Source organism: Rhinoraja longicauda, chromosome 4 (assembly GCF_053455715.1).
Source record: "Rhinoraja longicauda isolate Sanriku21f chromosome 4, sRhiLon1.1, whole genome shotgun sequence".
In the NCBI taxonomy this organism is placed as follows: domain Eukaryota; kingdom Metazoa; phylum Chordata; class Chondrichthyes; order Rajiformes; family Arhynchobatidae; genus Rhinoraja; species Rhinoraja longicauda.
The window spans coordinates 41,539,973-41,612,061 of record NC_135956.1 but is presented as its reverse complement, the minus strand read 5'-3'; positions in this window follow the sequence as shown (position 1 = coordinate 41,612,061).

Here is a 72,089-nt window from a genome sequence, read left to right as displayed (position 1 = left end):
GGCATGAGTGTTTCCCTCATTTGCTCTGGCATGTGCATCTGGCACGGACTACACCTTCGGACAAGGTCATCAATGTGTTGGTTCATGTTGGGCCAATAGACCATTTGTCTCGCTAGAAGTCTCGTCTTCTCAATGCCTTGGTGGCCAACATGAAGTTGCTGCAATACATCCTGTCTCATCGACTCAGGAATGACTACTTGCCGTCCTTTGAAAATGGCCCCATTTGACATGCCCAACTCACCTCGAAAAGACCAGTAGGGCCGCAGGTCGGTAGGTATCTCCTGTAGGGTCGCCGGCCATCCGGAATGGACATACTGCATAACCCTATGCAGTATAGGGTCACGACAAGTTTCTGTCTGCAGCTCCACCCTTTTGAGTTTGCCGAAGTGTATCAAGTCGACACCTAGCGTGTCCTCGATGTTGTCGAAGAAGATGCTCTCTACATGTACATCGAGATCTATGCTCTCTGTCTTCTCCGGATTGGGCAGCCTGCTGAGAGTGTCAGCAATGATCATCTCAGCCCCAGGTCTGTGCTCTATGGTGAAGTTGTATCCTTGCACCTTGATGAGCAACCGCTGCAGTCGGGGTGGGGCACTCGTGAGTGGTTTGCCGCAGATAGTGACAAGAGGCTTGTGATCAGTCAGCACCTTAAAATCCCGCCCAAATAGGTATGTATGAAACCTTGTGATGCCAAAAACCAATGCAAGGGTCTCGCGTTCAATATTGGAGTAGTTGGACTGGCATGAAGACAGTGCCTTCGAAGCGTACGCAACAGGCCGTCCTTCCTGCGAAAGGCATGCTCCCACTCCTTTCATTGACGCATCTACCTCAAGGGTGACAGGAGCATCAGGGCGATAGTACTGGAGGACAGATTCCCCCTGTATGCAGCTCTTCAGGTTACAGAACGCCGTTTGGTGGTCTTCTTGCCACAAGAATGGGACATCTTTCTTCAACAAATCCCTCAAAATGGCGACCAGGTCAGCATACTTTGGGATGTAGGGCGATAAAAAATTCATCATCCCCAGGAACCGTTGTAAATCTTCCTTATCTTGTGGTGTTGGCATCTTATGAATGTCCTGCACCTTACCAAGATCTGGCCGAATGCCTGTGTCTGAATACATTGTCCCGAAGAAGTTGATGGAGTTAGCCTTCACTACGCACTTAGCACTGTTGAAAACTAGCCCTTCCCGGGACGTTGCCTCTAACAGCTTCTGTAGATTATAATCATGTTCTTGCGCTGTGGATCCCACTATGACAATATCATCCGCAATGCAGATGCATCCAGGAACCTGTTCTATGATCGTGTCCATACGCTGCTGGAATATATCCTGACTCACCGACAAACCGAAAGGCAACCTCTTGTAGCAATACCTGCCAAAAGGCGTGCGGAACGTGGTAAGTTCCTGGCTAGCCTCATCAAGTCGGACAGACCAATAACCCGCTTTAGCATCGAGTTTGGAGAACAATTTCCCATTGGCAAAAGCCGGATTGATCTCCTCAAGTGTCTGGATCTTGTGCGGGCAACGTTTGAGACTTGCATTCAAACGCTTCGGGTCTAGGCATACCCTGATTGACCCATCCTTCTTAACGGAGGTGGTTATTGAACTGCACCAGTCCGTATGGTGAGTCACCTTTCGGATGACTCCATCATCTTCCATTTTGTCCAACTCAGCCCGCAACTTGTCTTTGAGATGGATACTACATTTCCTTGGCGCATCAATGTGTGGTGTGGCCTCCTCCTTGAGATGAAGGGTGGCTGGCCCCTTGAAGTTGCCAATCCGATCAAACTGATTAGGCCACCTCTTCATTAGGTCCCCCACCGAGTTGAAACTGTCTTGCTCCTTCCGAGCATCTGATGAGTACTCCTCTGGTCCCATAGCATGTATCGTGACAACCTGAAGTTGCTTAATACCTGGGAGGCCGATGACAGCGGATCCTGCCACGTCTACCACAAAAAAATCCTGAGGACACCACATCGACCCTTGGTATCGGCACGAAACGGATATAGTGCCAACACACATGATTTCCGTCCCATTATATGCTGTCAGACGGACTTTGCATGGTCGTAGGTGCTGCTTGTATTTGTCATTGGGATACATGTCTCGTATGATCCGAAGGGGAAGAGTATTTCCTCCAGCCCCGGTGTCTATCTTCACCTTCAGTCGATGTTGCCCCTTCATTGACGGGCATTTGATGTTCAACACCGCAAATGCCTCATCACCCATTGGAGGCATCCTGTCCATACCTGAAATGGTGATATTATGGACATACATATCCGATCCTTCCTCTTGACTGTCACAGCACGATGCATCACCGTCATGGGACTGCTGCTGCACCTCGTCAACTCGCTTGTATTTGCCCCTGGACCATTTAGATGGGCGCACAGGATCCACTTTATTCCTACAGCATTTTGCCCAATGCCCTTTCTTGCCACACTTCTTGCATGTGTCGCGATACGCCGGGCATTGCCTGGGCTTATGAAACAAATCACAGTAGCCACAAGGGTTTTGTCTCTCATCCTGCGACTTCTGTTTCGTCGACCCTCGTGTCTTGACAGCATCAATATGCACTTTTGTACTTGTGCTGATCTATAGTATGATTTTACCGGATTGTATGCAAAACAAAGAATTTCTCTGTACCTAAGTACACGTGACAATAAAGTATCATCATTTCTACAGCTGCTTGATAGTGCGGCCCTCTCATTCCAGGAAATAACTCGCTGAACCTTTTGCCAGTATCTCCATTGCCATTCCATTTTAAAAAGAATAATGAGACCAAAATTGTGTACTGTAGTCCGCGTGTGACCCCACCAATTTCCTGTAAAATTGTTACAATACTTCCTTATTTCTGAACTCCAACATTTTAATCACTCACTGTACCTGCCTGCTATCATTTTGCAATTCATACACACGGGCATCAGGATCTGTTCACATTTCGTTCACCTGCAATATTTCTCCATTTCGATAACTGTCGGCAAACTAAATACATTCATAGTTTATTGTCACCTGTACTGAGGTACAGTGAAAAGCTTGTGTTACGTGCTAACCAGTCAGCAGAAAGACAATACATGATTACAATCGAACCATTTACAGTGTATAGATACACGATAAGGGAATAACATTTAGTGCAAGGTAAAGCCAGCAAGATCTGAAGATGGGTTTCGATCCGAAACGTCACCCATTCCTACTCTCCAGAGATGCTGCCTGTCCCACTAAGTTACTCCAGCATTTTGTGTCTACCTAAGATCCAATCATGATAGTCCGAGTGTCACCAAAGAGGTGGATAGTAGTTCAGCACTGCTCTCATTTTTATATTAACATCTATCTATTAAATAGACAAAATTGATAAACTTTTTAAATTGCATTTGATTAGAAACACTTTATTTTACCAATTCAATGAGCATCAATTGAACTAGACGCAATACAGAATAAGATCATAATTGAGCATTTTAATTATTGAGTGGCATAGACTTAGTCCAATTGCAACCAAATCCATGAACAGGAAATACATACACCAGTCAACATGCCTTTGCTGCTGATTAACTATACAGTCTCCAGAAAGATAGCTGATTTGGGGATGAAAATGTAACACTTAATGGAGATGTAAATGAGTGGTGGCAATCTGGTGTGAAGGTAATGATGTGCATTCATAAATAACTGAATATTTTCAGGACAAAAAGAACTGATAGGGGAGTGATGCATTGTACCTAAACAAAGGAAACATGTTGGTACAATTTAAATTCAATAGGGAGGATGAAACTAGGTTACAGATGAGACTGAATGAAATTATAAACAGAATATAATAGAACCAATGTTTCATGTCTCAAATATTTTATCAGAATAATTACTATTTTGTGAACATTTTGATTAGGTAAATAAAAGCAATAATGTATAAAAACCTAGATGCTGGGGAAGATTTAAGTCCTAGAATGCAATTTTGAAATGATACACCTACTGAGGTTGTACAGTTCTTTGTCTTTTATGACATAAGAGAGTTAGAAAATTAATTGGGCTACTGTGATGTTGCATGCCTTATCACTGTTCAGCAGGTATAATTGTTTGTACTGTTGTCTCACAGCTCCAGAGTCATAAGATCAATCCTGACCTACTGCTGTCTGAGTGAAGCTTGCACATTCTGTCTGTGACAACATGGGTTTCCTCTGGGTGCTCTAGTGTGCTCCCATATGCTAAACACAAGTGGTTGGCTGTCCCGTTAATTACCACAAATTGCCTCTTTGGAAGTGATAGGAATATGGGAGGAAAATAGGATTAGTACAGATGGGTGCTTGTGGTCATAAATAGAGCAATAGAGAGCTACAAGATGGAAACAGGCCCTTTGGCCTACCAAAAGTACACCAAACATCTGCCACCTATTTACACTAATCTGCCATGAATCCCATTTTCCCATCAACTACTCCAGATTCCAACAGTAACGTACATCCAATGCAGAATATACAATAGCCATTTATTCACAAAATGCTGGAGTAACTCAGCAGGTCAGGCAGCATCTCGGGAGAGAAGGAATGGGTGACGTTTCGGGTCGAGACCCTTCTTCTTATACAATAGCCAGTTGACTTTACAAACCCTCACATCTTTTTTCATGTCGGAGGAAAATGGAGCACCTGGAGGAAAACCACACTGTCATCGGAAAAGTGTGCAAACTCCACCCAAGATCTGGAATGAACTGGTACTGCGAGATGGCTTAGCTCTCCTAGCTTTAGAGTCTTTAGAGAGATACAGGGTGGAAACAGGCCCTTTGGCCCACCGAGTCCACGTCGACCAGCAATCATCCCATACACTAAAACTATCCTACACACCAGGGCCAATTTTACAAATTTTACCAAAGCGAAGTAACCTGCAAACCTGTACCTCTTTGGGATGTGGGAGGAAACTGCATCACACGGAGAAAACCCACGCAGTCACAGGGAGAACATACAAACTCCATACAGTCAAAACCATAGTCAGGACCGAACCTTGGTCTCTGATGCTGTAAGGCAGCAACTCTACTGCTCGCCACTCGATCCTATTACTCATCAGTTTTTTTTCTTTCCTAAAATATATGTGACCCTGGTAGTTTTTATTACTGGTTCTCAAATGTTTTGAATGGTTTATGTGGATTCTTCTAAACCGCAATGGTTTTTATGCATAATGATGCAATTTATAATCATGTTAGATTTGGAATATCCAGAGGTTGGCCCACAGAATATGAAAAAATCATGATATGTGTAAGTCAAGATATGTAACTGGAGGGACACTTGTGGTAAACTGGAGATCAAAATTCTTATCCTTCTCAGGAAAGATTCTAAGGAAAGGCAATTGCATTGATTTTGATGGGCAACAATATCAAACCTCTTAATTTGCCCTGGGAAATATACCATTTCTAGATGGATAGAGTGCAGAAAAGATTTACAAAGAAGTTGCCAGAACTCGGGAATGGGATCTCACACTGACCTTTCTGTCCTGGGCCTCCTGCACTGTCAGAGTGAGGCCCAGTGCAAATTGAAGAAACCACCTAATATTTTGCTTGGGCAGCTTACACCCCAGCGGTGTGAATATTGAACTTCAAGTAACCCTTGCTTTCTCTCTTCCTCCATCCCTCCCCCATCCTAGTTCTCCAACTAGTCTGACTGTCCCCCTGATTAAATTCTATCTGTATGCTTTGTTGTCACCATACCCTGGCTAACAATGATCTATTCTGCATTTTCCTTGAACGTCATCCCATTTGATGTCTCGTTTGCACACCTTACCCTTTCTTTTCTCTGTGTCTCCCTCTCCCCTGACTCTCAGTCTGAGGAAGGGTCTCGACCCGAAACATCACCCATTCCTACTATTCAGAGATGGTGCATGTCCCAATGAATTACTCCAACATTTTATGTCCATCTTTGGTGTAAACCAGCATCTGCAGTTCCCTCCTACACAGCAAATTCCAATGAACTTGTTCTTCCCTCCGTCCTTTCCCCCATCAACATCAAGGGATCTCCTGATCCACTAACAGCACTGTGGTGCAGCGATAGAGACCCGGGTTCAATCCTGACAACGGGTGCTTGTCGGTACGGAATTTGTACATTCTCCCCATGACCTGTGTGGGTTTTCTCTGAGATCTTCGGTTTCCTCCTTTTGACTTATCTCCAGTTAATCTTTTGCTTGTCCCTTTTCTCTGTGTCCATGTTTACTTTGCCAAATGGAGACACGTAAGTGAATAAAATGCCGAATAGTGACAATTTACTGGGTGAGATGAGTGGCACAGAACTATTCACAGAAGCTCCTTCTCTCAGTCAGTACAACTGCTAGATGTGTTATTCAGTCTCTTGGTCTCCACCCTATCACAATAATTTCCTGCATATATCCCTATTCACTTCTCTAATTTTAAACATGCATGATTTCTAATATTTCCTAGATTTTATGTAAGTTCAACACCTGAAGCGCGTCTCTACTTCTCTCTCCACGTATGCTGCCTGGCCAGCTGGGCATTCCCAACATTTTCTGTACGCTTATAAATCCAGCTCAGGCAGGTGGTTGTTTATTGGTCTGCTGCACTGGTCTTGAACAATACATATACATGCTGTTGGAAATTGAACAAGGGATTAAAAGTAACATTAGCAAATTTGCAGATGACACAAAGCTGGGTGGCAGTGTGAACTGTGAAAAAGATGCTATGAGGTTGCAGGGTGACTTGGACAGTCTGTGTGAGTGGGCAGATGCATGGCAGATGCAGTTTAATGTGGATAAGTGTGAGGTTATTCACTTTGGTGGTAAGAATAGGAAGGCAGATTATTATCTGAATGGTGTCAAGTTAGGAAAAGGGGACGTACAACGAGATCTGGGTGTCCTAGTGCATCAGTCACTGAAAGGAAGCATGCAGGTACAGCAGGCAGTGAAGAAAGCCAATGGAATGTTGGCCTTCACAACAAGAGGAGTTGGGTATAGGAGCAAAGAGGTCCTTCTACAGTTATGCAGGGCCCTAGTGAGACCGCACCTGGAGTACTGTGTGCAGTTTTGGTCTCCAAATTTGAGGAAGGATATTCTTGCTATTGAGGGCATGCAGCGTAGGTTTACTAGGTTAATTCCCGGAATGGCGAAACTCGTATGTTGAAAGACTGGAGCGACTAGGCTTGTATACACTGGAATTTAGAAGGATGAGAGGGGATCTTATTGAAACATATAAGGTTATTAAGGTGTTGGACACGTTAGAGGCCGGAAACATGTTCCCAATGTTGGGGGAGTCCAGAACCAGGGGCCACAGTTTAAGAATAAGGGGTAGACCATTTAGAACAGAGATGAGGAAAAACTTTTTGAGTCAGAGAGTTATAAATCTGTGGAATTCTCTGCCTCAGAAGGCAGTGGAGGCCAGTTCTCTGAATGCTTTCAAGAGAGAGCTAGATAGAGCTCTTAAGGATAGCGGAGTCATGGGGTATGGGGAGAAGGCAGGAACGGGGTACTGATTGAGAATGATCAGCCATGATCACATTGAATGGTGGTGCTGGCTCGAAGGGCCGAATGGCCTACTCCTGCACCTATTGTCTATTGTCTAAGGAGCAAGAGGTGGGGAGAAAATATTGCTGGGGACTAAATTAAAAGCAAGGTCAAAAAGGAGGGTTTACAAAGCTTTGCAAAGTCTAGCCACAGACGCTATGAAAGATACGGCAGGAAGTTGTAGAGAGTGAAGTATAGGGGCCATATTACAGCTGCTAGCAGAGTGAAAAATAAATCCCAAAGAGCAAAAGAGATTTTGACTAGATGATACCACAGTGTATATTACTGAAACTACACATTGGTTAAATCAATCAGCATTTATGTGGTCATCTCCCTTGGGAGTTTCAATTATCCTCTAGCAACTACTTTAAAATCATGAAAAAACTAAGAATTATGAATGGCTTATGACCTAGGGCTTCTTTCTCACTGAAAGGGCAGCTCCAGTATTATCCATTTAATGTGATTCCCTTTGCTGCAACTTTTTCATTTACTTTTGCAGCCAATAAGTTTTCATTGCTTCCCTTTCTTCTGCTGAAAGCAACAAAGCACTCCAGCACCATAACCCTGTCGTAATTCTGTACATTTGACAGGTTATTTGATGTCACAAAAGACCACTGCTGAACCTGGTCCTCATTTAATGCGCACACATATGCATGCCAGTAGAAGTTATCAGACAACAATGAAGACTGGCCAGATTGACACGTATTTTATCCTTGTAAAATATTCCCATCTTTTGCAAAGTTGAAAATAGTTATTCCAGTTTGATATGCAATCAGCCAATCCTGCATAAAATGAGGAACAAACTAAAGGCTTTGCTAGCCTTGGTTTAATGCCAGGCTATGCAATTACCAACTGGATCATCATGGGAGCTGTCAGAGTATTTAATGCAGGATAATGTAAACTTTGACACCGCCTCTCATCCAGTATAGAGCTTGCATTTTGTGTTGCTAAATAGAAAAATGATAAATGTAAGTGTGCCCGACTGCCTTAAAACAATGTTATTTGTTTTTGAAAGGTGCTGTGGATGATGATGTATGTGAAGAACAGCAAAATACTAATTCAACACATTCGTTCTGCCACTCGGATTTCAGAGCAGTTGTCATCCAGGTTTTCAGTCTGAAAGCAGGCGCCTGGGATTCATAGCTTATTCAATAGCTGCAAGCTATTACTAGGTCAGATGGTGGAATTGAAAGCCTGTACTGGGGCAGGCTTTGTTTCATGTATGCTCCACGATTAATCATTGCTGGCCAGTTGGCTATGAGGTTGATGTAGCTGCAGTAGTTGGAAAACTGAAAAGTTTGAATGATGATGAAAAATGTGCTTTATGCTGAAAGGACAAAAAAGGATTTGCAGACTTAAGTTGGTTTTAAAGTTGCTTTCTCACTCTGCTATTGAATCATTCTTTAAAGCAGGATTTCAACAGGAAACAATACGAAACATCCATGTGAAAATTAACATTCCATGGAATCCAACTGGAGGATAAGGTTAGGAGTGGATAAATGCTATTTTTATTTTGCTTTATTTTATTTAATCTCTCTGTTTCATTTCACTTCAGATATTGCAATGTTAACAAATTCACATAATTTTTTTAATCCTCAGAGATTGATGAGGATTATCAGAGTCATAGCATCATAGATTCATCCAGTGTGGAAATGAGCCCTTCAGCCCAACTTGACCACTCTGACCAACATACTCAGTCTACAGTAGTCCCACCTGCCTGCATTTGGCCCATATCCAGTCCTATCCCTGTACCTGTCTAAATGTTTCTTTTACGTTGCGCTAGTAACTGCAAAATTGTAATCAAACAAAAACTGATGACGATTCACAGAAAGATTGCAGCAATGGAAGAAATTTGTTTTGAGAATGTATTAGGAAGGATATTCTTGCTATTGAGGGCGTGCAGCGTAGGTTTACTAGGTTAATTCTCGGAATGGCGGGACTGTCATATGTTGAAAGACTGGAGTGACGAGGCTTGTATACACTGGAATTTAGAAGGATGAGAGGAGATCTTATTGAAACATATAAGATTATTAAGGGGTTGGACACGTTAGAGGCAGGAAACATGTTCCCAATGTTGGGGGAGTCCAGAACAAGGGGCCACAGTTTAAGAATAAGGGGTAGGCCATTTGGAACTGAGATGAGGAAAAACTTTTTCAGTCAGAGAGTTGTGAATCTGTGGAATTCTCTGCCTCAGAAGGCAGTGGAGGCCAATTCTCTGAATGCATTCAAGAGAGAGCTGGATAGAGCTCTTAAAGATAGCAGAGTCAGGGGGTATGGGGAGAAGGCAGGAACGGGGTACTGATTGAGAATGATCAGCCATGATCACATTGAATGGCGGTGCTGGCTCGAAGGGCCGAATGGCCTCCTCCTGCACCTAATGTCTATTGTCTATTACGGGGGGAAACTGCCCAGGAGACTTTGGGAGTGATGCTAGATCAGAGACTGCTTAAGATGCAAGCATGACTTGACAAGCTATGTAATAGTACAGATAAAGCTGGGATTTGGCCATGTAATGATTGAAAGGCAGGATGAGAATTTTTAATTTTGTAAAGGTCAGCGTAGATCAGTAGGCACAGATTTATTGGTGACTGGGGCAGTGTAGGTTAGGACATAGAGAGTGATGTTTAGACAAAGAAATCAATATGACAGCTAAAGTTTCTCCAATATGAATTGCTATCTTTAATACATACAATCTTACTGTGAATGGCAATATTGAACAAATCTTTGTAAATAGCTTACTTAACAAAGATGGTCACTCTTTTGGTAGTTACATTATTGATTGAATTTTCCACCATTCAAAAATCTTCAATGAAAGTTTTTGACTTTTGATAATACTTGGTTTTCAATATAATGTAAAGTAATTGGTCATAAAACTTGTGGAATGTGGATTCATATATGATCCACACTTAGAAATGAAAGTCTGTTTTTTTTTGTGGCTGATTTAAACAGTCTCATAGTCTAACATTGTTGAACAATTTTCTCTGCTGGGTTGTGTATTTGCAGGAAGACCAGCTGAGGACAAGACTGGATATGTTAGTGAATTCATCTGTTATCATTGGCTGTCTTACCTAATACGTTAACGCTCAGCAAAAATGTTAAATGACAGTGAGGGCAGGCACCAGCAAAATCACAAACCTAGAAAATGGTTTTCAGCCAGCAACTGTGTTTTTTTTAGTGCAAATCACACATAAAAGTGACCTGGATTACTTCAGGCTGCTAATTATTTCTGCTTCAGAAAAATGGACCAGGCTTTTCTACTCTATACAGTTGGCAGAACTGACATTTTTAGACATATGCTGATAAGACACATGTAACATTTGCACCATAAAAGTATCAGGCAATCCCCATTTCCAATAGGAAGGTGTCTAACCCTTACAACTGTGATGAGTCCCCCACTATTAACATCCTGTGATTTCCATAAACAAGAAACCAGCCACACAAATACTGCAGCTATGGCAGCTGCTCAGCAGTTGGCATCCTGTGTTGAGTGACTCAGCTCCTGACAATGTTGATGAGTTGACAAAATGGACAAAACTATAACAAGTGAAGTCCATCCTGATAAGTGTGAGGTGAAGACAAAGGAGACTGCTGAAGTCTTGGGGAACTCAGGAAGTTAGGCAACATCTGTGAAAGGAAATGGACAGACAACATTTAGAGTTGGGATCCTTCTTCAGACAGAGGACAAAAACGTAGGACAAATGCTATGAAGGTAAAGCCCTAGGGATTATTCAGGAACAGAGGGACCTTGGTGTACAAATCCAAGAATCCATTAAGTTGGCTGCACAGGTAGATAAGGTGGTGAAGATCAAGTACATGATACTTGTCCTTCGTTAGCTGGGGCATAAACCATAAGAGCTGGCAGATTATGCTACAACTACATAAAGTATTAGTTTGGCAACCACAGTTGGTATTCAGTGGGCATTTCTGACCACCACATGATAGGAAATACTAGATTGCGCTGTAGAGAATGCATACAGATTCACCAGCATATTGTTTAGTATAGACCTTAGGAGAGACTAAATGTTTGTTCTCTTTGGAACAGAGAAAGCTGACGGGGGAATCGGTTGGGGTGTATAAATTAATAATGGCATAGATAAGGTAGGTGTTTAGAAACCTTCCCCCGTAGCAAAGACGTCTAACAGCAGAGGGCATAGAATTAAGGTAAAAGGTTGGAATGAATCTGAAATGGGAGATTGTAATCTGGGAGGCAATGCCAGAGTGGGAGATGGAGGCAGAAATACTTAGAACATATAACATATAACATAGAACATATAACAAGAATCTCAACCATTTTATAAATCGACAAGGCATAGAGGTATTCAGGACCCGTACTGAACAATGGGATTACATAGATGGTCAGCATGGACATGGTGGGCCAGCAGCTGTTTGTGTGCCGCAGGAGACGATGATTCCATGAGTTCAAGGCCTTTACATCATTTACAAAGCACAGGCCTGGAGCCTGATGGAATTGTGCCCACTTGCCTGGATGAATACAAGAAAGAACGGTTAAGAAGCTTGACTCTATTCAGGCAGAGAGTCCTCTTGACTGGTGCTCCTTCCACCAGCCAAAACACGCATTCCTGATACACAGTGGCTGCAGTGTCTACTATTTACAAAATGTGCCACAGTACTCAGCGAGGTTACTCTAAAAGCCCAAAGCTGAGACCTATCACCAAGAAGAACGTGGGAAGAAAGTACAGGTTCCCCTCCAAATTGCAAATTGCATACCAACTAGACTTGAAAATATAATATCACCATTCATTGTCACCTGGTCCAAATCTTAGAATGCCTCTTCTCCATGTCATCTTTATCTTAATTATTGCAGCAGTTCAAGAAAATGGCTCACTATTATCTTCTCGTGAAATTAGAGTAATAAATACTGCTCTTCCAGATCTCGAAAAAGAATAAATACAGTAAAGAGATGTCAGTTCCCCTAATATTTCAATTTTTTTTCCTTCAATTTGTTATCCTGCTTTGCACTGGAATATGCCCTCCAAGCAACTGTGCAGGCATCAGCCCTGCAGATATAACCAAGTCAACTCAAGCTCCCTCAGTCAGACTGCAGATGGCTCTGAAAATGACTAGCTGTCACAGCCTGTTATTGATCACTTCCCTGTCTCTATTGGATAACCTTGGATTCAATAGTAGTAAAAACCGCATTGTCTTCCCTGCCATTGACACTTTCATGGCCCTAGCAGTTTACCTTTCATACAAAATATATTTGCCTCCTCTATTTGTGCTCCTTTTATTAAATAGATTCTCACCATCATGTTTTTAGGTGTGATTGTTCATGTCTACTAAAGCAACTAAGAAGATGGAGGGCACTAGAAACTGCAGATGCAGATTCTTCAATCTCAAATTATAATCCCCCTACTTCCCCTTTCTTTTCCCTACCTCCCCTCCCCAATGCACACCTATTTCTCCCATCAGTGCCCAGCATCCCAGTTACTGTGCTCCTTTCATTCTACCCCCCTGCTAGGTCATCTCCCATCATCAAGTCCCATATTTCCTATTATTCCCCCTCTTTCCCCTGCACCCTGTCTGTCCCCTTTCACCCATGTCCCTCCCTCCAGCTTTACATTTCATCCCTTTTCTTTCTTTATCTGATATTCCTTTGTCTACTTTTCACCTTTCGCCTTTGTCACTATCTGCACCTTTCTGCCAAATCCCCATGTCCATTTCTTACTCACCTTGTTTTGCCGCAAATCCCCCTCTTTTTTCCAGCTCCCCCCCCCCCCCCCACCCACTTCATTAGTCCCAATCCGAAATGTCTTCCCTCCATTCCATCCTCAGACGTCACTTGACCCGTTGAGTTCCACCACTATTTTTTTTTAACTGAGAAGATTGTTGAAGGCATGGTGCTAGACATTTCTTAAAAGGCATTTGACAAGGTCCCACATGGTAGGTTGAACCAGAATGTTAAGGCACATGAGATCTGAGGTGAGTTGGCTAATTGGATTCAAAATTGGCTTGGGGATAGGTGGTAGAGTTTATGGTGAAAGGATGTATTCTCTGACAAATTCCAAGATCTGAGGTGTTCAGAAGGGATCAGTGCTTGAAGCAGGCATATGGCTTGCTTGTCTACATAATCAGAGCTTAGAAAATAAGATCTGGGGCATTCTGCTGCAACTTTACACAATACTGGTTAGACCTAATTTGGAGTATTATGTGCAGTTCCTGATTGCCACACTATAGTTTAGTTTAGTTTAGTTTAGAGATACAACACGGAAACAGCCCTTCGGCCCACCAAGTCTGCGCCAACAAGCGATCCATGTACACTAGCACTATCCTACCACTTGGAACACTTTACAATTGTCACCAAAGCCAAATTAATCTACAAACCTTTACGTCGTTGGACTATGGGAGGAAACCAGAGCACCCGGGAAAACCCACGCGGTCATAGGGAAAATGTACTAACTCCGTGCAGACAGCACTCGTAGTCAGGATTGAACCCGAGTCTCTGGCGCTGTAAGCCAGCAACTCTACTGCTGCTCCACCATGTCACCCAAAAAGGGGGGAAGTGGTTGCGCTGGAGAGCATTCAGAAGAGCTTGACGAGGATTTTACCTGGATGGGAGGAGGTTAATGATGGGGAGAGAATGGATAGACTCGGCTTATTTTCCTTGGAGTGAAGGATGCTTAGTGGTGTCCAAATAAAGGTTTATAAAATTATAGGCAGACATAAATAGGGTAGATAAGCATATTGAAAAATACTTCCAGATATAAAATGGAAGGAAGGAGTCTTGAAGGAATTTGAGGAAAAAAGTTATTTTACGCAGAAAATGGGTGATGTCTGGAACATGCTGCCAGAGGAGGAGGTGGGATCAGATACAATCACTGCTTTAGAGACTTTAAGGCAGGCATTTATTTAGGAAAGGCAGAGAAGGATACGATCCTAATGTAGGCAAATTGGATAAGTGTAGATTCGTGAAAAGGTTAGCCTGGCTCTGGTTGGCAAAGGGTCAATTTCAGTGTTGTACAATTCATAGAGTCATTGAATGATACAGTGTGGAAACAGGCCCTTCGGCCCAACTTGCTCACACCGGCCAACAATTTCACAGCTACACTAGTCCCACTTGCATGCGCTTGGTCCATATCCCTCCAAACCTGTCCAATCCATGTACCTGTCCAACTGTTTCTTAAATGATGGGATAGTCCCAGCCTCAACTACCTCCTCTGGCAGCTTGTTCCATACACCCACCACCTTTTGTGTGAAAAAGTTACCCCTCGGATTCCCATTAAATCTTTTCCCCTTCACCTTGAACCGATGTCCTTTGGTCCTCGATTCCCCCTACTCTGGGCAAGAGACTCTGTGCATCTACCCGATCTATTCCTCTCATGATTTTGTACACTGAACTCTGTGACTCTTATCAACTTCTGGAAGCTTTTCAATTTCTCATAAAATTGCATTAACTATGAGTGAAGATTATTTAGTCCATTCCAATTCCTTAATGTACAGAAAATCTTTAAGATTCTCCTCACACAACCCACAATCATTCTGATATGAAACAGGTATTTTAATTTCACCATCCTACTGGAAATCCCATGCTATCCTTTGTTTGCACCTTGCAATTATAATTTTGAGTTATTTAGATGTTAGATCCACTCTACCTTTTGTTCCACAAATGCAGCATTGGTCCTGCCTACAATCTGAAGTATTCTCCTTGAAGAATAAACTAGAAGGTAGTCAACACATCAGCTTCATACCTCATAGTCAACAACTAGCATTTTGTTAGCTGTAACTGCTATGCACCAGTTACTTACATTAGGATTCAGACCTCCTACCTTTGTCGAGTCTTAATCAATTATGCCCTTTTGACATTTTGCCCGGCTATTGGTATTAGTAATAAAAAGGTATTGAAAGGTAGCAGCCTGTTCAGAATCCAACCTTGTTGATTAAGTCACACAACAGACTTGGTCATGTTCACATTCTGCAATATTTCATTTCTGAATCTCTCTGGTTCCTGAGCTAAGCCTCTCTAATAAGTTTCACCAAAGTTTTGATGAATCAATTTCTCAGACTAGTCTTGTTGATAATAGACAGGCACAATAAAACCCTTTCACCATTTTAAGCATCTCATTCAAATCATCCACTTGGTCTTTATTAATTTTCCTGTTCCATTCTGTGTAATGCACTGGTCACTTCCTTCAACAAAGGCAGGATAATAATGGAAGCTGTCCTTTCATCCCTTCCTACCATCCAGCAATCCTAACATTTTTTCCAGATGAAGCAGCAATTCCCTCTATCTTGGAATAACCAAATGGAGATTGGTTACTCCAAGATAGTAACTTCTGTTCAGTCTACCAATGTGACCCCAAGCTTCCAGTTGTCTGCAACTTTAATTTGCCATCCCACCCCTTCTTTGGCCTCTTAAATTGTTCTAGCAAAGCCCAAAGTAAGTTAACAGCACCTCATTGTTGTCTGAGCATGCTGCAGCCCTCAGGTCCATCAATTCAGTTTAGTTTATTGTCACGAGTACCGAAGTACAGTGAAAAGCTTTTTGTTGCGTGCTAACCAGTCAACAGAAAGGCAATGCATGATTACAATCGATCCATTTACAGTGTATAGATACATGATAAGGGAATAACGTTTAGTGCAAGGTAGAACAATGTAGAACAGTGAGAACTTGGGGGTGCAGGTGCATCATTCCATGAAAGTGGTGACACAGGTGGACAGGTAGGTGAAGAAGTCATTTAGCATGCTTGACTTCATCAGTCAGGGGTATTGAGTATGTCATGTTACAGCTATGCAAGATTTGGTGTATGGTCTCATTAACGTTGCTTTGCTGTGGGAAGGACACCCTTAAACTGGAAGGGGTGCACAAACGATTTTCAAGAATATTACTTTGGGTCTGGAGGGTTTGAGTTATAAAGAGAGGCTTAATAGGTCAGGTCTTTTATCATGGAGTTTCCCTGCTGTATAGATCTATGACTCTATGACTATAACTCTTACTCTTCCTCTGACTAAACAACCACCTAACTAAGCCATTAGCTATTTTTGCAACTTTCCAATCTGAAATGTGTATGCCAATGTGTACACATAGCTTCTCCCTGCTGAAGGGGAATAGGATGCTTGACAACGTGTGCAACTAAGTGAAATAATTTGTTGCTGGAGAAAATAATGATAAAAAATATTAGTCTCTTGTCCATCTCTGTCCCACTTTGGAAAAATAAGCTGGTACAAAAAGCAAAAGAAAAAACTGCTTAATTTTTATTAATCTCAGAGTATGAATACAAATAAATAGGCTTCCTTAAAATATCCACTATAACAATGTGGTCCATTAGTAGTTTCCTTGGATAAACAAGCACTTATCAAAATTGTAAGAATACAAATCAGGCATAACAAATCCAAAGCCCTCTGTGGAAGAGATTGAAAATGAAAAAGCTTTTTTTTTCTGAGTTTGTTTTAATATAGAAGAATAAAGGTTAATCAGACCCCATTCAACCTTTCTAAATTACAGAAGCTGGCAGCCTGAACATTATGCTTTATTGTTCAAAGATTAAGGATACACCAACTTCATGCAACAAAATGACAAACAATAAAGATGAAATTTATGTAATTTATCAGTTTGGGTCAGTGCATGAGAAGTATCTTTTGTATTTGGTGTCTATGACCCTCTTTGGTATTCCCTTAGTTTGGCTTTGTGCCTGAGGGTGGTGAATCTGTGGAATTTATTGTCACAGACGGCTGTGGAGACCAAGTCATGGAGTATTTTTAAAGGGGGAGAAGGCAGTAGAATAGGGTTGAGGGGAAAAAATAGATCAGCCCTAATCAAATGGTGGAGCAGACTCAATGGGCCAAATGGTGTAATTCTGCTCCTATGTCTTATGGAATTATGATTTTACGATCACAGGAAAGATCTCTTCATGTGTGAAGGCATGATGGCAAGTGTTTCATAACAGAACAGACTATTATTTTGCTTTCCATTATTTTCCTTGAGCGGTTCACATACATTAACACTTCACACCAAGTGCATTCAATAGTTCACAGGAATTACACTCTTCCTGCATCAGAGGCACTGGACACCAGGAGCTGTCTGCACCTCCCCCCACTATTTGTGAGTCTCACAGAATTTAAATTAATTCTATTTTTCTATTGTCAGACCAAATTGAATAACTCATATATATATATATATATATGTATATATATACCTTTTACTCCATCTGCTACACATTTAATCTGCTCTTAACCACTTTTTGGCTCATTTTTGTTCTCCTCACTCTTTACTTACTCAATCATCTTTGTATCAGCACATTTTGATGAAATACATTTGAATCTAACTATGGGACTGAACATAACTGAGAATCTGCACTGATCCCTGGTTAGTCTGCCAATATGAAAATAACCATCTAATCCCTAATCTCTGTTTTATTTTAATGATTTGATCCTTTATCTTTATTAATGTATTAACCTTAATAACATGCACTCTGGTCTGGTACAAATCCTCCTGAGATTGCAAAGTGTACCAGTTTAAAAAAAAACGAATGTACCAGCTATCAATATGTTAAAAACATCAATTAATCAGTTCAATGAAGAGGTCAGGAATGATAGATTTTTGTTAGACTTCAAATGCGACATGTTGAGACTGGAGCTGCAGATGTAACAGGTCTTTATTCAGCACTGGCAGACATGCAGAGGAAACGTGATGGTACAATTCCTCAGCACTCAAAGTACATCATGCTTTCATAGTGTTAAACAGAAAGATAACAGCAAATAATTAAATGGAATTTCAATAGTTACGGCTGCACAATTTACTTCCATATTTTTGGGTGCATGTAAATGATTTCTGAAGAATTACATATGTAATTTAGTTTATTATGACGTGTACGGAGGTACAGTGAAATGCTTTTGGCTGTATGCTATCCAGTCAGTGGAAATACTATACATGATTACAATCAAGGCATCCAGAGTATACAGGTACAGGATAACTGAGTAACATTTAGTGCAAGATCAAGTCCAGTAAAGTCCGATTAAAGATAGTCTGAGGGTCTCCCACGAGGTCGATGGGAGCTCAGGACTGCTCACTAGTTGTTGATAGGATGGTTCATTTGCCTGATAACAGCTAGAAAGAAACTGTCTCTGAATCTGTGTCTTCACACTTCTGTACCTCCTGCCTGATGGGAGAGGGGAGAAGAGGGAATGAAGGAGGTGAGACTCATCCTTGATATTTACAAATATCTTAACAGACAAGAAAATCAAGCAAATTGTTAAGCCAAAGGTGTTCACATCAACATTGTTAAACATTTCTGAGATAAAGACCCCAGACACTCACATTTTTTTGTGAGGGCTCACTCATATAAACACCTCAACTCATTGGTTTGCATTATATGCAAATATGCCTCTGACCATGTTTAATATGCTAAATAGCAACATAAACAGCCTGTATCTTCCTTGATCTCTGTCAAAAAGGTGCACAAATATCTTAGTTGAAGATGCCCGATTCCTTTTTTGATATAGTCCAAGTAACACGGCCCTAACTTCTGTATGTTTGGTCAGTGCATAGGAGAACGTCTCATTATCATGTCAATTTCCAGATCTTATCTCTTAAGTGGCATTACGCTGTGAGGCAATACCCAGCTCTCTTCAGATGGTAGATAGGCACAATATGCTGGAGTAACTAAGCGGGTCAGACAATAGACAATAGACAATAGACAATAGGTGCAGGAGGAGGCCATTCGGCCCTTCGATCCAGCACCGCCATTCAATGTGATCATGGCTGATCATTCTCAATCAGTACACCGTTCCTGCCTTCTCCCCATACCCCCTGATTCCGCTATCCTTAGAGCTCTATCTAGCTGCCTTCTGAGGCAGAGAATTCCACAGATTCACAACTCTCATCTCAGTTCTAAATGGCCTCCCCTTATTCTTAAACTGTGGCCCCTTGTTCTGGACTCCCCCAACATTGGGAACATGTTTCCTGCCTCTAATGTGTCCAACCCTTTAATAATCTTATACGTTTCGATAAGATCCCCTCTCATCCTTCTAAATTCCAGTGTATACAAGCCTAGTCGCTCCAGTCTTTCAACATATTACAGTCTAACCCGTTGATTTCTTGTATCTGCCTCCATTATTACCTTGGCAGATGAATGATGGCAAAAGGTATAATTCTGTTCTCCTAATGAAAGTAGGAAAGACTTCCATTAATATTGCATTTTAAATGAGCTCAGTGTTTAAGGAACTTTATGCACAAGTACCCTTGAGACATACTTAATACTGAAAAGTAGACGTGATGCAGATTAGAGATGTTGGTTGAAAGATAATTATTAATCACTGTGATGCATTGAAATTCCTTGCTGCCCTTCAAACCCAGTGGGTTTAGGGACCTTTCACATTCACTTGATTGTGTAGAGGAGCATCAGTTCAACAACAAACGATGGCACCTGTTGTGATGTAACACAGTCTTTTAGTACTGCACTGAAATAGACTAGATTTTCGGCTCCATTTCCTAAAGTAGAAGTTAAACCGACAAATGCCTGTGTCAGAGTGTTACTTTTGAACCTCAGCTAAAGTGATGGTTTCACCAGAACATACCAGAGTCATGCAAAATAAGAACCATTCTATTTCAACTCAATTGTCGAGTCAGATGGTCTTGCCAAATGAAATAAGGCTACAAGATTCTGGGATGGCAAAATAAAATTATTGGAGGTTTCAACTTCTGATCATTTTCCAGCAACTCATGATAGAAAAGTGCATCTCTGAAATCACCTTTATATTGCTAACCGCTGCTCCTTGTGTAATGCTCTCTCTTGCTATAAGTAATCTCAGAAGCACATCTCTTCCCTCTTACCTGCTGATTAATTTCATGATGGCAAGAATTAGTTTTGTGAAATGGGCTCAGCTTGCAGCTGTGACCATGACAGCTTTAACCTCACAAGCTCCAGACCACAGAGGGCATGTGGAGCTTTATATTTAGCACAAGGGATAAATGGGTCCCTTTCAAAATGGCAGGCAGTGACTAGCAAGGCTCGGTGCGAGGACCGCAGCTATTTACAATATACATTTATGACTTGGATTAAGGGATTAAAAGTAACATTAGCAAATTTACAGATGACACAAAGCTGGGTGGCAGTGTGAACTGTGAGGAAGATGCTATGAGGTTGCAGGTGACTTGGACAGGTTGTGTGAGTGGGCAGATGCATGGCAGATGCAGTTTAATGTGGATAAGTGTGAGGTTATCCACTTTGGTGGTAAGAACAGGAAGGCAGATTGTTATCTGAATGGTGTCAAGTTAGGAAAAGGGGAAGTACAACGAGATCTGGATATCCTAATTCATCAGACACTGAAAGGAAGCATGCAGGTACAGCAAGCAATGAAGAAAGCCAATGGAATGTTGGCCATCATAACAAGAGGAGTTGAGTTTAGGAGCAAAGAGGTCCTTCTGCAGTTGTACAAAGCCCTAGTGAGACCACACCTGGAGTATTGTGTGCAGTTTTGGTCTCCAAACATGAGGAAGGACATTCTTGCTATTGAGGGAGTGCAGCTTAGGTTCACTAGGTTAATTCCCGGAATGGCGGGACTGTCGTACATTGAAAGACTGGAGCGACTAGGCTTGTATACTGGAATTTAGAAGGATGAGAGGGGATCTTATTGAAACATATAAGATTATTAAGGGATTGGACATGCTAGAGGCAGAAAACATGTTCCCGATGTTGGGGGAGTCCCGAACCAGGGACCACAGTTTAAGAATAAGGGATAGACCATTTAGAACGGAGATGAAGAAAAACGTTTTCACTCAGAGAGTTGTGAAGCTGTGGAATTCTCAGCCTCTGAAGGCAGTGGAGGCCAATTCGCTGGATGCTTTCAAGAGAGAGTTAGATAGAGCTCTTAATGATAGCGGAGTCAAGGGATATGGGGAGAAGGCAGGAACGGGGTACTGATTGTGCATGATCAGCCATGATCACGGTGAATAGCGATGCTGGCTCAAAGGGCCGAATGGCCTACTCCTGCACCTATTGTCTATTGTCTATTGTTTAGATTTGACTTTAGGCTTTAGACTTTAGTGATGCAACATGGAAACAGGTCCTCCAGCCCATCATGTCCGCGCTGATCAGTGATCATATCGTAATTTAGCACTATCCTACACACAAGGAATAATTTATAATTTTTTACAGAAGCCAATTAACCTACAAACCTGTACGTCTGTGGGGTGTGGGAGGAAACTGGAGCACTCGGAGAAAACCCACGCAGTCATAGTGAGAACATATAAACTCTGTACGGCCAGCACCCGTAGTCAGGATCGAACCCGGTTCTCTGGTGCTGTAAGGCAGCAACTCTAGTACTGCACCACTGTGCCGCCCTAAGGAGCACTGTTTATGATTATTGTCATATTACCTCATAGCCACATGAGTGAAGTACTGAAAATGGCATTGATTATTGTAACAAGGATTATCCAGGGGTGATAAAAACTAATCCTGAACGGTTAAAACCTTCATAAGATTTTGCGTTTGCTGAATAATCTTTCTGGTATGGTGAATCATTATTAAGGTTTAATGGGTTGGATAAAGACAATAATAGGAGATAGTGTGTTGAAAAAATGACGTCAATGTACCAAATGACATTTTCTCCATGCATATCGCATTTTATGTTCTTGTGTGTTGTTGTGAATGGTTTATTCACTCATTCATTGTTGCTCTAGGCAGCTATAAATGGAATGCATTAGCTTTCTCTTTCTGGTACTAAGTATTGTAATATGCCAGAGATCACTGAGCTGGAAGTCCAATAGTGATGGCGACAGCCAAGTTGCCAATATATTGATGATGGGAGAGATAAATTGAAAAGTTATAGGGAATCAACTTTAAAATTATCAGAGAAACAAAACTATCTACACCGATCAGCCAAAACATTATGACCTGATGAGCCAAAACATTATGATCACCTGCCTAAAATGCTGTTGGTCCTCCGTGTGCAACCCCATACGCAGCAGGGTGCGATGCACTGTGTATTGTGACACATTCCTCCCGTGACCACCATTAAAATTTTCTGTGACTTGCACTACAGTTCTGTCGGTTCGGACCAGAAGGGATGGTCTTCGTTGCCCTCGTGCATCGTTGTGCTTTGGGTGCCCAACACACTGTCGCTGGTTTGTGGTTTCGGACCACTGTCGGTAGGTACTCACCACTGCTGACCAGGAGCGTCCCAAAAGCCTTGTTGTTTCAGAGATGCTCTGACCCAGTCGTCTGGCCAAAACAATTTGCCCCTTGTCAAAGTCGCTCAGGTCTTTACTCCTGCCCATTTCTCATCCATCCAACACATCAACTTCAAGAACTGACTGTTCACTTGCTTCAGACATCAGCCTGAAGAAGGGTCTTGACCCAAAACGTCACCCATTCCTTCTCTCCTGAGATGCTGCCTGACCTGCTGAGTTACTCCAGCATTTTGAATAAGTGCTGCCTAATATATTGCACCCGTTGACAGGTGCCAATGTAACAAGATTATCAATGTTATTCACTTCGCTGTCAGTGGTCATAATGTTTTGGCCGATCGGTGTATTTCCAAATATAAAACCTGTATACGGAACGTTGCTAAAGAAGTAGGAATTTCACACAATTCAAATAGATCCATCTTTTTTTATTGTTGACCCCATTTATTTGCATATTTGGCATGAAGAGTATTTTGTGATAATATCCTAATTAGTGCTCTAATGACTGAAAGAATTACAGACTTATACATATCTAACGTCGTTGAATCACTTATTGGATAAAAAAACAGCTAACATTATAAAGGAGATGGATGCTTGTTTTAGACTCTTCCAATTGACTTACCAGAGGAGTTTAAATGAAAAGAAGCAGGTCTATAATATGTGCTCCAGTTTGTGAAATAGTGCATAGGCCATGAGTGGCACACCTTCCCTTCACCTGTGGTAGTCATCAGACTGCTGTTCTGTGTGTTTCTACGGAACAGATCCACTAGCAGGCAATTGTAAGCTTCAACTTCCCCTTTGTTAGGCAAGAGAGAGAGAGCGAGTTAATGGTGTTTTATTGTCATATGTCAAGAAACAGAACAATAAAATTCTTACTTTCAGCAGCACAACAGATATGTAAACATAGTACTCTGTAAAACCCATGATGTACAGAAAACATCAGTCATTACTGATTTTGTTTTGTTCATCATGGGTTTTACAGAGTACTATGTTTATATATCTGTATACATATACATATATATTGCCAGTTATTGTACTAAATTGAAAAAGGGATTCTAGAGAAACTTTTGCATCCGGAACACAGTTAGAATCTAGAACTTGTTATCACAAGAATTAGTTGTGTTAATTGCTTGTGTGGATTTAAGGGTAAGGAAGATAAATACATCATTGGGAAAGGAATGGAATATTATGATGATATAAGGAACTGCCTAGGTTGGAATCTTGAGTAAAACATAAAGTGCTGGAGAAACTCAATTAGTTAGGCAGCATCTGTGGAGGGAATAGACAGATGACGTTTTGGGTCGGGACTCTTCGTTTTGATTTGCTCTTGATTTGCTCTTGATTCTGAGCAAGGGTCCTGACCTGAAAATTTTGCCTGTGTATTCCCTTCACAGATGCTGTCTGGCCCTTCGATTATAATGATACACTTGATTAAATAGGGGAGGGAGAGCATGATCAGTGATGGCTTCACTGGCCTTTTTCAGTGCCGTAATATATCATGTTCCAGAGGGATTGGAGCAACCCTCAGCAAGAGGGTGAAGACCCTTGACAATGAAACAGTCAAAACATGCTCCTGCAGATTATCCACTCACATCACTTGTCTGCCAGTGTTTGACAATACAGTCTGCTAAACCTCAGCTTTATAAAACTATCACCCTGAGGCTTCAAAAACAATAAATGAAATCCACAAAATTATGTGGTTATAAAAGATTTCTTATTGAAGGAGATTGCCTTTTTCATGTGGATTGGTAAGATTAAGTTTGTTATTTTCACAACTGTGACCTAAGCCCATCTCACCAAACTAATTACTGCCATGAGGAGACTTCATCGAGAGGTGAGAGGAGGGCACTTCCAACAAAACTGCATTAGATGAGGAATGGAGATAAGAAATTAAGATAATATCCTTTGGCGGGCAACTGTTAAGAAGACATTACATGGAACCTGATCTGGGTTTTTTGAATAGACTTTTAGACTTTGGAGATACAGTGCAGAAACAGGTCCTTCGGCCCATCAAGTCCGCGCCGACCAGCGATCACTGCGTACACTAACCCTATTCTACACATCCTCCCACTAGTGGAAACATCCTCTCCACATCCACTCTATCCACTCCTTTCACTATTCTGTATGTTTCAATGAGGTCCCCCCATATTGGGACAATTAAAAAAAAAATTTATGGAAGCCAATTAACCTACAAAGCTATACGTTTTTGGAGTAAGGGAGGAAACCAGAGCACCCAGAGAAAACCCACACAGACACAGGGACTACATACAAACTCTGCACAGATAGCACCCATAGTCAGGTCTTTGGTGCTATAAGGCAGCAACCCTACTGCTGCACCACTGTGCTGCCTGAGTAGAAAAGATATTGAACTGACAAAATGAAAAAAAAATAAGATCAAGAAAAAAATCTGATCTGCATGGCAGGGGTGGGTCTCACGAGGGTGAGTTTAAGAAGAACAAAATTGGAACTGAGAGGGAAGCCAGGCAGAAATATTTCACCTACCAGCTTTGGAAAGAAGTGGTCAAATAAATCTATTGCAGGGGGAACATGGGAAATTTGTTAAACAAGTAAAAGTATTTGTGGAAAAGCAAGGTTTTTGAGAAAATACTGAAGTTTAGTTTAGTTTAGTTTATTATTGTCACATGTACTATATTGCAAAAATCTGTGGGTAGTTTATGTATAATTTATGTTTTTTGATGTTATGTGCATGTGACTGCCAATAAAAATATTTTCATTGTACTTGTATCTCACTGAACCTGGGCATATGACAATAAACTTGCCTCAATTCTGGCTTAATCTGATATCTGATGCTGTTCTGTGCAGTTTGCCTGTTCTCCTGGGGACCTCGTGGGTTTCCCCCTCAGTTCCCTAGTTTCTTCCCAAATTCCTAATGTAGAATGTGTGGATTAGTGAATTAGTTAACCACTGTAAATTGCCTGCAGTGTGTGTAAGTGGGAGAATCTGGGAGAAATTGATGGGCATATGGAAAGAATAAAATGGGTTGGGATTGCTTTAATGTAAAAATGGGTGCTTGATGGTGGGCAAGAACTTAGTGAGCCAAAGTTGTGTCAATGCTGTATCTCTCTATGATCCTGTGACTATGAGTGGTGCTGAAACAAAAGATATGCCTTGATTGAACTCAGTGATGGAAGAGGTACGAGAGGCCAGATGGTGTGCTCCTGTTGTTTTTTATGTTCTGATATTTTTAGTGGAATTGAGATAAATGGCCTGTTATTCAAAACATTAAAAGCGTACTCCATAAGGTAATCACGTCAAACAGATACTTTACGTGACATCATCAAATTTCCTCAATTACTGGCAGTTTTTGAAATTTTCCTTTATTAGGTTTAAAGAGTACAGAGTTGATCTTTTCAAGTGAAGGACTATCTTGTTGCTCCAGGAATACTTTGCGGTTTCCTTTGATGTATACCTTATTTTGGAAAATAGAATGAGATTCAGAACATGTGATGGCTGGTCAATTAGATCCTGTTCTTATGCACATTATCCATCAATATGTAACCAGATAATTATACCTTTACACTTTGGAGGTTATTTAGGGATAAATTAGACTCTACTGATAAAAGTAAAATTGGTAAATAAACAATTGGTATACCCTATTTTTTTCCCAATTTAAATAAGGTGGAGTACAATGGTTGTTAATTTACCTGTTTTATGTTATCAACCAAGATTCGTTTAATTAATTTTGGAACTTAGCAGACTTGGCTCAAATTTCTATGCCCTCATGGAGTTGGATGAGAAGGTAATTGCTCAATGTTACCAGCTTGTTATTGGTCATCAAGGTAATAGATATCCCAAGCCTTTGGTCTATTTTAACCAAGGCTACTATCTCTGTTTGAGATTAATAAAAGCCCAGAATGGCAATACACCATTTGAAAGAAAGGAAATAATTTGCATAGCACTGCTAATGATGTAATGATGACCCAAAGGTTTTTATGGTGAAGTGATTTTTTTTTAAGTGTAACTATTTTAAGAAGTATTGTAATTTACCCTGTCAAGCACAATACATCTGGGCTTGTGTGGTATTCTTTTCTTGATATTTTAATTTACCTAGTGCTAAACAATCCATCCAACATTTTTCAATCTTGACCATTGGAGCAGGTAGTTCAGGTATTAGAAATGGCCCCTTGTTTGCCACTATGGCAGTAACCCTCATGTTCATTCCATTACTCTCCTATACTAAGCCAAGTATTGTTTGGATAATCCCCGCATAGGGACCCAACCAGCATAGGGAACACCATGTTCTGATAATTCTTAGTTTTTTAGATTCCTACACAAAAAAAAAAATGGACCTGTATCTAACTCAGAATGCATTCAGTCTGCATATGGTCATTCACTAAGGCAGATGGAATAATCTTGCTGTAGGTGCACAACTTGTCAGAATAAACCTCTCTACCATTGTCATGTCATAGGCAACTCATGATTTAGATTGCCTAACATCATCCTCTAATGTACATATAAAATGCCTTGGGATTTTTCCTAATTCCACTTGCTAATCAAATGTCATCCCTCCAACTTCCTTGTTTAAGTCATTTTCTCTTTCCTTATATTCCTCCCGAGCCTTGTTTCCTTTCTTTTCTTTTCGCACTCATCTTATGGTATCTCTTGTTATCCAAGGATCTCGAACCTTGCTATTCTTATGTTTTATCCTCTCAGGACATACTGGTCCTGAACTCTAATTGACCATTAATGGACTCTAAAGTTTAGTACAATCCTGTCCTGAGTTGTACTATCTGAGAACTGTTTCAAGAAACCCTCCTGGATGCAAAATTACTCAATGCCCAGATGATGTATGAGTGCTGAAGACTCTCAGCAACATCTGCTACTGTTTTCAGGTGAAGTAGTTGAAATGAAAAATATTTAACTAGATTGCATGGGGCATCTTGGTCGGCATGGACTAGTTGGGCCAGTGAGCCTGTACCCCTGCTGTATGATTTAATCACTTTAGTTTAGTTTATTGTCACATGTAGAGTGAAAAGATATTTGTTGTGTGCATCCAGTCAGCGGAAAGGCTATATATGATTACAATCAAAATTTGAAAGGGAAATAACAGTTCCACCTTAAGGATAAGGCTTTTAAATTCCTTTGCAATCTTTTCTGAATGAGTTTTGCCTATTTAAAAGGACAAAGCTAATTAGCTGAGAAATTGGAAATATCCTTTTGAATTATAAACATCTTTTTGTGCTGTTTTCATTTGTCCTGCTGCCCAGAATACTTTTGGATATTCTGTTGCATGTTGACCAGTTACGGGGTTTGCATGGCTGAATATTTGTGTTAAAAACAACGGAAAGTTATGAAATAATTCAACAGGTCAGGCAGAATCTGATGAAGGGTTGTAAACTTGAAATGTTGACTCTGCTTCTCTCTCTGGGGATGCTGCTGAACATTTCTGTTTTTGTTTTGGATTTTCAGCATCTGCAGTGTATTGCTCCAATTAATTGCTCCCCTGCTTCTCCAACCCTAAGCCAAACTCAATTTGTACACATTCTTACAACAAACATTTTCGCATTGAAAAGTGGTTTACTGGAAAGGACGCAACTATAAAGGACCTGTCCCACTTAGGCGATTTTTTTACACTGATTAGGTGATTAGGCTGATTAGGCTGACAGGTGATTAGGCTGTCGCCACATGGTGTCGCCTGTATGGTTGTGAGTCGTCTCCAAAGAGTCGGAGCTTCTTTCTGGTCGCCCCTGGATTTTCAGAATGTTGAACATTTTTCAGCAATAGTGGGTTTGACGCCAATGAGCGTAGCTTGATGTATCCTGATGTAGGTGCTGTCGTAGGTTGTCACCAGGTGATGTAGGTTGTCGCCGGTGCTGACTTTGGTGAATTCCAGGTGTGGACTTGATCTGATCACCCATCAGTGTAATATGTCCATAAACTATGTTAGGTTTTGTATGTTTTTACACTTGTATTCTGTTTAAAGTTCGAATTTTAAAGTTTGAAGTTTATTGAGATTTATTGAAGTTTATTACAATATTTTTATATGCACTGTTGTATGTTCTTATCAACCTTTTAAAAAATGTTGTTTGTTTCAATATCAATAAAGGAAATTTTTGACATTTTGACAAAAAATTGATGTATGAAGTTATTGTATTTCAGAGTAGTTTCTCATAGCATCACTTTCAAATAGTCATGATGCAGAATGATTGGAAACCCTACCATACACCCCCTTTTATAGGGAAACTGGGTGAAACGTGAGTTGTCTTCAGTCTTCAGGTTCGTAACTTGTCGTAGCTTGTTGCGGGTGGATGTAGGTTGACTTCAGTTGTCGTAGGTTGTCACCTCTGTGGTGGTAGGTTGTCGTAGGTGCCATCATAGGTTGTCGTAGGTGCGGTCGTAGGTGGACGTCCTACTTGCGACGATTGGGTCGCCGGTCGTCAGTACCTTGCCGTAGCTTGACGTCGACTAGGTGGTAGGTTGTTGTAGCTTGTCGTAGACATTGTCGTAGGGGAGTCCAGTCGCTGCTTTTTCGGCGACCTGCTACGACTATGGCAGTCGCCTTAAAAAACGCCTAAGTGAGCCAGGCCCTTAAGCATTCCAGCTTGCAGATACGCACTGGATTTATACCCAAATCTTGCAAAATCTGTCCCATCTTAGCTATGCTAGGAACTAACTTTGATGTGCACAGTGGTTGAGGCTGGGTTAGGAAAGGAGTAGTGGAACGTTCAACAAGGTTATGGCCAGTGGAATATTTATTAATTACGTTTAAGGATGAGCACATTTAGACATGGGGGAAAGATTTAATAGGAACTTGACAGGTAACATCTTCACTCCGAGGGTGGTGGGTATATGGAATGGACTGCCAGAGGAGATAGTTGAGGCAGGTACTATAAAAGCATTTGAAAGATATTTGCACAGTTACACAGATAGGAAAGGATCAGAGGGATATGGGCCAAACCTGGGCTTGGATGGGGCATCTTGGTCAGCATGAACCAGTTTGCCTGAGTGGCCTGTTTCTGTGCTGCATTGCTCTATGAATCTTTATTTGATGTGAATTCAACATGCCATTCCAATCGCAGTCAGGGTTTAATTATTTGGCATTCTGTGCTGTGCCTTTCTTCAGAGTCCAATGCGAAGATAATACATGCAATCAAGATTGCCATTGTTAGGAAGGAAGGGTTAACATTTACTTTTCCATAATGTATACCATCACAAAATGCATAAAAAGGAAGCATCTATATTTATAGCATAAGCATTTTGGTGATAAGATAAACAACTTGTAATCAGGCATTTAAGTGACAAGTGTTTCATTTTTCCTTTAGATGTACTGTTCAATAATAGAAAAGGGTTGGACCAAGTTCCCATAATTTTGCTGTGTCTGCAGTTTAAAGAAAATACAACTCGATTCCATGTGACACATCAAGATGTTGCAGAGTGGGTTCACTGTTTGCAGTTTAAATCATTCATTGTATACTTTTCTCTGGTGACTCATTTCAAATAAATCTGCGGACATCTGTTGAGATTACGATGCCGGGTGTGTACACAAAGTAGAACCACAGTGTTCAGATGTACTGATGAGAGCTCAGTTCATAGTATATCCTGGAATCAAATGGACAGAGGTCGGATGTACATGAGAACAGTAATACTGCCATTCGTGTCATGTGTGAATCATATGGGATTCTATAACAAGCAGGCAGGCATCTATTATAAAACCAGCGGTCATTATTTATTTAGAAGGAAGCCAGCATTTATTTGAAAAAAGTCTAAGATCAATAGCATCTCCTCCTTCAACAATTTATTTTTCTGCCATTTTTTTCCCTTTCTTGAAGGATTTGATTCCCAAGCGAACTATAGTTTCTGGTAGTGGAGCCACCCTCTGATACATAGGGTTGATTCTGTATTGTGAGTTTATTTGATGATTCATTGTGGAGGATATTGTAGTCAGAGTTGATTTTTTTCTTCAACAGTACCAGGCAGTTTATGTTAACCCCATAAATTAAGGCACAAAGTGCTGGAATATCTCAATGGGTCAGGCAACATCTCTGAAAAACATGGATATATTTGGCTCACTCAGTCTGAAGAAGGGACCTAACACGAAATGTAACCTATCCATATTCTCCAGAGATGCTGCCTGACTCACTGAGTTACTCTTTGTGTTATTTTTCATAAACTAGCATCTGTATTTCCTTGCCTCTCCAACCCCATAAATTAGTTATCTTGCAACAATGTGTGTACAAAGGCACCAAGATCCCTTTGCACACCAGCCTTTCACAATCTGTCTCATTTAAAACCCAGGTTTCATGGTTTGTCTCCCAAAGTAGATGCGCTCATATTTTTCCACATTATATTACTCTGGTATGTTCTTGACCTACAACTGGTAGTCACTTGAATGCCTCAAAGTTTCTTTACATTATCCTCCTTACTCACAATCCCATTTCTATTTGTATCTTGGAGATATTACATCCCCCATCCCCAGGCAAATTGTAGATTGGCTAGGATGCAGTCACTGATACCCACAGCATCCTATCAGTTCTACCCTGGCAACCAGGGAACAATCTATGGATTCCCCTCTTTGCTTTCTGCTTGAAAATCAATTCTCAATTCATATCAGTACATTTCCTTTAGTTTCTTTTGCTCTTACCTTGTTGACTAACGTCCTGTGGGACCACCCCATTGCAGGCATCCTAAAACCTAACTACACCACGTTCACTTGTCACCCCTTAGCTAGTTGCATCCTCAGAGAATTCATTTCACTTTTATAAGTCGATGCTGACTCTGCAATCCTAGTACTCTTTTCAATGTGTTTTGTTACTCTATTCCCTAGCTGAGGGTTACAGACTATGTTAAGCTTATAGACTGGTAGTCTACATTTTTTTTCACCATCCTTCCTCAGGCAGTGAGGACACATTTGTTACAATTCCAGAATGTATATGTGTGTGTACACACACACACGCGCACACACACACTAATGGACCATAGCGAGTGGTTGATATGAACACAAAGTTTACACGTTGGCTGTGGTACCAATTGCAGCCTTCAGGAGATTCTGGCCTCATTAGATTGCCATTCATTCAGTGATAACTCAGCTCACAATAATCTGAATTGTGTTGTGAGGTAGATGGGAGTCATCCTCAGGGGATTCTTTATATTGAAACTATGCTCTACCTCTATAGAGCAGATTGTTAATTTCCTCTCTGGAGTACTACCTTATGATGTTTTGCTGGCATCCTCGATGTTAAGGACACCAAACCATTCCTCTTTCCTGATTGTGTCCTATTTTTGAATTGAATTGAATATCTTATTGTCACATGTGACAAGTTACAGTGATATTCTCTGCTTGCATATCCAAGGATGCTGACAAAGTTATAAAGTATCCCACGCCAGGCCCTCCTTCATTCTCCCACCCCACCCCCCACATCCCACCCTCCTCCCCCACGCCAGGTCCTCCTTTATTCTTCCTCCCCCATGCCAGGTCCTCCTTTATTCTCCCACCCCACCCCCACCCTCCTTCCCCATGCCAGGTCCCGCACTGACCATGCCGAGTTATGTTTGGCCTGAGGTGGTTAGTTTAGTTTAGTTTAGATTAGTTTATTGTCACATGTACTGAAGTACAGGGAATTTGTTTTTGTCACAGTCAATATGAATGACAATATATGATTACAATTGAGACATTCACAGTGTACAGATACGTGATAAAGGGAATAACATTTAGTGCAAGATAAAGTCCAGTCAAGTCCAATTAAAGATAGTCTGAAGGTCCCAAATAATTTTGAAATTATTAATGATGCCAGGATGTTTGCCATGAATGGAAATTCCTGGGAAGTATTGAGGAACAGGGGGAACCCTGGAGTGCAAGTCCAAAGGTGGTAGAGTAGTTGACAAGGGAAATGGCCTAAATTAATTGGCCATTCAATACTGGAGCAGAGAAGTTATGCTCCAACTATTAAAACATTGGTTCTACCAGAACTGGAACATTGTGTGCATGTCAGGTCACCACACTATAAGATGAATGTGATAGCACTGGAGAAGGTACAGATGAGACTCACTGCAATGGTCCAGGATGCAGTATTTCAGTTATGAGGAGGGACTGGAAAGGCAAGGCCTTGTCTTCCTGAAGCAGAGATGGTAGATAACATTATAAGGTTAATAAATAGGTTAGGCTGTCGGAAAAATGTCCCCAAATCATAAATCCTGAGGACTTGGATTTAAGGTAAGGAGTAAGAGATTTAGAGGGCATCTGAGGAGAACGTTTTTCACCCCGATGGTGGTGACTATTCTGGAATGGGTTACTAGATAGTGGTGGAAACAGAGTCGATGACGGCATTTAAGAAATATTTAGATGAGAACTTAAATTACCAAGGCATAAAAGGCTATGGTCCAGATATTGGAAGATGAGGTTCATACTGATGTCTGCCTACTGGCAGGTGTGGAAATGGTGAGCTGAATGTCCTGTTTTCATACTGTATAACTCCACGACTATAAGAATAGATTCTGCAGAAGTAATTTCAGCATGGTAACACTCCTCATAGTCTAACACCATATTATAGGGTATTGGGTGATGGTTTTCCAATTATTCTGCCTACATGTTGATGGTTTACAGTACGTGCCTTGTTTCCATTGAGAATTGAACAGAGCCAGATATTTGTTGAGCTCTGGGAAGTGGGCATCTAAACCGACCTTCTCCGTGAAGAGAAGATAGAAGAAAATGAAAATCATGTTTTTTTGGAATGAAATAAGCCATTGCAACAGGCCATAAGCAAATCTAACTTCAATAGCCATTTGTATCCAAGTAAGATTTTAATTTTCGGCTCAGTTAATAGGAAATATTGCAGCAGTGAAAAGCAAATGAAAAGATTTGAAAAAAATATATTTCCTGCTATAATTTTAATGTTTTAAACAGATTCCATGCAGGAAATCCAAGTTTTCAACCATCCTTTGGGAAAAATAAACACATTTAAGGAAGTTTTTCCCCCCAGCAGAACTTTGGTCTGGCTATAGTGACTGGAATTGATTGTTGACCCAGTTTTCCATTTGTTGAGAGAGTCGACACAGCAGCTAAAGTGCTGAAGGGCAGGAAACAATTCCTGGCAAAATGTTACAAGTTATTTTAATTATATCTTCTTGAGAGAAGTTAAATGATTTGAACTTTGCTCCTTCACATGTTGCCCTTTCCTTTCTTTTTACTTAACTCAAATCCCTGAGAAAGCTTATCTTGCCTGGCCACTGGGAGGTTAGTCTACTCATCCCTTTAGACATGTTGTGTCATATGCAGCACATGTTGTGTCAGATGCAGCACAGCTCCATAATGGAACCCTCCATTATCAGTAAATGCTCTTTCTTCTGCTTGTCTTCAGAAAAAGGCAGGCAGAAAATTCCTGTTCAATTGCTAAAGAACAACGTGCATAATTAAGACAAGACAGTAAAAAAAATCAAGAGTGCCAAGAGCATTTAATTGTCATATGTACCGGCATTGGAACAATGAAATTCTTACTTGCTGCTGCTTAACAGACCTGGATTAAAGGATTACAGTTATAAGGAAAGGTTGGACAAACATGGTTTGTTTTCTTTGCAATGTCAAAGGCTGGGGGGAGACCTGATAGATGTTCATAAAATGACAAGAGTCATAGATAGGGTAAACAGTCGGAAGCTATATCCGAGGGTGAAAAATGTTAAATACTTGCTGGCTTGCGTTGTAGGGAGATGTTGGACAGGCAGGGACTTTTATTCTTTGGAGCTCAAGAGGCTGATGGGTGACTTTATTGAGGTTTACAAGATTACGAGCGATCTGAATGCTCACAGTCTTTTTCCCAGTGTAGAGAATTCTAAAACTAGAGGCACTAGGTTCAAGTCAGTAGGGAGATGTAAAAAGGACCTCAGGGCACCATTTTCATTCACTCAGAGGATATCCATGTCTGGAATGAGCTGCCATAGGAAGCTATAGAAGTGGAATAATTACTACTTTCAAAAGACATTTGTACTTACATACAGATGGGAAGAGTTTAGAGAGATATAGGCCAAAGACAGGCAAATTGAGGGCTTGAGCTATTGAGAGAGGTTGGGCAGGCTAGGACTTTATTCCTTGGAGCGCAAGGAGATGAGGGATGATCTTTTAGAGGTATATAAAATAGGGGAATAGATAGGGTGGATGCACAAAGTAACTTACCCCGAGTAGGGGAATCAAGAACCAGAGAACATATGTTTAAGGTGAGAGAGAAAGGTTTAATAGGAACCTGAGGGGCAACATTTTCACACAGAGGGTGCTGGGTATATGGAATAGGCTACCAGAGGAGGTAGTTGAAGCAGGTATTATAACAACATTTAGTTGACATTTTGACAGGTGTATGGATAGGAAAGGTTTTGAGGGATGCAGGCAGGTGAGACTAGTGAAAGCATTTTGGTTGGTGTGGGCATGTTGGGCTGAAAGGCCTGTTTACATGCTGAATGACTCTATGCCAAATGGACACACCTAGAATGCCAATGTGATCAGCGTGGTCAATGTGGGCTGAAGGGCCCATTTCCATGCTGTATAGCTCTACAAATCTATGACTAAAGGACATAGCTGTAAGAATAGAGGGGGAAAGTTTAAAGGAGAGGGGTGGGGCATTTTTATACAAAACGTGCTAGGACCCTGAAACGCACTGGCAGGGGTGATGGGGGAAGCGGATATGATAGCAGCATTTAAGAGGCTTTTGGATAGATATATGAATATGCTAGGATTGGATGGATATGGAGCATATGCAGTCAGAAGAGATTAGTTTACCTTGCATTATATTCAGCACAGATATGGGCTGAAGGGTTGGTACATGTGCTATACTGATCTATGTTCTAACACCTTCAACAAGTAATCAATGTTGGCTTTGTGAATTACATCTGTACCTTGAGAATTGATATATCATAAAATAATTTTCACAATGAGATTCTTCATTGAAGCAATAAGGTGATATTTTATTGTGTGCTGGAAGGAATGGTAGACAAAAGAAATCAGTGGTGGTGTCATGTAGTGAAAACAGTTTTGAGTTGGTTTTTAAGCTTTGAATGAATTTGATCCTAAAAAGAAAAGAATACCAGAGTGTGTGAACATTGTGATTAGTCTGGATGCCAGGGGTTATAGGGAGAAGGCAGGAGAATGGGGTTGAGAGGGGAAAATAGATTAGCCATGATTGAATGGCGGAGTAGAGTTGATGGGCTGAATGGCCGAATTCTGCTCCTATAATTATGAATTTATGAACTTATTGTTTGTGAGTGTGTTCATTGAGAGGCACTCAGGTATATATATAAGTCCTTTATTAGCAGGGCCTTACAGTACAGATGCTGGCTTCCATTACCTCCAGTCTCCCGCCTGATTCCAGTGTAACCCAGTACAAAACCCGGCCTGGATTATGGACCGGGTGCACAACAGTAAAACCAGAAATGGATCTACATCCCCCTTCTTAAGCATAAGCCCCCCCAAACTAGATAACAATATGAAACAACTACAACTTACAACTTACCCCCATCCTAATACAAGGGATGAAAAGACAACCACGGCAACGCTAAACAGAGGAGGATACAACTCGAGTAAGATAAACAAAAGGGGAACGGTAACGACCGTAATTAACCAGAGTCCATAGCAAGTGTCTAGCCACAGTCTTGGTACTTGGGATTGGGCTTACAGACCCGTCCTGCACGAGTACAATACCAGCCCTCCGCCGTACCCATTGTAGGTGTCAGCACCATGGGTGGTGGTTCAAACGGCACTGGTCTCGCAACGGCCTTCTGCACAGGAGACTGCACCAGTGAAGTCATGGGTGATTCCATCACCGGCTCCTTTGTTGGTGTTAAGACCAGCTTGTGGTCTGCCGACGCCTGGCCTCCATTGGTCTGTAACCCGCCATTTGCGACCTCCGTGTAGCCATGTGAACGCGGATGAGATGGCACCGGCTCATTCACCGGTAGAAGGTGTTTTCTGTTCCGCCGGTAGGTTCCTCCTTCCGATTGGACAAGATAGGACCGCGGCTCCTGGCAGGTCCCACTAACTACACCCAGACGATCATGACCCTTCTGGGTCTGCAGACGGACCGTCTGACCCCCCGACAGAGGCTGGAGAGGATGGCTAGACCTGTCGTAATATGCCTTCTGGATCTGCCGTTTATGTTGCAGCTGAGCCTGAACAACTTGGGGCTCGTGAACATGGGGCTGCAGCAGGTGTCTTGCAACAGGAAGGGTGGTACGAGTTTGTCGGGACATCAATCGTTGGGCCGGCGAACCCAATACCGGGTCACGTGAAACGTTACAGAGATTGAGGAGATCCAGGAATACATCAGACCCGGCTCTTCTGGATCTCTCCATGACCTGTTTGGCACTACGGACAGCCCTCTCGGCTAGCCCGTTTGACTGTGGATACTCCGGGCTGCTGGTGATGTGTTTAAAATCCCAGCGCATGGCAAAGTCCTTGAAACACTGACTGATAAATTGACCGGCATTATCCGACATGAGGGTGTGAGGAGACCCATGGACCGAGAAATGTCTCGCCAGTTTTTGAATTATCGCCGCTGAGGAAACTGTGCGGAGCAAATCGACCTCGAACCATCCGGAATAGGAATCCACCAGAACCAGATATTGATTGCCACGCCACTCACAAATGTCAGTGGCCACAGAGGACCAGGGTAAATCAGGAACCGGGTGCAGCAAAAGTGGTTCCCTTTGCTGATGTGGGGCCAAACTGTTACACACCGCACATGATTGCACCCTCTGGTGCACGTAGTCAGACATAGCAGGCCAGAAAAACATACTTTTGGCTCGCTGAACCGTTGCCTCAGCGCCAGGGTGGCCCCTATGTATTGCGTCAAAATACTGCTGCCGTAGTGAGGCAGGGATCACCGCCTTGTGGCCTTTCATAATGACCCCGTTCTCGATAACCAGCTCATCTCTAACGGGGAAGTACGGTTGTACAGAGAATGGTACCATATGCGATTTGCTCGGCCAACCGTGTCGAATGATGGACGCAAGCGACTGCAACGTGTCGTCCTCTGCCGTGTGTGCCACCAACAGTTCCAAACAAGACGAGGGGAGATGATCGACCATCATGACATCAAAACAATCCTTCTCGGCAGCATGCTCGTTAGAGGTCTTCCTAGGCGCACGGGACAGGGTGTCAGCTAGGTGCATGTCCTTGCCGGGTTTGTAGGTTAGCGTAATGTCGTACTTTTGGAGACGCAGCAGCATACGTTGCAGTCTCGCCGGGGCAGCATGGAGTGGTTTGTTCAGTATGGAAATCAGTGGTTGGTGATCAGTCTCCACAATGGCAGCCTTGCCGAAAATGTAATCGTTGAACTTTTCACATGCAAAGACATCCGCCAACAGTTCTTTCTCGATTTGTGCGTAGCGTGTCTCCGCGTCTGTCGTGGTCCTTGAGGCATAAGCAATGGGCTGGCCATCCTGCAGGCATGCAGCACCGAGTCCATACTGGGATGCGTCGCAGGTCAGCGTAACTGGTCGATTGACGTCGAAATATGCCAGGGTGGGAGGACACGACATCAGGTGTCTGAGAGCATCAAAAGCCCGCTGTTGTTGCTCATCCCACGTCCATGCAATGTCTTTGTGAGATAGCTGTCGCAGTGGAGCGGAGAGTTCACTAAAGTGAGGAATAAACTTGCCAAGATAGTTCACCATGCCCAGGAACCTCTGCAGGCTGGTGACGTCAGTCGGAACTGCTATCTCACTGATGGCTGCTGTCTTCTCAGGATCAGCCTTGAGGCCCTCATTGGTGAAAACATGTCCTACATATTTTACCTTGTTGACACGGAACCTGCACTTGTTGGGGTTGAGTTTTAAGTGTATCTCCCTGGCACGATTGAGTACCTTCGTTAAGTTAACATCATGCTCCTGCACGTCCTTACCCGCCACGATAATGTCATCGACAACAATCGCACATGGGCATCTGTCGAAGAGCTGCTCCATAGAGCGTTGAAACACTTCACTGGCCGCGTTAATCCCGAACGGCATCCGCAGGAATCTGTAGCGTCCGAAGGATGTGCTGAAAGTAGTGAGCAGAGATGATTTGTGGTCCAGGGGAATTTGCCAGAACGAGGTCTTGGCATCGAGAACGGAGAACACTGTGGCCTTGCCCATGTGTGCGGCCACCTCCTCCACAGTGCGCATCGGGTGATGAGGTCGCTTGAGTGCAGTGTTTAAATCCTGCGGGTTGATGCATATACGTATCTCCCGCTTGTCCTTCTTGGTCGCGGCCACCATCGAGGACACCCAGTCAGTGGGCTCCGTAACAGGAGTAATAACTCCTATAGCTTCCATCCTGTCAAGCTCTGCCTTGACCCGGTCTCGCATGGCAACTGGGACGCGATGAGCAGGGCGGACCACGGGTCTCACATCCCGGTCAATAGTCATTGAGTAAGTGATAGGCAGCTTGCCCAGTTCATCGCTGAAAAGATCCTTATAGTTCTCGAGGATCTGTTGTGTGGAGTCTGGGACTGGCGCAAGCTGATGCACGGCCTTGCCGAATGAAATCAGTCCCATGTTGATACATGCTTCAACGCCAAGGAGAGGCACGACTGTGCCATCAACAACGTAAAATTGTAAATTGTACGATTGTGCTGCGAGGTGGCACCGTAGCTCCACCACCCCAATAGGAAGCACTTCGTTCCCCCCGTATGCCTGGAGGGTTGCGTCACATGTTTTTAATTCCTCAGCTCTACGAAGCCTTGAAAACTCGGCAAGAGATATGACATTGCACGCCGCACCTGTGTCTACTTTCACAACAACAGGCACATTGTTTATCTTTAATGTGACCATGGGATCTTTGTGCTTAATTAACTGGCCCCGGACAGAGTGTGCATTGAGGCGAATTCCATCCACTGAAGGTGTATTGAAGTTTACAGTATCACAATCTGATAAGTCATGTGAAGGCTCTGGGTGTATCAAATGTACAGCTTGTGTTGTCCCAATCGTCTTGGAACTTCTGCAGCACTTCAAGAAATGATTTCTCCGTTTGCAGCCATGACAAATCTGTCCAAAAGCCGGGCAGTTCTCCCGTTTGGCTATATGAGAGTAACCACAATTAGTGCAATCACTAACGAGGTTGATGCCAGCCCTGCCAGGTTGGGCTTGTGTCACTTTGAACGGTCGACGTTCCTTTCTGATAAATGGTCCCGTCGAGTCAACGCGGAAAACAGGCTGAGGCATGGCACTCAAAGTCCTTGTGTCGACATCCGTCAATTCATAAATCCGACAGGTGCTAATCGCTTTAGCGAGGGTAAGATCGCAATCACGCAGAAGGCTCCTTCTCAATTTGTCGTTGGTGATACCACACACCAGCCTGACTCTCGTGAGTTCATCACAGAGGTTACCAAATCTGCAACTTGACGCGGCGTATTTCAAAGAGTTGATATAGGCTTCAACCGGCTCACCCGGTTTCTGGGAACATGTAAAGAATTTGTGCCGTTCCATGATAAGGTTAGTCTGCGGAGCACACAGCTGCCGAAATTTATTCTTAAGACACACAGGGTCGTGAATCGTCTCGGCAGGTGTGATAACTGCATCAGCCGCATCCAGCACAGCCTCAGCATAAACAAAGAGTTTCGCCCGACGGATTGCTTCCAAATCTGCAAGATTGAGGAGAATGGATGCTTGTACGTGGGGATTCTTGTCGTGGTGTGCAGCAGCAATGAATACATCGTAATCTTCCTCGAAGGTGCGCCAACGTTCACCGATGTTGCCGTCGAAGACAAGTGGATCAGGCTTCCGAAAAGAATCAGCCATGGCTAGAGACGTCAAAAGTCTTGAGGAAACAAATTGTGGTGACCCAAAAGCTAAATAACGGCCACCTCTGACACCATGTTTGTGAGTGTGTTCATTGAGAGGCACTCAGGTATATATATAAGTCCTTTATTAGCAGGGCCTTACAGTACAGATGCTGGCTTCCATTACCTCCAGTCTCCCGCCTGATTCTAGTGTAACCCAGTACAAAACCCGGCCTGGATTATGGACCGGGTGCACAACAGTAAAACCAGACATGGATCTACACTTATGATTACCGTCTCTGTCCTCTAATATGGAGTAGGGTAGTGGGAGGGATGAGTCAAGGGATGAGATTTGTACAATAAATAGAAGTGAGTATCATATGCTCAGACATGGGTTGGTGAAGGTGCAGAGAAGCGGTAGAGTTGGAGTTGGCTGCATTTGTACTATGCTGTTTGTAGTGCAGTTGTATGGTTCTGTACACCTGATCAGCACAGACCGTTTAATAGGTTAAACTAGCTGCCAATTTTTTTCCTTTTGACTTCAATGGTAAACAAACCTCGGACAATTGTATGAGGCATTGAATTCAACATCACTTGTTTACATCATTGCTCGATGTTGGAAATCAATCCTCATGGGAGATACAAGTGGTACTTTGTACCCATGTGAATTAACCTCTGCCAGCATCCAGCGCTCGGGATTAGTAAGGCTGTGTGCACCACATGTTGTCTTGCAACATTGATTTTGCTGTTGTCACTCATCACCACAGCTGGTAGGTACAGTCATATTTATAATTATTCCCTGTTGTATTAAAGGGGGAAAAAAAACAACACTGGATTTTCCAGTTCCAGAAGCTGACTTTATTTTCCTCACTTTCATTTTTTTAGATTAGAGGTACAGATGAAGCGCTGAAACAGGCCCTTTGGTTCACCGGGTCCGCACTCGACCAGTGATCCCCGCACATTAACACTATCCTACACAAACTAGGGATAATTCTTTTACATTTACTAAGCCAATCTACCTACAAACCTGTACTTCTTTGGAGTGTGGGAGCAAACCGAAGATCTCTCGAAGAAAACCCATGCAGGTCACAGGGAGAATGTACAAACTCCGTACAGACAGCACCCATAGTTGGGATCGAACCCGGGTCCCCGGCATTGCAAGCGCTGTAAGGCAGCAACTCTACCGCTGCGCCACTGTGCCGCACTGAGCCCTTTTCTGCTTGCTGACTTGAAAGATTTGCAATTATAGAATGGAAACTCGATCCTCAATGCACTCACATGACTGGAGTTCGATGCTTTAATATTGGTGTGTCTTAAAGCAACATTGGAGTTGTAGGGGTGTCTGAGACTGGTTTAGTTTCTAGGTCTGTTGATGCTATTCAGTAGATAACTCACGACTTGTCACAAGGCCAAACATTTTGTCAATGGTACACTCAAATACTTGAATATGTGACTAATATTAACATATACAGAATATATTTCTCTCTCTTTCAGTTTCTCTACCTTTTTCTCTCTCCCACCACAATCCCAAATCCCACAATTAACTCTAAACCTCCAGCAACATTTATCCTGCAGTGACTGTGATACGAAAACTGTGGAACCTCCACTTAATAAGTGGCACGCAACCAAGGAAGTTTATTGATTGGCCATCTTAGTCTTGCTCAGCTAACCTATTAACATGTTAAACTTATCTGCAGCTTGAACCCACAACTAAGCTTCTTTCATCAAGAGGGGGACACTTGGCAGATTTACTATGAACCTAATCCTCCAACAATGCCAACGGTAAAAGTAAACTATACTGGGCCAGTAGGGCTTAACATTAAGAGAGTGGCCAACACAAACAGTACAACTATGTTAACTGGGCAATGTTAACTACAATGTTACTTTCACCCAGATAGTTCTGAGGACAATGGCAGTAACCATTAATCAATGTGGAATTACCATTGATTCTTTGCCACACAATTGTCGCTGGAGGTTTAGAGCTACTTGAGGGTTTGGGGTTGTGGTGAGTGATGTTGCAGGAATTAACCCTGATGGCCTGAGGGACTAAACTCTCCACTGAATAAATTTGTTTAATGATTGAAGGAAACCACTTTGGAACCACATTTGATAAATGCAGTTTGGAAATTCTGCTGTGCTGCAAAATATTTTGTGAGATAATCCTTCAAATGTCATTGAAACTCTGGCCAATAAATGGAAGTACAATTGCAGAATTGTCCTTGATCCATTCTATGAATGAAACAAATCTGCACAGAAACCATTACATGCAGTGAAGTAACCTGATGTACAGTGTCATTTAGACATTGCTTGAGTGGGGTTTGAGCATGCCAGTGAGACCTGTAAAGTCATTGGCCTTGTAAATTAAAATGGGTTCATGCCTGTTGGTTGAAGGGACCAAACCACACCTGGACTAATGGTGGGGAGTTTGAGGAGTTCTTCATCTTCTAGGCAGGGTCTCCTTTAATGTGTTGCTTTGCTGTTCATTCCCACTCCAGCCCTCATTGCCAATGTCGTCAGGCTACCAAACCAACCCCATGGCTGCTGGATATCACTGATTATCTGACTGATATCTCTCTTTACACCATCCTCTAACCTCCTCTCTGCCTGACCTCAACATTTGATACCTTGCCCAAATAACATTGGCCTCATCCTCTGACATGCAACCCGTCCTAACCTCACTCTGGCCTAACCCTCTCTATCTACCACATTGCTGTATCTTCCTCATCCTTCCAAACCACAGCCATACAATGCTCAACCCAGTTTACTATGTTCTTTGCTAGTAACCCGGTCTTTTGGTCTCATGCACAACAGAACACTGCAAGGCAGGGCAGGTGGGCAGGCAGGTAGGCTTCACACAAAACTGGAATAGCTCCCCCACCCTTAATAATGTCACTTGTCTGTGGTGTGCAACATCTAGACTTCCAATTTGCAGCGTGCTCGACCTGATGAGTTAACAATCCCAAACCACATATGACAATTCCTATATTATTGCACCTAAGCCCTGCTGTCAGACAATAATAGATGAAAATGCAATGCATTGTTATTTTAGCAGAACTCAATATTTACTGTAAACTGGGTAGCACCTCTGCTGAAATACTCGTAAAGGGATAACATTAAAGATTATTTTATGTTTATGCTGTAGTTCCGTGACCCAATTTAATACCATGTATTTATCGTCATGTAACCTGCAAAATCTGACTTTGTTATATGACAGCCACTGGGATAGAAGCTTTCGAAAACGCATGGCTGTCAGCTCCCTAGCAGATTAAAGATTCAGGTGGGGTTCCTTAAGCACAGGTTAGACTTCCCCACATCATTCTGTGGGGTCAGATGCCAAATGCTGTTGGATTAGTCCACATAAATGTTGGTGGCTAAATTGAGGCAGAAAATAATAATTCCTTCATTCTATTTTAGCTTCAGGTATGGGGGATGAGGAGTTAAAAACAGTAGCTGTGATGGTTAGCTACAAACGTAATTTAAATGGATAGGTATTCTGAAGGCTGTCTGGTCATTTTACATTTCAGGCTTTTGCCCTCTTCTTTTAAAGATTGATTGCTTGTTTGTCATTCCGTTATTACTTGAAATATTGAACCTTTTGTTAAGCATTTTACAAACTAATCATCTTGTGTTCCAAAGATGGCTAACAAACATTCAATTTGAAATTAGTTTAGGCCATTATTCTAACATCTGCATTTGACACAAATAACAGTTCCATACATATGTTAACAAGGGGGTATTATTAAAATTCATCAAAATTGTTGAACAGATTTAATTTGGGCCTGATTTCTATATTTCTTTCTACTTCCTACATGTTAATGGCCTAGCCCACAGCAATTATCAAATGGGTGAATGGCATTGAAGATTTTGGACCTAATTCCACTCTCCTACTCTTTCCGTTGCATTTATACAAATAGTGCTGATAGCCAGGCAAGTTTCCCAAATTTGTTTTCCGAATAAGAACTGGCAGCCAGCCCAAATCACTCCCCTCCTGATTTATATTTGTTTAGTCTATTGAGCCAGCTGTAAGCAATTGCTTTAAAATAACTAATCACTGCATCATTTGTTGCTGTCAAATCTTCCTATCCTCAAGCAGAAGTCAATGTCCTCTGGAGGGGGACAGGGGAACAGGGGAACAGGGGAAGGCTGTACAAAACAAGGATAAGGCAAGCCTAAAGTGTTGTCAGTCACAGAAACGACCAATTTGTGGTATTTTTGTAGTGAATGCTAATGTTGACATTCATAGTCTGCATTTCTCAGTCACAGAACTCATTCACACGTGCACAAGGAGCAATCTGCTCAGGTTAAAGAACTGCAATTATACAAAATAAATGCAAATTCTGAGTTTAAAATCTCCTCAGCTGTTAGGTCATTTTACCATTGAGGGCGTGCAGCGTAGGTTCACTAGGTTGATTCCTGGAATGGCGGGACTGTCGTATGTTGAAAGGCTGGAGCAATTAGGCTTGTATACACTGGAATTTAGAAGGATGAGGGGGGATCTTATTGAAACATATAAGATAATTAGGGGATTGGACACAGTAGAGGCAGGAAACATGTTCCCAATGTTGGGGGAGTCCAGAACAAGGGGCCACAGTTTAAGAATAAGGGGTAGGCCATTTAGAACGGAGATGAGGAAGAACTTTTTCAGTCAGAGGGTGGTGAAGGTGTGGAATTCTCTGCCTCAGAAGGCAGTGGAGGCTAGTTCGTTGGATGCTTTCAAGAGAGAGCTGGATAGAGCTCTTAAGGATAGCGGAGTGAGGGGGTATGGGGAGAAGGCAGGAACGGGGTACTGATTGAGAGTGATCAGCCATGATCGCATTGAATGGCGGTGCTGGCTCGAAGGGCTGAATGGCCTACTCCTGCACCTATTGTCTATTGTCTATTGTCTATTTACATTTACTGGATAATATACAACAGATAGCTTGGTGACAGGAGGCAGAGGTAGTGGTGGAGGATTATTTTTCTCACTGGAAGTCTGTAACCAGTGGGGTACTACAGGGATCTGTGTTGGAACCTTTGCTGTTATATGTGTGTGTATATATAAATATAAATTTATATCCATATATTATTATTCTATTATTCTATTATTCTATCATTTTATTTCGTACATGTTAAAAGACATCAATTAAAAAACAAAATAAACAAAAAAACAGAAGAAATACAAAGAATTTCATCCATTACTTAACGTCTTTACATGTGCGAAAAGGAGTAGGAAGAAGTGTGAACTTATTTAATCCTACCCCCATTCCCTAATCAATATTTATCAAGTATTATCTATAATAACTAATACTTAAAATACATATATAACTACATATATACTCACTCACCCCTACAATCATATGAATATACCTATTTACACAATAATGTCTATATTAACTACATCTGATATATATACATACATTAGGCCAATCATATATCATATCATATCATATATATACAGCCGGAAACAGGCCTTTTCGGCCCACCAAGTCCGTGCCGCCCAGCGATCCCCGCACATTAACACTATCCTACACCCACTAGGGACAATTTTTACATTTACCCAGCCAATTAACCTACATACCAATTAATATACATATACCCGACCATATACCCGAAGCAAAGAGTGGGGATAAATGGGTCCCTTTCGGAATGGCAGGCAGTGACAAGTGGGGTACCGCAAGGTTCGGTGCTGGGACCCCAGCTATTTACGATATACATTAATGACTTAGACGAAGGGATTAAAAGTACCATTAGCAAATTTGCAGATGATACTAAGCTGGGGGGTAGTGTGAATTGTGAGGAAGATGCAATAAGGCTGCAGGGTGACTTGGACAGGTTGTGTGAGTGGGCGGATACATGGCAGATGCAGTTTAATGTAGATAAGTGTGAGGTTATTCACTTTGGAAGTAAGAATAGAAAGGCAGATTATTATCTGAATGGTGTCAAGTTAGGAGGAGGGGGAGTTCAACGAGATCTGGGTGTCCTAGTGCATCAGTCACTCAAAGGAAGCATGCAGGTACAGCAGGCAGTGAAGAAAGCCAATGGAATGTTGGCCTTCGTAACAAGAGGAGTTGAGTATAGGAGCAAAGAGGTCCTTCTACAGTTGTACCGGGCCCTGGTGAGACCGCACCTGGAGTACTGTGTGCAGTTTTGGTCTCCAAATTTGAGGAAGGATATTCTTGCTATGGAGGGCGTGCAGCGTAGGTTCACTAGGTTAATTCCCGGAATGGCGGGACTGTCGTTTACTGGATAATATACAACAGATAGCTTGGTGACAGGAGGCAGAGGTAGTGGTGGAGGATTATTTTTCTCACTGGAAGTCTGTAACCAGTGGGGTACTACAGGGATCTGTGTTGGAACCTTTGCTGTTATATGTGTGTGTATATATAAATATAAATTTATATCCATATATTATTATTCTATTATTCTATTATTCTATCATTTTATTTCGTACATGTTAAAAGACATCAATTAAAAAACAAAATAAACAAAAAAACAGAAGAAATACAAAGAATTTCATCCATTACTTAACGTCTTTACATGTGCGAAAAGGAGTAGGAAGAAGTGTGAACTTATTTAATCCTACCCCCATTCCCTAATCAATATTTATCAAGTATTATCTATAATAACTAATACTTAAAATACATATATAACTACATATATACTCACTCACCCCTACAATCATATGAATATACCTATTTACACAATAATGTCTATATTAACTACATCTGATATATATACATACATTAGGCCAATCATATATCATATCATATCATATATATACAGCCGGAAACAGGCCTTTTCGGCCCACCAAGTCCGTGCCGCCCAGCGATCCCCGCACATTAACACTATCCTACACCCACTAGGGACAATTTTTACATTTACCCAGCCAATTAACCTACATACCAATTAATATACATATACCCGACCATATACCCGAAGCAAAGAGTGGGGATAAATGGGTCCCTTTCGGAATGGCAGGCAGTGACAAGTGGGGTACCGCAAGGTTCGGTGCTGGGACCCCAGCTATTTACGATATACATTAATGACTTAGACGAAGGGATTAAAAGTACCATTAGCAAATTTGCAGATGATACTAAGCTGGGGGGTAGTGTGAATTGTGAGGAAGATGCAATAAGGCTGCAGGGTGACTTGGACAGGTTGTGTGAGTGGGCGGATACATGGCAGATGCAGTTTAATGTAGATAAGTGTGAGGTTATTCACTTTGGAAGTAAGAATAGAAAGGCAGATTATTATCTGAATGGTGTCAAGTTAGGAGGAGGGGGAGTTCAACGAGATCTGGGTGTCCTAGTGCATCAGTCACTCAAAGGAAGCATGCAGGTACAGCAGGCAGTGAAGAAAGCCAATGGAATGTTGGTCTTCGTAACAAGAGGAGTTGAGTATAGGAGCAAAGAGGTCCTTCTACAGTTGTACCGGGCCCTGGTGAGACCGCACCTGGAGTACTGTGTGCAGTTTTGGTCTCCAAATTTGAGGAAGGATATTCTTGCTATGGAGGGCGTGCAGCGTAGGTTCACTAGGTTAATTCCCGGAATGGCGGGACTGTCGTATGTTGAAAGGCTGGAGCGATTGGGCTTGTATACACTGGAATTTAGAAGGATGAGGGGGGATCTTATTGAAACATATAAGATAATTAGGGGATTGGACACATTAGAGGCAGGAAACATGTTCCCAATGTTGGGGGAGTCCAGAACAAGGGGCCACAGTTTAAGAATAAGGGGTAGGCCATTTAGAACGGAGATGAGGAAGAACTTTTTCAGTCAGAGAGTGGTGAAGGTGTGGAATTCTCTGCCTCAGAAGGCAGTGGAGGCCAGTTCGTTGGATGCTTTCAAGAGAGAGCTGGATAGAGCTCTTAAGGATAGCGGAGTGAGGGGGTATGGGGAGAAGGCAGGAACGGGGTACTGATTGAGAGTGATCAGCCATGATCGCATTGAATGGCGGTGCTGGCTCGAAGGGCTGAATGGCCTACTCCTGCACCTATTGTCTATTGTCTATTGTCTATTGTCATTTACATACAAAATATAAATACATATATATATTTATATTGAGAGAGAGAGAGAGAGAGAGAGAGAGAGAGAGAGAGAGAGAGAGAGAGATAGAGAGAGAGAGAGAGAGAGAGAGAGAGAGAGAGAGAGAGAGAAGAAATAAAACACTGATGAGAATGTCTGTAATAAGAGTGATGTAGATGACACAAATATAAGTGGAGAAACAAGGAACTGCAGACGCTGATTTACAAAAAATAAAAAGGAACGCAATGCTAGAGTAACTCAGTGGGTCGGGCATTATCCATGCAGATCATGGACAGGATAGGAAAGAATGCTGAAACTATGGCTCCAAGGCCAGAAATCAGCTTTGGAAAATTGCTTTCAAATAATTCACAATATCATTTATATCTGTCAATGCCTCCACAATCTCTAAAGCCACCTCGTTCAGAACCCGAGGCAAATAGCAAAGGGTCTATATTGTCTGGACAACTGGCATAGTTGAGGGTCATTACCAGTCTTTAAAAGCACTTTGTTATGGTTGATGTTCGAGCTACTATTTCTGAGACAGATCACTCCATGTTTTTTGGAGACTGGAATGATGGAGGTCACCTTGCATTGAGTTAAAGGCATTTAATAAACAAATGACATATACATGGATAGGAAAGGTTAAGGGGGACATGAGCCAAACCCATGGGGGGATTTGGGACCCATAGTCCCAAATGGGACTAGCTCAGAAGGGGTATCTGGGTTGGCATGAATGAGTTGGGCTGATGGGCATGGTTCTGTGTTGCATGACTTCACTTTATTGGACATTGCTGATGGATTTTGGCAATAGTTAAATTGTGAATTATGGTATTATTGCTCGTTAGAGTTATTGAAAATCTCATCTCTATTAGTACTAAGCATTTCAGCTAAGACCAAGGATTAAACCTTGAGACTTTTGCTATTGTACAGCTCAGCATGACACTGCATTAACCCATTGTGTTTACGGTTCATTTTGAAGCATAATGCATTTCACAGCCAGCAAAAGGAAAGGGATTATAACATTAATATAGTAACACAATGAATTTCATACATTTGAATCAGAATCGAATGGAATGAAACTGAAAGGGCTGAAGGTGGATGTTACCTGGAACAGATGGACTGCATCCTAGGGTTCTGAACAAGGTGGCTTCAGAGATTGTGGAGGCATTGACAGTGATATTTCAAGAGTCACTAGAGAGGTCGCAGATGATTGAAAAATTGCCATTGTTACCCCGCTGCACAAGAAGGAAGCAAAGCAGAATAGTGGGAACTATAGGCCAGTTAGTCTGACTTCGGTGGTAGGTAAGATTTTAGAGTTCATTATAAAGGATGATGTTATGGAGTACTTAGAAGTTCACGATAAAATAGGCCAAAGTCAGCATGGCTTTGTGAAGGGAAGGTCTTGCTTGACAAATTTGCTGGAATTCTTGGAAGAAGTAAATAGCAGGACAGACAATGGAGAGTCAGTAGATGTTGTTTACTTAGATTTTTAGAAAGCCTTTGATAAGTTGTCACATGTGAGGCTGCTAAGGAAGATGAGAGCCCATGGTATCAAAGGGCAGATACAAGCATGGATAGCAGGTTGGCTGGATGGCAGAAGACAAAGAGTGGTAATAAAGGGGGCTTTTTCTGGTTGGCTGCCAGTGACTAGTGGAGTTCCACGAGGATCAGTGCTGGGGCCGCTACTCTTCACGTTCTATATTAATGATTTGAATGAGGGGATGGAATGTTTTGTGGCCAAGTTTGCGGATGTTACAAAAAATAGATGGAAGTGCAGGTAGTGTAGAGAAAGCAGGGACTCTGCAGAAGGACTTGGACAGGTAGGGAGAGTGGGCAGAGAAGTGGCAGATGGAATATAGTGTAGCAAAGTGTGGAGTCATGCATTTTGGTAGTAGGAATAAAAGCGTAGACTATTTTCTAAATGGGAGAAAATTCAGAAATCGTAGGTGCAAATGGATTTGGGAATGCTGGTGCAGCATTCCCAAAAAGTTAATCTGCAAGTCAAATGGTAGTAAAGAAAGCAAACTCAATGCTAGCATTTATTTCAAGAGGGTTTGTATACACAAATAGGGATGTAATGCTGAGGCTCTATAAGGCACTGGCAAGGCCGCATTTGGAATATTCTGAGCAATTTGTGCCACCATATCTGAGGAAGGATGTGCTGGCTCTAGAGAGGGTTCAGAGGAGGTTTACGAGAATGATCCCAGGAATCCCAGCATTTGTCGGCACTGGGCCTATGGTCGCTGAAGTGTAGAAGAATGAGGGGGAACTCAATGAAGCATACAGAATAGTGAAAGGCTTGGATAGAGTGGATGTGGAGAGGATGTTTCCACTAGTGGGAGATTGTAGGACTAGAGGTCATAGCCTCAGAATTAAAGGACGTTCTTTTAGGAAGGAGATGAGGAGAATATTCATTAGTCTGAGAGTAGTGAATCTGTAGAATTCTTTGCCACAGAAGGCTGTGGAGGCCAAGCCAGTAGATATTTTTAAGGCAGAGATAGATAGATACTTGATTAGTACTGGTGTCAGAGGTTTTGGGAGACGGCAGGAGAATGGGGTTAGGAGGGAGTGATGGATCAGCCATGATTGAATGTCAGAGTAGACTTGATGGGCCGAATAGCCTAATTCTACTCCTATCACTTATGACCTTATGACCTTATGAATGAAGATGATTTTAATTCTGTAGGCCTGAAAAATAATTCTAATGAATACATTACTTCAGTTGAATACATTACTTAATGAGCATCTTGACACTTTAGAAAGTACTATGTCTCAACCACAGTGAAATATTTGAAACACTCTGGAAAGAACATCAGTTTCTCTTTAGTGGTTGTAACACACCAGATGTTTGCACTGACCCATGCTAAATCATGGTACACCTTCTTCTGTTATCAGCAGCTGGAAAGGAGTGACTTACATATTGTTCTTGTTCAAATGATGTACTGCTATGTGTGTCAAATTCATCAAGCCAGTTTGATTATCTGGTAGCTTAATGGTTATTGTGGCCATCCCCAAGACCGCCTGGAGCTGCAGATCAACTGAACGTCCCATTTCCCAGCCACCTTGAGATTTTCAGTGGGAGGGGAAATGAGGAGGCAGCAGATTATCTGTCAGACACTCTTTTCCCCTGCCATGTGGTACTTGGGAACCTTTCCAGTGCACGTGGCACAACGGTGCATGATATAAAGCCACTGGGATGCTCAAGCATGTTAGTTGTGCCACCCTCCTAATTCTCTGAATAAAGGCTCAGACATCCAGTGGGATCTGATGCCATCAATTACACTGGGATCATGTATAGTGGGCTGCTCCACTGCTGACTGCTCATGCATTTGTGCAATCAGTGGGAGAAGTTAATGTATTCAGTGGTGGCGCAGTGGTGCAGTGACAGAGCTGCTGCTTCACAAAGCAAGAGATCCAGAATCAAACCTGACTGCGGGCGCTTTCTGTGCAGAGTTTCTCCCTGTGACCACGTGGGTTTTCTCCAGGTGCTCCGCTTTCTTGCGACATTTCAGAGACGTGCAGGTTTGTAAGTTAATTGGCTTCTGTAAATTATCCGTAGTGTGTAGGAGTCTCACTCCGTTCTCCCCTCTCCAATCCGGCAAGAAGTACAGAAGTTTGAAAACGCATCCCTCCAGCTAGAGAGTATCCTGTATCTGTACAATGTGGATATTGATTGTAATCATGTATAGTCTTTTCGCTGATTGGCTAGCATGCAACATAAAGCTTTTCACTGTACCTCTGTACACGTGGCAATAATTATAAACTAAACTAAACTAAGGATGGGATAATATAGAACTAATGTACAAGTGATCGATGGTCGGCATGGACTCGGTGGGCTGAAGGGCCTGTTTCCAAGCTGTATATCTATATAAAACTAAACTAATGGAATTCACAGAAAAAAAGCAAATGACAATGCCATGCGTGAGCATATTCATAGCTACCCAGTTCAAAGGTCTGGTATGGTGCACAAAAAGAGGAGGGGCATGGATGAAGTGAATGTTCATAATCTTTTTTTCCCAGTGTGGAGGATTCCAAAACTAGAGGGGTTAATCTCAAAATGAGAGAGGAGAGATTTAAGAGAGATCTTAGGGAGAACATTTTCATTCAGAGGGTAGTATGTATATGCAATGAACTGTCAAAGGAAGCTCTAGAAATGGCAACAATTATTACTTTTAAAAGACGTGTGCAGATATATGGATAAGGTTTAGAGGCCTATATGCCAAATACAGACTTTTGTGGCAAGCCCAGAGTGTCAATTTGGTCAGCATGGACAAGGTGGGCTAAAGGACCTGTCTCTGTACTGTAAAGATCTATGACTGATCATCTTATGGAGACGGTCATGATAGTGATATAGAGAGACAAGAAATTGCATGTGCTGGAACCTTGAGCAAAAAACATAGTGCTGGAGGAACTCAGCGGGCCATGCAGTATCTACGGAGGGAAATGGATAGCCGACATTTCGGCTCGAGCCCTTTTTACAGGAGTTGGGGGTGGAGAAAGTTCATAAGTGATAAGAGCAGAATTAGGCCATTCGGCCCATCAAGTCCACTCCGCCATTTAATCATGACTAATCTATATTTCCCCTCTCATCCCTATTCTACCTTCTCTCCATAACCCCTGACACAGGTACGAATCAAGAATCTATCAATCGTTCCCTTAAAAGTATCCATTGGCCTCCACAGCTTTCTGTGGCAATGAATGCCATAGATTCACCACCCTCTGACTAAAGAAATTCTTCCTCATCTCCTTCCTAAAGGATCATCCTTTTATTCTGTGGCTATGGCCTCTGGTCCTAGACTCTCACAGTAGTGGAAAAAACCTCTCCACACACAGGTCTGTTATACTACAATGCTGAGAACTATATTCTGAACTTTATATCTTTCCGTTTGGGCTACCTTTTGTACTTGAGTTTGGTTTGATTATATAAATGTATATCTGATTTGATTGGATAGCACGCAAACAAAAGCTTTTCATTGTACCTTGGTACACATGGCAATAATAAACCTAAACCTAAGACTCAAAACTTCAGTGTATCAAATTAAGCTTACTTTCCAGATCGTAGTCAAGCAAGGAATTAATCAAAGCTGGTAGACTTGTTGAAAACCAAACTTATCTTACTTACCTTTCAGCTGGGGTTTCCTGGAGAATGAATTTGGGGTGGTGATATGGTGGATGGAAAAAAGGGTGAAACTAAAGCACGACATAGTAAAGAGGAATTAAACCAAAGAGTAGGCCTTGACCTAATTCCACTGTTTGTACAATCTCGCATTCAAAGCCAGTTCTTCTCTCGTAGGCAGGAGAGTTCAATTTGCATATTAAATGTCTTAACAATGAGCTGCACCAAATTAACAAAAGTCCTTTTTGATTTTTATTTGCTAAGGTCCATTTTCTCCACGTTTCTGGCCTTTTCAAACCATTAAGTTTATTCATCTGGTAAATCTTAGGTAACAATGTGTGACTCAATAGTAAGCCTGCCGCTGCATAATTGAAGATCATCAGAGAAAATATCTAATCATCGTTACCACTGCTCAAAGAATCACTATAATTACACTTTATGGAACTTAATCCGAAAGCCTTGCAATAAAAGGGCATTAAACTTTATACTGATAACGAGATCATTAAATATTGGAAACCAGTTCTAGTAAAAGAAGTCATTAAGCATGACATTTGAGCAAAAGACATCATTAAAATGATTAGAGAACAATGGTCAGGATTTAACAGTGCTGTTCAGTGTGTGAGCTGTGCTTTTCTAAACTATTTCTTGCCAGTCTAGTTGTTTCCTGCACTTCTCTTGGGTTCCGTTTGTAGAATATTTGGAGCTCATTAAGGTCAGTAATGGAAGAATAAAGCTTTTCATATGTTAAACACTTTGTGGGATATATTGTGCCCTCTCATGTCAGGCACCTTGCTATAAGGTAGCACAAGGGTAAAGTTCTCTCTGACAAAATGTCTCAGTCCTACCCCAGCATCAAAGTGACAGTTGTGCTTTGAGCAAGATGAAGAAGTGAGTACAACATTTCATTGATGTTGGTGTTGCTTCATCCTATGACACATGTTCATTTGAAACTGAGTTCACTTAAAAGGATAGTTCTTTCATCTGATGGCATTTGGTGGGTTTCTGATGCTCGTGGGCTGAAAAAAAGCAAATTGTCCCTTTCATTTTACACATGGAACAATTTTTCCAGAGATGGTAAATACATAGCTTGCTGCTATTGGATGGTTGGTGAAAAAATATATTTAATCATGTCAATTTAACATGCACTTATTATATTGTACAGATGAATAGCTGATTTTTACCTTGCACTTGTTTTGCCCAATAAATGTAGTCATATATGGCCATTCACATTCTATCTTGCAGGATGGATTGAAAGGAAACGTTCTAATTTTGATTGCTGGAATTAAAGTTAGTAAGATAATTAGTAAAGTTAGTTAGGGAAAATACTGCAGTAACCTCTTCTTCGATGTATCAAATTGAAGTGGAGCAAGGCAAAGAAGTTCCTGAGTCATAGGAGCTGAATTAGGCCTTTCAGCCCATTGAATCTACTCCACCATTCAATTATGGCTGATCTATCTTTCCCTCTGATTCCTACACTGCCTCTCCCTGTAAATGTTGACACGTTTACCAATCAAGTTCTCAGAACAAGACTCATTCTATCCATTGCTCTTATTATCCATGTATTGTCGAGCAGCTATTTGGGTCTCAAAACAGTACTACTATTACACGATAGGGTTGTCGGAATAATTTATACAAGACGTGAATGAAAGTTAATTTCTTTAATCACAATAATGTCAGATAAGGAGAACAGTCAAGCAAGAGACTGTTCTACAGACTCAAAGCATTCAACCTTTCTATATCATATTTAGCAGGGACACATGCATAGTGGATCACATAGATTTGTTTTCATGTTTGGGCATTGTAATTCAGTATTCTGCCCTTACTCCTAGCAGCACAGCATTATGACTAAAAAAAACACCATGACTATTGACATGTTTAGCCTAACACAGAAGGGAAACTTCATTGGATTAAAGTTAATTTCCCACAGTATAAAGCACTGCCCATGATCATGACAAGATGGAAGAACAGTTCAGTTCCCACAATTCCCACAGGGTCTATCAGGAACTTGTGAGACATTTTTGCCATAATGACAAACTAGAGCAGTGAAGGATAGGTGAACATATACTGGAAGTAGAAGGTCATTTCTGCAGGAGGCCTTTTGGGCCCTCATACTTGCTCTGTCATTCAGTAAAATCATAATCTCAGCATATTTGACCTCGGCACAATATTTCTGTGCTTTCCAGATCCATTCATTCCCTTAACATGCAAAAATCTACTGATGTCTGTCTTGAAAATACTCAGCAGCTGGCTCTCTGCAGATATCGAGGGTGGAGATTTCAGAAGATTCAAACACCAACTATATAGAGAAAGTTCTTCTCATCTCAGTTCTTAACAGATGACTCCTTATTTTGAGAATGTGGTTAGGGTTTTAGATACTCAGAGAAAGTCCGACACCCACCTAGTCAAATAGTTCGTGAAAAAGTTGTAAATTTCAATTAATAATAGTAATAATAACTTTTATTTATATAGCACGTTTCATTCAATTTAATGCAGCCCAAAGTGCTTTCCACAAAAACAAACACATCTAAACAAAGATACAATTTAAAACAGGAAGGACATGGGCAAACAAAGCACAGATTTATATAAAAATATAAAATGTAAAATTGGGAGTGCAAAAGAACAAAGGAAGTATTATCAATTAAAATTGCCTCTCCTCCTTTTAACCTTGAGAAAGTACCAGTCTGTTTAAACTATCCCGTGCGTTAGCTTTCAGTGTGCGCAAAGAACCAGGTCCCATTGAAAACTGACATTCCAATCTCCCAGTTAAACCAAATGCTGAAGCTGAAGGCATTATGGGAAGATGCCAATCTCCCAAGAACAACATCCATGTCCATAAGTGCCAAAGAAGAACTTCCACCTGGTGCCGAATCAAGCTGGGCTGAATGGAAATGCCCCAACAGACCGAGAGCTGGTACTGTAAAGCGACTCTCAAGAAGTGGGATTATATAGACACTGAAGACGTCATCTGCATATGTGGCACTGAACCGCAAACTATGGAGCACCTATTGAGATGTCCTCTACTGGAGCACGAATGCAAAGCTGAGGACCTCGTAGAGAACAATGATATTGCTAAAAGTTGTGTTCAATTTTGGCTGAATCACAATATCTAGCATTCTCTCACCATTTAGAAAATGAAGATCAAATAAAGATGATCAAAAGGTGTTAGGCTTGGCTCAGTGGGGTCACTACTCTGAAACCATGGGCATCATTCCCAACCCCATCCCAGCATTCTAATTCATAGTGTCATAGTGTCAGAGTCACATAGTCATACAACGTGGAAACAGGCTCTTCACCCCAACTTACCCTCGCTGACCAACATGTCCCATCTGCACTAGTCCCATCTGCCTGCACTTGGCCCATAACCTTCTAAACCTATTCTATCCATGTACCAGTTCAAATATCTCTGCAACATTATGATAGTACCTGTCTCAACTATCTCTTGCAGCAGCTCATACCCACCACCCTTAGTGTAAAAAAAAAGTTACCCCTCAGGTTCTTATAAAATCTACCCCCCTCCACATTAAACCTATGTCTACCTGTTCTCAATTTATTAACCCAATCTATTCCTCTCGTGATCTCTATAAGATCACCCCTCAACCTCCTCCACTCCAAGAAATAAAGTCCTAGCCTTCTCAACCTCTCCTATAGGTCATGGCCTTGAGTCCTGGCAACATCCTTGGAAATCTTCGTTGCAACCTTTCCAGCTTGATAACATCCTTCCTGCAATGACCAAAACTGAACTTAACACTCTAAATATGGCCTCACCAATGTTCAATACACCCAACACTCTGACTGATGAAGGCCAATGTGCCAAAAGCCCTCTTGACCTCCCCATCTGCCCATGAAGCCACTTCCAAAGAACTATGCACCTGCACCCCTAAGTCACTCTGCTCTACAACACTTCCCAGAGCTTTGCCATTCACTGTGTAGGCATCATCCCTGTTTGACTGCCCAAAATGTAACACCTCGCACTTCTCTGTATAGAACATAGAAACATAGAAAAATAGGTGCAGGAGTAGAACATTCAGCACTTCGAGCCATCACCATCATTCAATTTGATCATGGCTGGTCATCTAAAATCAGTATCCCGTTCCTGCTTTTTCCCCAGATCCCTTGATTCCTTTAGCCCTAAGAACCAAATCTATCTCTCTCTTGAAAACATCCAATGAATTGGCCTCCACTGCCTTCTGTGGCAGAGAATTCCAGATTCACAGCTCTCTGGGTGAAAAATAAAATCCTCATCTCAGTTCTAAATGGCCGACCCCTTATTCTTAAACTGTGACCCCTGGTTCAGGACACCCCCAACATCAGGAACATTTTTCCTGCATCTAGCCTGTCCAATCCTTTAAGAATTTTATATGTTTCTATAAGATCCTCTCTCATCCTTCTAAATTCCAGTCAATACAAGCCCAGTTGACCCATTCTTTCATCATATATCAGTCCCGCCATCCTGGGAATTAACCTGGTGAACCTATGCTGCACTCCCTCAATAGCAATAATGTCCTTCCTCAAATTAGGAGACCAAAATTGCACACAATACTCCAGGTGTGGTCTCACCAGGGCCCTGTACAACTACAGCTGGACCTCTTTGCTCCGATACTCAAATCCTCTCGCAATGAAGGCTAACATGCCATTAGCTTTCTTCACTGCCTGCTGTACCTGCATGCTTTCAGTGACTGATGTACAAGCACACCCAGGTCTCATTGCACCTCCCCTTTTCCTAATCTGACACCATTCAGATAATAATTTGCCTTCCTGTTCTTGCCACCAAAGTGGATAACGTCACATTTATCCACCTTATACTGCATCTGCCATGCATCTGCCCTCTCACCCAACCTATCCAAGTCACCCTGCAGCCTCATAACATCCTCATCGCACTGTCATCCAGCTTTGTGTCATCCGCAAACTTGGAGATGTCACATTTAATTCCCTCGTCTATATCGTTAATATATATTGTAAATAACTGGGGTCCCAGCACCGAGCCGTGCGGCACCCCAGTAGTTACTGCCTGCCATTCTGAAAATGACCCGTTAATTCCTACTCTTTACTTCCTGTTTGCCAACCAGTTCTTTATCCATGTCAATACCCCATCCCCAATACCACGTACTCTAATTTTGCACACTAATGTCTTGTGTGGGAACTTGTCAAAGGCTTTTTGAAAGTCCAGATACACCACATCCACTGGCTCTCCCTTATCTATTCTACTTGTTACATCCTCAAAAAATTCCAGAAGATTCGTCAAGCATGATTATCCCTTCATAATCCATGCTGACTTTGACTGATCCTGTCACTGCTTTCCAATTGCGCTGCTATAACATCTTTAATAATCGACTCAAGCATCTTCCCCACTACCGATGTAAGGCTAACTGGTCTACAATTCCCCGTTTTCTCTCTCCTTTTTTAAAAAGTGGAGTTACTTTGGCTACCCTCCAGTCCACAGGAACTGATCCAGAGTCGAGAGAACATTGGAAAATGATCACCGCTGCATCCACGATTTCTAGGGCCATCTCCTTGAGTACTCTGGGATGCAGAAGATCAGGCCCTGGGGATTTATCTGTCTTCAATCCCAACAGTTTACCTAACACCATTTCCTGACTAATGTGGATTCCCTTCAGTTCCTCCCTCTCACTAGCTCCTCGGTCCCCTAGTATTTCTGGGAGATTATTTGTGTCTTCCTTAGTGAAGGCAGAACCAAAGTACTGTTTAACTGTTCTGCAATTTCCTTGTTTACCATTATAAATTCACCTGTCTCTGATTGTAAGGGACCTGCATTTGTCTTCACTAATCTTTTCCTTATTACATATCTAAAGAAGCTTTTAGAGTCAGTTTTTATATTCCCCGCAAGTTTTCTTTCATGCCCTTTTTTCCCCCTCTTAATTAACCCCTTTGTCCTCCTGTGTTGAGTTCTAAATTTCTCCCAGTCCTCCGGTTTGCTGCTTCCCCTGGCCAATTTATATGCCTCCTCCTTGGATTTAACACGATCCTTGATTTCCCTCGTATTAAATTCCATCAACCATTCCTCAATACCACCCACTTTTGTGTCATCTGCAAATTTACTAATCATGCCTTGTACGTTCTCATCCAAATCGTTGATTTTATGACAAAAGAGGATCTTGCTAAGGCTGACAATTCAATTGCTAGTGTCACTTATTGCTGTTCATCTTCACAAGAAGTAAAATATCCTTGCACACAGTCTGTGGGAGATCTGTTGTGATATTATCCCTCAATCAATTTCACCTAAGTAGATGTATAAGGTGCTGAAATCTCTCAAACGTGTCTGGCAGCAGCATCTAAAGAGAATTAGCGGGAACTTTGAAATTCTAGATACTGTAGATGCTGAAAATCTGAAGTAAAATCAGAACATGGAGGCACCAGGACTGCAGATGCTGGAATCTGGAACAACAAACAATCTGTTAGAGGAACTCACTGTTTCGAGCTGCATCTGTGGGAAGGAAATAAATTCTTAACACTTCAGATTGAAACCTTACTTTAGGCCAAGAATGGAGAAGGAGTTTAGCCCGTATAAAGAGGAGAGGGTGGAGGGTAAGTTGGAGCCATGGGTGATTGGTAGACCGAGGAGGGGTGAAGGACAGCAGGCGTGGGGTTGAATTGAGAGACAGAAGCAGGAACATGATAGGTGGAGGCAGACAAAAAAATGGCAGATGGAAATAGTTAGGGGGAGAAGAAAATGAAGATGGAAACGGCCAGGTGGGTGATAAGCAGGAACACAAAGCCTATTAGTGTTGTAATCTGATGTCAGGTCATCTCTGGTTCCATCAGCTCTCATACTCCCCCTTATCTCCTTCCTCATCAACTTTCCTGCTTAACACCCAGCAGATAGTTGTTTTGCTAAAAATAGAGCATGCTGGATGTACTCAGCATGTTGGGTGGCATCTATGGAGAGATCAACATTTTTATGAGCTTGATGATCCTTCATAGGCTTTCCCCATAACAGGTATAACAGGTATAACAGAGCTTTATTTGTCGTTCGGTACCGAAGTACCGAACGAAACTACATAGCAGTCATAGAAAAAAAAAAGAACACAAGACACATAACCCCAACACAAACGTCCATCACAGTGACTCCAAACACCCCCTCACTGTGATGGAGGCAACAAAACTTCCCCTCTCTTCCCCACGCCCACGGACAGACAGCTCGTCCCCGACCGACCCGCACAGTCCCCGCACCGGGCGCTGAAACGTCTCGCGGCCGAACCGGGCGATGAAAGGCCCGCGACCAAGCCTTGCGCAGCTAAGTCCCGCAGCCGAGCCGCACCAGCTGTGAAAAGTCCCGCAGCCGAGCCGCACCGGGCGGTGTTAAGTCCCGCAGCCGAGCCGCACCAGCGGTGAAAAGTCCCGCAGCCGAGCCGCACCGGGCGGTGTTAAGTCCCGCAGCCGAGTTGCACCGGGCGGTGTTAAGCCCCGCAGCCGAGCTGCACCGGGCGGTGTAAAGTAAAGTCCCGCAGCCGAGTTGCACCGGGCGGTGTTAAGCCCTGCAGCCGAGCTGCACATTGGAAGGATTATGAGTGTTTGGCTGTTGAGATGACAGTGGTCTTGCACCTCCGTGTTATGAGATGGCCTTGTTAGTACATCACCCCTTTCCACAGATCACAAGATATTACTCATTTTCCCTTCAAGCTAATTTCCTTGGGTGAATGTTTATACTTTTTCTTTTATCCCGTAAAGTGCTTTAGGGTGTTTATTCTGTTAATTTCCCTGCCCATGATTGCTACTCAAAGACAAATTCATAGAGGTATTTGGGAACCAGAAGTTACCAGGAACAATTTTCTCATTGAAAGGTATATGCAGCAAAATAAAAGTCACCAGTCCTCCAATACAAAATTCTACAAATTTGAAGCAGGTGTCATAACTTTAAGATATACCCTTAGGGTTTTGTTCAAGCAGAGTGAGTTAGTTCAAAGATCTAGATAAAAAGAGCCTGATTTTTTGTTGTTATAATTGATAAAAATGGCTAATTATAGATTCATGCTGTGATTATTTAATAACCTTTCCAACAGTATTTAGTCTGAATTAGCAAGTAGATTAGTTGTGTATGGATTTTTAAAATGTAAACAATCCTCCCGAGGTCTAAATCACACAGTGGGACAAGGGTGTCAGCATAAACAGTTCATGTTCCTTTTGCTGGATTTGTATCAACAATCTCTTCAGGTGTTTGTGTTTGGCTCATCCTGTAATTCAATGCAGTGGGCTTAGTGTGGTGATACAAAACACAATGGGTGCAATAGGGGTTATGCTATGCAGGTGGCTGCCCTGTTGTAGACGTGTTCATAATTTCAGTGACTCACTATGCATGATGTAGCTCACTCATGCACATATGATTCACAAACAGATGCATCATCAACTTGTTTCCAAGCTATCTCGGAAATTGATGTCAAGCCCTAATCCAGCAATTTCACTATATTTCATCTCGCCAAAACATAGCTCTTTCAACTGAGAAATCTGACAACTTTGGAGATATTATTAATCCACTGGGGCTCCTTGTCAAACCAGGCAAGTGTTAGATTAAAAACAGAAGAGGGTGGATAAAACATGTTTTTACTTCAAGTGATAACTAGAGGGTTTTTTTTAATAAGCAAAACCATTTGAGTTTCATCCTTCTTTAAGTACATCTACCACACAACTATGTGTCTTCTACTCTTTTCTTTCTCCAAACAGACATTCAGGTAGAGTCTAACCACTGCACTTCCTCAGTATTTAGCATAGGTTTGGGAAATTTTGAGCTAATTACCTTCTAAAAGCAACCATGACCTAATGGAAACACCAGCACAAGTCTATCCCAGTTCCTTAAAAGTGATGTCAACAATTTGGGTATAGAAATTCGAAACGTATAGTACAGGAAAAGGCCCTTCAGCCCACAATGTCTGTGCCGAACATGATGCCAAGCTAAACAAATTTGCTCGTGATCCATATCCCCCCATTCCCTGCATATCCATGTGTCTATCATGTAAATGCCACTATTGTATGAAAACAAATATTAAGTGGTGAGAAGGGAAGTTGTGGAAGCTAAGGATGTATAAGTGATTTGAAAACGAATATAGAAAAGCTAAGCAAGTTGACAGATGAATAGCAAATTAAATTTTATGCAAATGTTGGTTTGAAGAAACTTGCACTAAATTTAATTGTTGGTTGAAAGAAACATAAATTATTTTGAGATATATTACTCCAATCAAGTCCCATCATATCCCTAAACATCTTTGGGGCCTTCCACGAGTATACTTAGAGAGGCAGGAGACCTAATTATGTCTTCTCCTTTTACGTCTAGTGGCTTATTACCAATGATACAGACCGAAATCTGATCATTAAGGCAGTCTTGGAAATTGTAGAGTACTCTAGGCACAGTGGTGCAGCTGGTAGAGCTTCTGCCTCACAGTGTCAGAAACTCTGGTTTAACCTTCATCTCAGTTGCTGTGAGTGTGGAGTTTGCATGTTCTCCCTGTGACTGCGTGGGTTTCCTTTGGATGCTCTGGTTTCCTCCCACATCCCAAAGACGTGGGGGTTTGTTGGTTAATTGGCCATCTGTAAATTGCCCCATGTACAGTATATAAAACGTGGATGAGAATGGGGGATCGATGGTCAGTATGGACTCGGTGTGCAGAAGGGCCTATTTGCATGCTGTATCTCTAAACTAAACATTAACTTAGTCACTTTTAAATCAAAACAACTTGAAGTGACAGGTTTCCTTTACTGAAAGATTTTGGCAATGAGTTGTGGCTTCCAAGCATTCAATTGTATTTGACCATTGATTTAGTGCAAATGTTAAAAAAAAGATTTTATTGAATTCAATTTTATGTGGTGTTTCAGCAATACACACCCTGGGTAACCTTTGTACAAAGAAAGATATTCTCCTATAAAGAGCAACTAGACCAAGTGTACCCATTGGGCCCAAACCTCTCCTGCATTGGTGCAGCAACCTCCCCACCCCCCTCCCCTCTCCCTCCCTCCCTCCCTCCCTCCCTCCCTCCCTCCCTCCCTCCCTCCCTCCCTCCCTCCCTCCCTCCCTCCCTCCCTCCCTCCCTCCCTCCCTCCCTCCCTCCCTCCCTCCCTCCCTCCCTCCCTCCCTCCCTCCCCACCCTCTCCCCCTCTCCCCTCCTCTCCTCCCTCCCTCCCTCCCTCCCTCCCTCCCTCCCTCCCTCCCTCCCTCCCTCCCTCCCTCCTCCCTCCTCCCATCCCCCTCCCCCCTCCCTCCCCTCCCCTCCCCCTCCCTCCACACCCTCCCTCTCCTCTTCCCTCTCCCTCCCCCTCCTCTTCCCTCTCCCCCTCCCTTTCCCTTCCCCTCCCCTCTTCCCCTTCCCCCCACTCCATACCCCTCAACCCCCCTTATCCTCCCTCCTCCCCCCCTTCCTCCCTCCCTCCCTAGGAGATAGATTTAAACTTTAAAATGTGAATAACTTTTAAAATATAACACCGATTTCAATGATACTTCCATTTGCACCAAAAGGGATGATGGTGAGTAAGGTGGGCCTAAAGTTGTCGCGCTATTGTATACTGTTTTGGCTGTTGTTCAGGAATAAACAAACAAGTGTTTTAGTATATATTCCAAAAATAGCAGAACTAAAATTATTGGAACTGAACTTACAAGTGCTTGTTGTTTTATCAAGATTGTTATATCTCTTTATTTTGGATCCCCCTTGCGGCAAATATTGGGAAAATCGTTCCTTTGTGTTGACTCCAGGTTTGTTTATGAGTTTGGAAGGTGTTTACCTGCTTACTGAATATAGTCACAAGGGAAAGACTTCCTCATTAAACTGTCACATCTGGTCTTTGGTTTTCTTCTGTCCACTTAAGATACTAATTCTTAATAACACCTAGGCTGCCTCCTTGTGTAGCTTTTGTGTAGATGTGAATCTAAATAATGGCTTCTCCATGTTAAATAGAATCTTTAGGGCCAGTTGTTCTCACTGTACCAACAGTCTGTTTGACATATGATAATAGACAATAGACAATAGACAATAGACAATAGGTGCAGGAGTAGGCCATTCAGCCCTTCGAGCCAGCACCGCCATTCAATGCGATCATGGCTGATCACTCTCAATCAGTACCCCGTTCCTGCCTTCTCCCCATACCCCCTCACTCCGCTATCCTTCAGAGCTCTATCCAGCTCTCTCTTGAAAGCATCCAACGAACTGGCCTCCACTGCCTTCTGAGGCAGAGAATTCCACACCTTCACCACCCTCTGACTGAAAAAGTTCTTCCTCATCTCCGTTCTAAATGGCCTACCCCTTATTCTCAAACTGTGGCCCCTTGTTCTGGACTCCCCCAACATTGGGAACATGTTATCTGCCTCTAATGTGTCCAATCCCCTAATTATCTTATATGTTTCAATAAGATCCCCCCTCATCCTTCTAAATTCCAGTGTATACAAGCCCAATCGCTCCAGCCTTTCAACATACGACAGTCCCGCCATTCCGGGAATTAACCTAGTGAACCTACGCTGCACGCCCTCCATAGCAAGAATATCCTTCCTCAAATTTGGAGACCAAAACTGCACACAGTACTCCAGGTGCGGTCTCACCAGGGCCCGGTACAACTGTAGAAGGACCTCTTTGCTCCTATACTCAACTCCTCTTGTTACGAAGGCCAACATTCCATTGGCTTTCTTCACTGCCTGCTGAACCTGCATGCTTCCTTTCATCACTAGGTGGATCAGTACTACAATTTACCAGCTGCACATTTTTTAAGGAAGATCATAGACCGGCCTTGATCTCTTTAATGATGGACCAGGTTTGTGGGGGGGCGGGGGTTAAATAATCTACTCATTAACCTTTCTCTATTCCTTTTGTATCCTGACACCATTCAACAACACTGGAGGAAAATACTGTAGAAATAAGGATGTGCAGATGCTGGTTTACCAAGGAAAGACACAAAGTGCTGGACTAACTCAGTGCATCGCTGGAGAACATGGATTGTTTCAGAACCCTTCTTCAGACTGATACTAAAAAATATCGTAGATAGAAAATACTGTAGATGTTTCTAATCTAAAATGAAAATGCTGGAAACAATTATATTGAAAAGTCATTGATATTAAACATTAACCCTATTTTGTTCTTCATGGATGCTGCCTAACCTGATGAGCATTTCCAGTATTTTCAGTTTTCATACCAATTTTCCAATTCCCTTTCAAACATTACGTTATGACTCAGGGCTGATGATAGGATTTTAGCCCACATCACCAAATAAGAATGACATCAGGGATGAGTTAACGGTGTCAACCAATTACTGGTCTGAGAGTGGTTTGTTTCTTTTCCATCGAAGGGCCGAATGGCCTACTCCTGCACCTATTGTCTATTGTCTATTGTCTATTGAGTGCTAATTTCTCCCCTGAATTTTAAGTTGGCCAAAATTCTCCATTTGGTAGCTGGCGACCCGTTCTGTTTCATTTCTTTGGGATGTGAGGGTCACTGGCAAGGTCAGCATTTATCACTCGCCCCTTATTCCCTTGAGCAGGGTGGTGGCCAGCCGAACAATTGCAGTCCTTTTGATGAAGGGTATTCTCAATGCTGTTTCATGGGATTTAGAACGAAGGACCAGCAATATATATTTCCAAATCATAATGGTGTATGTCGAGTGGCTGAGGAACTGAGTGTTTGAGATAGTGGATGAGATATTAGTTAGGGGATGGGGATGGAGGTGTGTTTTTCTAGACCTTTTTCCCATTTTTTGAAAGTTTTTGGAACTGCACTCATCCAGGCTAATGGAGTGTAATCCATAACATTCCTGATTTGAGCCTCGTGGAAAGGTTGAGGTGTCAGGAGGAGGATACTAGACACTGGAGGAAACCTAGTCTCTGTTCTGCTGTTGTAGCCATGACACTTGTATGGCTTCTTGTTGAGTGATTGGACAATTATGACTACCCAGGACATTGAAAGGAGATGACTCATTGATGAATAAACAAATGACCCACAATGGTAGATAATTATAATCTCTCTGGCTGGAGATATTTATTGCCTGCCACCTTTTTGACATGAATACGATTTTGCACTAAGGAGTAAATGTCATCTATGTCTTGCTATATGCAGCCATGGATTGCTTCATTTCCGGAGAAGTTGCAATTGGAATTGATCATTGTGTAATCATCTGCAAACATCTCCCCTTATTATGGAAGGAAGATGTTTGATGAAGCAGCATTAGAAAGTGGCCCTGAGGAATTCCTGATAGATGTGTTGAGGATGGGCATAGTCATGGAGCCTCCTCCTGTTGGCTGTTTACTTATCCATCATCATTCATGACCAGATCTGGCAAAACTGCACAACCTCAATCTACTTTGCATTCAATGGTTGTGACATTGTCTGCATTCCAACAGCAGATCCAAGGCATGAGGCATTGACCACTTGTTGACTAGGAGGACCAGTGTATAACCTCCTCTTTTGTCCAGAAGGGCGTCTTTGAGCTTCCTTGCCCTAGCCTGCTCTTGACATTCATGAAATCCACTGATCACTGAGTGCCTTCAAATCCGCGTTCCCATTAAATACCTTGAATTGTTCCTTCCCATACTCAATTCCTGTTCCCATTTATTGAGGGCCATTAATTTGACTGTAATTCAAACAAGAACTTACACCAATGGATGTTGCAGTAGAAGTCCATACAAACATTACATACATGAACTATTCACCTATGCATTCACTTTATGTTGCTCTTCTCTGTGTCTTGTCCCTTCCTATATTTCTAATAGCATCCCAGAAGACTGGTAAATTTTAAGGAGTGAGGTTGCAAATGGCTGGGAAGTTGACCTTGGACAGCTTAGGGCTCTTTCAGAAGGAGATGTTTGGCTCCTTTAAGCCATTTTTAATAAGAGGAAACCAATTACTAACTTTGCCACATCTAATTACTAAATTGTCCATGTCCTTCCAATTGCTCCCCCTTTGCAAACTGCTTTTGAGTCAACCAGCATTGGGTATTGCATTGTGTTGAAATGATTACGAGAATGAAAACATTTTTTCTCATGTCACCTCTGCTACTTTTTTCGAACAGTTTAAATGTCTTTTTGAGCAAAGCCAGTTGTGCAAACAGTTTAACTTTGTTGAATGTGCTTCACATTGATTTTGCTTGGTATTCCAAGACAGTCTTTGTTGTGGCCCAAGGCCCATCCATCACCAATGTGTGCTTGCAAGTGGTGGGGAGGCAGTGGATAGTGTTGTAAGGACTGCATGGTAGTGAGGAGCTTGGGGAGAGATGGGGTGAATGGTGTATCCTCTTGGGAATAATGGTGGAAGTAAGGTTGAATTCAGGGACTCAATGAGGGAGTTGGCTGCTGGGGACTGATTGAGGGTTGGTTTTGGGAAGCTTGGGATGGAAGGTGATCAGGAATGGAGCCAGGGGTATTAAGGGATCAAGTGCAGAGATGAGATTGATGGGTATGGCAATTATTTGAGGAGTATGAAATAAAGAGTGTTACATTTTCAATTGCATTGCATTGAAATAAACAGAGCCATATGATTAAATTTTCAGACAATGCTTTTGAAACTAATTAAATCCCATATGTTTTTTCAAACATTTCTATGAACGTTTTGTTTTCCTTCAGTAAGAATTCCAACCCTAGCCTTTCCACATTGTTTATCCCCTTAACCATTCCATTATATTTCTTCTGCACCCATGCCAAAGACTGCATTTAGAGTGCATTGCCCAGAATTACACACAATACTCCAGCTGGGACCGACGTCTGATTTATATAGCTTTGGTGAAACTTCCATACATTATACTCTGCGGCTATGCTTATTCCAACAAAGATGGAATTAATGTGGTTGTTGAACCCAGTACACCAGATACGTTAACCATTTGGTTAATCTGCCTCTTGCAACTATTCATGTACAACAATCCAATGTCATTATTTCTTCAATCTCCTCAGTTCTCTCTATGCCTGTCAGTGACATATATGACCTCATCCCTTTTTATGGTCGCACATTCCTCTGCAGATTAAAAAAACCCTTGATGGTGCGACATCTGCCTTGAGCATCAATGTTTTAAGCATTGTTGAATCATTGTCAGCATGCATGCCGTGAGATGCGTGTATTAGGCTTGAAGTTCTGCCAAAGATGTGAGTCAGAAATTGAATGTTGTAAAGTCAAGATCCAGCCTCACTGGTAGAACCTTGTGAGGTGGTGAGTGATTGGTGTGCAGCTGACTGATTCAAATTCATTATAAATCTGCTTGGTTATTTTGTTGTTATTTGCAGACCCACACTCTACAATTTGACCACCATGTTTCCTATTTGTTAACAGCGACACCACTCGGTTTATCATATAATACAACATCCAGAATTTGGAAAGTTTAAAACTAAATACAGCTTAATATTTTTGTCTTGTCGATTGCTCCAAATTCATTCAGCTGCCTAGGTCTTTGGCTTTTGGCTTTTTGATCAGTTTGTTATTTGATTGACGAGTGCAGTGATATTAACTATAATGGAGGATGATTCATTAATTCTCCAAATCTTATCTGACAGCACAGGAAAATCTTGCATCCAATAGGCAGTACATTACAAAACAAAACGTCAAATGGAATGGTGTTGCCATGGCATTGTAACAGCTTGAATTACATCACTACTTCCAATACAATTGCATTTCAGACTCAAAAAATAGAAGTCCACAGCTTACTTTGCCAATTTTCAACAGTGATATCACATATTCAGTGAGTTCAAGTGGAAAAAAATAAATGATAGAAACTTGGATGATTTACAAATAAGATTTTGCAAATCTTTGGGTAGTGGAAGATCGTCATACAACATGGAAACAGACCCTGCAGCTCATGCAGAACAAGATGCCCATATCCCTCTAAACCTTTCCTATCCATATAGCTGTCCAAATGTTTTTTAAACATTATTATTGCACTTGCCTTGACTCCTTCCTCTGGCAGTTCATTCCATATACCCACCATCCTCTGTGTGAAAAGATTGCCTTTCAGGTTCCTATTACATTTTTCCACTTTCATCTTGTCCTTATGCCCTTTAGTTCTTGATTCCCAAACCCTCAGGGATAAAGACTGTGTGCATTCACCCTATTTATTCCCCTTATGATTTTATCCACCTCTATAAGATCACCCTTCAGCCTGAAGAAGGGTCTCGACCCGAAACGTCACCCATTCCTTCTCTCCTGAGATGCTGCCTGACCTGCTGAGTTACTCCAGCATTTTGTGAATAAATACCTTCGATTTGTACCAGCATCTGCAGTTATTTTCTTACCCTTCAGCCTCATGTGCTCCAAGGAATAAAGTCCAAGCCAGCCCATCCACTCTCTGTAACTCAGGCTCTTGAGTCCTGGCAACCTCCTTGTAAATCATTTCTGCACTCTTTCCAGCTTAATTGCATCTTTCCTATAGCAGAGTGACCAAAACTGAACTTAATACTCCAAATGCAGTCTCACCTACTTATTGGGCAACTGCAACATAATGTTCCAACTTCTGGATTCAATCCCCTAACTTATGAAAGGCTTCTTCACCACCCTGTCTACCTGCAATGCCATTTTCAGGGAACTATGTATATGAACTAGTACTCCTCGAACCCTCTGTTGTCAATTCCATCTTTGTTGGGTTTTAAGAACCCATAAGTTTGCTTTTAATTTCAGTGCCTGTTTTTAAACAAAAGATTAAAATAATGTGAATGTGAGCAGGTAAAGTCATTATTCTGTGCAATGATACATAAGGAATCAACCTCTCTATCTTAATTCACTCTTTTTATGACAAGGATTGTCATCATCAATGTTTATTTCAGTCATTAATTTGAACTGCACGGTGTATAAGCTAAATATCACCATTGAGGAATAAGCCTTATGGGAAGCATTTAAGGACCTTTGGACTGAATTCGGCAACATGTTAAGAACAATAATGAAGGAACCAAGGCATGCCTGGGCTCTGGTTTTGATTACCAATAAGAAAGCTAACTCCAGAGATCCAAGAGAGGTCTTGGCGCCCAGCCATGGAGCTATAGTACCATCACTAATTGTGGAGTTTACAAACTTCCAGCATTTAAAGGAACCAGAACTCTTCATCGAACTGAAAGAAATCGGAATAGAATAACAAAGCGGAAGACGTTTCTATATAACAAAAAATTATGGAAATTTGTTCCCCAGAAGAAAATTATCTGGCCCACTGTGCTTGCACCAGTCAAAGATGGATGTATTTTAGATCAGTTCCACTTCCAGGCTCTCAGTCTGTAGCTTTGTAGGTTAATGCCAATTATGTGCTCTTCCAGATATATTACAAATATTATGAATAGAAGGACCTTAGGGTTGAAGTCCATGTTTTGCTTCTCCCTACCCATTCAGGAACAATGGTTTGATTGAAACAAAAGTCCTTCAACTCTCAGTCATAGATTTGAACAGCACAGAAATGGGCCATTTGTGCCACCATACCAGCCATTTCCCCCCCTTCTACTGTAATCCCATGTGCCTGCATTAAGGTCTGTATATTTCTATGCTTTGCCTTTTTAAGTGCTTGTCTAAATGTCTGTTAAATGTAATTATACATAATTCCACCAATTCTACTGGCAGCGAGCAAACACATTTCTGTGCAAAAATAAAAATTCCCTTCAAATCTCATATAAAATTCCTTCCTTAAACCTATGCCTTTTATTACAGCCCTGTCATGGGATGGCCAGGCATACTGAAATCTGACTATACTCAAATTTTCCCATACATTTAGAGTCACAGAATCATAAAGCATAAAACAGGCCCTTTGGTCCAACTTATCCATGCCAACCAAGATGCCCCATCTATGATACACCCATTTGGCCCATGTCCCTCTAAACCTTAGAATGTCAATACAAAGAACTACAGATGCTGGTTAATACACAGAGCTCTCGGGGCTAGTGGAATCAAGCGATATGGGGAGAAGGTAGGCACAGGTTTTTGATTGTGGATGATCAGCCATGATCACAATGTATGGCGGTGCTGGCTCGAAGGGCCAAATGGCCTCCTCCTGCACCTATTTCCTTTGTTTTCTATGTAACAGGGCTCAAAGTGTTGGAGTAACCCAGAAGGTCAGGAAGCATCTCTGGAGAATATGGATAGGTGATGTCTGCAAAAGGGTCTCAGCCCGAAACATCACCCATCCAAGTTCTCCAGAGATGCTGCATGACCTGCTGAGTTACTCCAGCACATTGTGTCCCCCCTCTAAACCTTTCTAATTCATTTTTCAAGCTAGTAATAATAATATATTTCATTAATGGCTGCAAACAGTATATATTCCATTAGTTTAATTATGGGTGGTGTTTGGATATAATTCAGTGAAGTGAATTTTTCCGTATCGAATCTTCGTCCGCACTGTGGCCTAACATCATGGAGCTGGCAGTCCCTTTGCTGGCGATCGACTTCGGGAGCTCCAACCACGGGAGCCTGCGGCCAACATCGTGGAGCTTGCGATCCCTTTGTCAGGGATCGACTTCTGGAGCTCCAACCACAGGAGCTTCAACCGCCCCGATCGCGGGAGCTTCGATCGCCCCGACTGCAGATGGTTCGACTGCCCCAACTGCGGGGAAAAAGGAGGGAAGAACATAATACAATAGACAATAGGTGCAGGAGTAGGCCATTCGGCTCTTCGCGCCAGCACCGCCATTCACCGTGATCATGGCTGATCATCCACAATCAGTACCCCTTTCCTGCCTTTTCCCCATATCCCTTGACTCCGCTATCTTTAAGAGCTCTATCTAACTCTCTC